The sequence below is a fragment of the Engystomops pustulosus genome, chromosome 11 (genome assembly GCF_040894005.1).
Source record: "Engystomops pustulosus chromosome 11, aEngPut4.maternal, whole genome shotgun sequence".
In the NCBI taxonomy this organism is placed as follows: domain Eukaryota; kingdom Metazoa; phylum Chordata; class Amphibia; order Anura; family Leptodactylidae; genus Engystomops; species Engystomops pustulosus.
Window position 1 is genome coordinate 1,013,895 of NC_092421.1, and position 72,089 is coordinate 1,085,983.

Sequence of the window (72,089 nt, forward strand, 5' to 3'; positions counted from 1 at the left end):
GAAGCCCGGCCGAGGAGGAGGCTGAGTGAGTGCACACCTAGCAAAGTGCATGTGAGGAGCCATCGGGGAGGAGGCCGAGTGAGTGCACACCTAGCAAAGTGCATGTGAGGAGCCATCGAGGAGGAGGCCGAGTGAGTGCACACCTAGCAAAGTGCATGTGAGGAGCCACCGAGGAGGAGGCCGAGTGAGTGCACACCTAGCAAAGTGCATGTGAGGAGCCATCGAGGAGGAGGCCGAGTGAGTGCACACCTGGCAAAGTGCATGTGAGGAGCCATCGAGGAGGAGGCTGAGTGAGTGCACACCTAGCAAAGTGCATGTGAGGAGCCATCGAAGAGGAGGCCGAGTGAGTGCACACCTGGCAAAGTGCATGTGAGGAGCCATCGAGGAGGAGGCCGAGTGAGTGCACACCTAGCAAAGTGCATGTGAGTTGCCATCGAGGAGGAGGCTGAGTGAGTGCACACCTAGCAAAGTGCATGTGAGAAGCCCGGCCGAGGAGGAGGCTGAGTGAGTGCACACCTAGCAAAGTGCATGTGAGGAGCCATCGGGGAGGAGGCCGAGTGAGTGCACACCTAGCAAAGTGCATGTGAGGAGCCATCGAGGAGGAGGCCGAGTGAGTGCACACCTAGCAAAGTGCATGTGAGAAGCCATCGAAGAGGAGGCCGAGTGAGTGCACACCTAGCAAAGTGCATGTGAGGAGCCATCGAGGAGGAGGCCGAGTGAGTGCACACCTGGCAAAGTGCATGTGAGGAGCCATCTAGGAGGAGGCCGAGTGAGTGCACACCTGGCAAAGTGCATGTGAGGAGCCATCGAGGAGGAGGCCGAGTGAGTGCACACCTAGCAAAGTGCATGTGAGGAGCCATCAAGGAGAAGGCCAAGTGAGTGCACACCTAGCAAAGTGCATGTGAGTTGCCATCGAGGAGGAGGCTGAGTGAGTGCACACCTAGCAAAGTGCATGTGAGAAGCCCGGCCGAGGAGGAGGCTGAGTGAGTGCACACCTAGCAAAGTGCATGTGAGAAGCCCGGCCGAGGAGGAGGCCGAGTGAGTGCACACCTAGCAAAGTGCATGTGAGAAGCCCGGCCGAGGAGGAGGCTGAGTGAGTGCACACCTAGCAAAGTGCATGTGAGGAGCCATCGAGGAGGAGGCCGAGTGAGTGCACACCTAGCAAAGTGCATGTGAGAAGCCATCGAAGAGGAGGCTGAGTGAGTGCACACCTAGCAAAGTGCATGTGAGGAGCCCGGCCGAGGAGGAGGCTGAGTGAGTGCACACCTAGCAAAGTGCATGTGAGGAGCCATCGAGGAGGAGGCCGAGTGAGTGCACACCTAGCAAAGTGCATGTGAGAAGCCATCGAAGAGGAGGCCGAGTGAGTGCACACCTAGCACAGTGCATGTGAGAAGCCATCGAAGAGGAGGCCGAGTGAGTGCACACCTAGCAAAGTGCATGTGAGGAGCCCGGCCGAGGAGGAGTGAGGGCGACGTGATCACCACAAGGCAAGGGACCTCCTTCTCCATTCTCCCCCTGGGAGCCAGCCATAGACAGAAAGGGTTACACATGTCACTGACCTACAGCACTGACTGCGCCTGGTGCCCCCTGTCAGGAGAGAACCTCGGCCCAAGGGGAAGCGGCGCAGCACCAACGTCTTGTGCTTCTTCCACTACAGTAAAGAACCTGCCTGGAGCGCACAGGAGTCCCTTCGATTCTCTCAGCTTTGTGATTGGTTATAAATTGAAAAATCTATTTTATAACTTAGTAAGAACCGAGTCCGTGCCGTTGTGATGTCTCAGGCGCAGAGAAGAGACGTTTCCTTTCTTGACCCTTAAACAATTAATAATAGAATAATTTGTCTACAAGCCGAACGCTCAGCACTTATTGTAAGAACGTCTCCTGCACCGGACGGGTCAGGCGTTGCCCGATATTCAGCCATAAAAAGGAAAACACGGCGGGTTTTATTCTATTCCGTGCCAACAATCATTTTCTAAAAACATCGGTCAATAAATAATAAGAACCAGAACTCCTAGAAGAGGCGCGAGAATCCCAGGACCGAGCCAAACCCTCCTGATAGGTCCAGCAAGTGCCAGGGGCCGGGGGCGCTACCAGCACCGGTGTATGATTCCAGGATGAAGAAACAAACCTGATTATTAAGGGGTTAATTAGTTACCTGCATCATAAGTGGGCGGAGTTCCCTGCAGGCGAAGCTACATTTCCTCTAATCCTGTACTGGGATCAATCACCACAAGTATGTGCAAATCTCATCAGAGCCTCCAGGTGGATTCACCTGAGATGACTGCAGCCATGGCCAAAAGTTGTGAGAATGACACAAATCATCTATTTACACATGATGTGTCCCTCTGGTTTGTCAGCTGCCATTACAGGGGGCGGGGCATGATAAATCCCCCCCACTGACATTTGATTTCACACAGCGGGGCACGTTTACATACACGGCCGCTGGAGTTCACCGATAATGCAGCGTGCCGTGATTCACTAAGATCCTGCGCCTGATATCCTGCATGTGTCGCTTCCCCGCTCAGGTCCCAGGAGTTCACCTTCTTCTTCCTAGTGCATGTAAGTGCATTGTCCGTGTATAATACGCTGTGCTGGGAGTCACTAAGATCGTGCACCCGATATCCTGCATGTGTCCCTTCCCCGCTCAGGTCCCAGGAGTTCACCTTCTTCTTCCTGGTGCATGTAAGTGCATTGTCCGTGTATAATGCGCTGTGCGGGGGGTCACTAAGATCCTGCGCCCGATATCCTGCATGTGTCGCTTCCCCGCTCAGGTCCCAGGAGTTCACCTTCTTCCTGGAGCATGTAAGTGCATTGTCCGTGTATAATGCACTGTGCGGGGAGTCACTAAGATCCTGCGCCCGATATCCTGCATGTGTCGCTTCCCCGCTCAGGTCCCTAGAGTTCACCTTCTCCTTCCTGCTGCATGTAAGTGCATTGTCTGTGTATAATGCGCTGTGCAGGGAGTCACTAAGATCCTGCGCCCGATATCCTGCATGTGTCACTTCCCCGCTCAGGTCCCCGGAGTTCACCTTCTTCTTCCTGGTGCATGTAAGTGCATTGTCTGTGTATAATGCGCTGTGCGGGGAGTCACTAAGATCCTGCCCCGATATCCTGCATGTGTCACTTCCCCGCTCAGGTCCCAGGAGTTCACCTTCTTCTTCCTGGTGCATGTAAAAGCATTGTCCGTGTATAATGCGCTGTGCGGGGAGTTACTAAGATCCTGCGCCTGATATCCTGCATGTGTCGCTTCCCCGCTCAGGTCCCTGGAGTTCACCTTCTTCTTCCTGGTGCATGTAGGTGCATTGTCCGTGTATAATGCGCTGTGCGGGGAGTCACTAAGATCCTGCGCCCGATATCCTGCATGTGTCGCTTCCCCGCTCAGGTCCCTGGAGTTCACCTTCTCCTTCCTGGTGCATGTAAGTGCATTGTCCGTGTATAATGTGCTGTGCGGGGAGTCACTGAGATCCTGTGCTCGATATCCTGCATGTGTCACTTCCCCGCTCAGGTCCCTGGAGTTCACCTTCTTCTTCCTGGTGCATGTAAGTGCATTGTCCGTGTATAATGTGCTGTGCGGGGAGTCACTAAGATCCTGCGCCCGATATCCTGCATGTGTCGCTTCCCCGCTCAGGTCCCCGGAGTTCTCCTTCTTCTTCCTGGTGCATGTAAGTGCATTGTCTGTGTATAATGCCCTGTGCGGGGAGTCACTAAGATCCTGCCCCCGATATCCTGCATGTGTCACTTCCCCACTCAGGTCCCCGGAGTTCTCCTTCTTCTTCCTGGTGCATGTAAGTGCATTGTCCGTGTAAAATGTGCTGTACGGGGAGTCACTAAAATCGTGCGTCCGATATCCTGCATGTATCGCTTCCCTGCTCAGGTCCCCGGAGTTCACCTTCTTCTTCCTGGTGCATGTAAGTGCATTGTCCGTGTATAATGCGCTGTGCAGGGAGTCACTAAGATCCTGCACCCGATATCCTGCATGTGTCACTTCCCCGCTCAGGTCCCCGGAGTTCACCTTCTTCTTCCTGGTGCATGTAAGTGCATTGTCCGTGTATAATGCGCTGTGCGGGGAGTCACTAAGATCCTGCACCCGATATCCTGCATGTGTCACTTCCCCGCTCAGGTCCCCGGAGTTCCCCTTCTTCTTCCTGGTGCATGTAAGTGCATTGTCCGTGTATAATGCGCTGTGCGGGGAGTCACTAAGATCCTGCACCCGATATCCTGCATGTGTCACTTCCCCGCTCAGGTCCCCGGAGTTCACCTTCTTCTTCCTGGTGCATGTAAGTGCATTGTCCGTGTATAATGCGCTGTGCGGGGAGTCACTAAGATCCTGCACCCGATATCCTGCATGTGTCACTTCCCCGCTCAGGTCCCCGGAGTTCCCCTTCTTCTTCCTGGTGCATGTAAGTGCATTGTCCGTGTATAATGCGCTGTGCGGGGAGTCACTAAGATCCTGCACCCGATATCCTGCATGTATCACTTCCCCGCTCAGGTCCCAGGAGATCACCTTCTTCTTCCTGGTGCATGTAAGTGCATTGTCCGTGTATAATGCGCTGTGCAGGGAGTCACTAAGATCATGCGCCCGATATCCTGCATGTGTCACTTCCCCGCTCAGGTCCCAGGAGTTCACCTTCTTCTTCCTGGTGCATGTAAGTGCATTGTCCGTGTATAATGCGCTGTGCGGGGAGTCACTAAGATCCTGCGCCCGATATCCAAGCAGTGAGATTACTTCAGGTAGAGGGAGGGGAAACAGTGTAACAGCCTTTTGAACTTACTTCCGGATTTAGGGGCTCTGGTAACACCCCCAGGAGCACTTTTGGCTCATTAATAATTATAAAAGAAAAAGAAGGAGGCCATGGATAACAGATATAAGACGATCCCACAGTCCTGGTGCTCGGATCTATGAGTAGTGTCCCGGGTTTCTCAGGATGGATTCTGATGGTCTATCCCAGTGATGGAGAACCTTTTAGAGACCAAGTGCCCAAACCTCAACCCAAACCCACTTATTTATTACATTATGCGCCAATTTAGTCACTGACTTGATGCTCCCTGCCCTGCATCTGAGTGTCCTGAGGACCCCAATACTGGATATAGGAGGGAGACGAAGGTCCGCTGTGCCTGTAGAAGGAGCTACAAGGATCTGTCCACACCTTCCTGAGTCCTGGGCTGGGGGTGCAGGTACTTTCCATGTCTCTCTGGTCTGGAGATTATTGTAGCGTTGTGTCTCTGTATTATTACGGCACATGTGATGTTTTCCTCCCTCCTGCGGCAGCTGGATCTACCTGGCGGCGCCTTGTACTGTACGGATCAGATAGATTACCGTGCACTGCAGCCAATGTTTGGTGCCAGGTGAAGATGTAAACAGTCCTATAACGCGTGGACGATTGCCAAACCTAGCGATGTATAAGGAAGAGGAAGAGGCGGCGAGTCATTCCTACCTGACTATCAGGATGAAGCAGCTTCTGGTCCTGTGCGCCGGACTCCTCAGCCTCATCCACTTCTCCGGGGCTGATGCCGTTTGCCGTAAGCGAGACCCAGTAGTGATCCTGGTGGACAGTGGACCTTCCCACCACTGGACCTTCTGACATCTTCTGCTCTTTCACAGATGTGTCTGATACACAGAAGTCCCATGTGGTCAGCTTGGCTATCAACATGGCCAGAAGTGTGGGGCCATGTGTGACCCCGGACCCCAATGTCCTTCTGGCGCTGAACCTGGGGCAGATCAAAGACGTCTCCACGGAAGACTTACTGGTCAAACAGCTACAAGAAGACGCTGCTGCAAAGATCAGTAACAGTGAGTCCATTTCTACTGGATCTAATGCAACTGGACCCTCACATACATGCACTGGACCCTCACATACATGCACTGGACCCTCACGTACATGCACTGGACCCTCACATACATGCACTGGACCTGCACATACATGCACCGGACCCTCACATACATGCACTGGACCCTCACCTACATGCACTGGACCTGCACATACATGCACCGGACCCTCACATACATGCACTGGACCCTCACATACATGCACTGGACCCTCACATACATGCACCGGACCCTCACATACATGCACTGGACCCACACATATATGCACTGGACCCACACATACATGCACCGGACCCTCACATACATGCACTGCACCCTCACATACATGCACTGGACCCTCACATACATGCACCGGACCCTCACATACATGCACTGCACCCTCACATACATGCACTGGACCCTCACATACATGCACCGGACCCTCACGTACATGCACTGGACCCACACATATATGCACTGGACCCACACATACATGCACCGGACCCTCACATACATGCACCGGGCCCTCACATACATGCACCGGACCCTCACATACATGCACCGGACCCTCACATACATGCACTGGACCCCCACATACATGCACTGGACCCCCACATACATGCACTGGACCCTCACATACATGCATTGGACCCTCACATACATGCACTGGACCCTCACATACATGCACCGGACCCTCACCTACATGCACTGGACCCACACATATATGCACTGGACCCTCACATACATGCACCGGACCCTCACATACATGCAGTGGACCCACACATATATGCACTGGACCCTCACATACATGCACTGGACCCTCACATACATGCACTGGACCCTCACATACATGCACCGGACCCTCACCTACGTGCACTGGACCCACACATATATGCACTGGACCCTCACATACATGCACCGGACCCTCACATACATGCACCGGACCCTCACATACATGCACTGGACCCTCACGTACATGCACCGGACCCTCACCTACGTGCACTGGACCCTCACATATATGCACTGGACCCACACATACATGCACCGGACCCTCACATACATGCACCGGGCCCTCACATACATGCACCGGACCCTCACATACATGCACCGGACCCTCACATACATGCACTGGACCCCCACATACATGCACTGGACCCCCACATACATGCACTGGACCCCCACATACATGCACTGGACCCTCACATACATGCACTGGACCCTCACATACATGCACCGGACCCTCACCTACATGCACTGGACCCACACATATATGCACTGGACCCTCACATACATGCACCGGACCCTCACATACATGCACTGGACCCACACATATATGCACTGGACCCTCACATACATGCACTGGACCCTCACATACATGCACTGGACCCTCACATACATGCACCGGACCCTCACCTACGTGCACTGGACCCACACATATATGCACTGGACCCTCACATACATGCACCGGACCCTCACATACATGCACTGGACCCACACATACATGCACTGGACCCTCACATACATGCACCGGACCCTCACATACATGCACTGGACCCTCACATACATGCACCGGACCCTCACATACATGCACCGGACCCTCACATACATGCACCGGACCCTCACATACATGCACCGGACCCTCACATACATGCACTGGACCCACACATATATGCACTGGACCCTCACATACATGCACCGGACCCTCACATACATGCACCGGACCCTCACATACATGCACTGGACCCACACATATATGCACTGGACCCTCACATGCATGCACCGGACCCTCACATACATGCACTGGACCCTCACATGCATGCACTGGACCCTCACATGCATGCACTGGACCCTCACATGCATGCACTGGACCCTCACATACATGCACCGGACCCTCACATACATGCACCGGACCCTCACATACATGCACCGGACCCTCACATACATGCACTGGACCCACACATATATGCACCGGACCCTCACATACATGCACCGGACCCTCACATACATGCACTGGACCCACACATATATGCACTGGACCCTCACATGCATGCACCGGACCCTCACATACATGCACCGGGCCCTCACATACATGCACCGGACCCTCACATACATGCACCGGACCCTCACATACATGCACCGGACCCCCACATACATGCACTGGACCCCCACATACATGCACTGGACCCTCACATACATGCACTGGACCCTCACATGCATGCACTGGACCCTCACATGCATGCACTGGACCCTCACATACATGCACTGGACCCTCACATACATGCACTGGACCCTCACATACATGCACCGGACCCTCACATACATGCACCGGACCCTCACATACATGCACCGGACCCTCACATACATGCACCGGACCCTCACATGCATGCACCGGACCCTCACATACATGCACCGGACCCTCACATACATGCACTGGACCCACACATATATGCACTGCAATTCATTTTTTGTTTTCCAAGTAAATATTTATTTGTCTTGATATATATATATATATATGTGTATACAGGTTGTTCCCCGGGCTACAACATAGGGTCTGTAGGTTTGTTCTTAAGTTGAATTTGTATGTAAGTTGTAACTGTATATTTTAGTATTGTAGATCCAGACAAAAAAATTTTGCGCCAGTGACAATCGTAGTTTAAAAATCTTATGCTGTAATGGGACCAAATATTATCCATAAAGCTTCATTACAGACTCCTTACAGCTGATCAGTGCAGCCTGGGACTATAGTAACATCCAGAGAGGTCACCAGAGGTCACAGGGGGCAGAGGGGTCCGTCTGTAACTAGGGGGCGTCTGTAAGTCGGGTGACCTTAAGTAGGGGGCCCCCTGTATCTGTTATTATAGATGCATTGTGCATTGGGGAACGTCTGTAACTAGGGGCCGTCTGTAAGTCGGGTGTCCTTAAGTAGAGGACCAGCTGTATATTTTAATCTTTAACAAATGTCGGGTTAGTTATTTACAACTCTGCATAATTATAATAGAAAGAAATGATACTTTGTATAAGGATCTACCACAAGACACGGTTATGATGTGTGATATTATATCCAGGGTTAATTATACATCTCACTGCAAAAAATGAAAAAATGCAACTTTCATGTAACTTGTGTCTAAACTATGTTAAAATATTGAATTATTTTTTATGAGGGTTAGATTGTTTTAAACAATTTTTGGGGAATGTTTTTTCTTAAATTGAGATTAATGTATAAAGTGGTGACATTAAGAGACGCAGCTGCAGAACTCGAAAATGATATCCAGCAAATCCAATACCAAATATTACAAAAATAATATGTAAGGAAATATATTTCTCCAAACACTTTATACGTTTGTCCTTTATCTTTTATATATATATGTATACGTGTATATTTTATTCTCCTCTAGTAGCGCAGGATGCAGATTTTCCTTCTTGTTCCAATCGTCATTTCTCAGATAGTTTTTCGGTAGCGCTGAGCTCCGTGTATCACACGTATTATTCGTCAGTCTTGTGATGGGTGTGGACTGCGGTGACTCAGGGAACATTCACTTACTGTAAAGCTTTAGGAAGTATAAGAGGCTCCGGAATATTCCGCAATGTTGTACAATATGACGTGAGGCAATGCTATGTGGTGAGATTGCACAGGGACAGAGGATTGTCTTGAAATATATTTAACCCTTGATATTTTTTAGAAACATTTTAAGGTAGCGGTGACTGAGTCCTGACCCGTGTAGTAATAAAGTGTATTTATACCATGAGAAATGTCCCGGATGAGCACGGGTTTGGCTTCTGACTGTCCTCCTTAAAGATGACCTGAACCACCTCACTGATATGGGGGGGGGGGGGGGATATAATATCTCCGCAACCGGGGGGGGGGGAACATTCAAACTGCCCCTGAATCTTTGTAGCAGCCCCTACAGTACGGTAAGTTCTTCTCCACATGTGGGAAAGGTCCTCTGTGACTTCTAACCAGGCTCCAATCATCTCTGGGGTCCGACAGAGGTATCCGGACCTGTTCTCATAACCTATGGGGGTCTCATCACTGAGTTACTTTGCTTGGTGGGAAAACCCCTTTAAAAAAACACATTTAGAATGAAGTATTTACTTGACTGATCCCTGGTTCCTGGTCTCCTTCCATCTCTGTGTCCACAGACTGTGACATTGTGGCTACAGGAGTGCTCACCGCTACAACTAGTGATTCAAGCTTTTTACTTTAAAAGGAGTTGCCCAATTTTGGACATGTCCCTGCATGTATACACTCAGCGGCCACTTTATTAGGTCCACCATGCTAGTAACGGGTTGGACCCCCTTTTGCCTTCAGAACTGCCTCAATTCTTCGTGGCATAGATACAACAAGGTGCTGGAAGCTCCTCAGAGATTTTGCTCCATAGTGACATGATGGCATCACACAGTTGCCGCAGATTTGTCGGCTGCACATCCATGATGCGAATCTCCCGTTCCACCACATCCCAAAGATGCTCTATTGCAGTGGTGGCGAACCTATGGCACGGGTGCCAGAGGTGGCACTCAGAGCCCTTTCTGTGGGCACCCAGGCCTTCACCCCAGCACAGAATTTGCTAGATGTGACTCAAGGCTTCCTCCTGCGGTCCAAGACAACCATAGACAAGCCATGCTCAACGCTATTTTAAAGCAACACCTCCTTGGCTGTCAGGACTACACGAGAAGGTGTGGACAGAGATGGATTATCCCTGGAGCTCCTGCTCTGGGTCCCCTGATTCTTCCTTTTCAGGGGACCCTGGAAGGAAGCAATAATCCAAATGTCTCCATCATCTTTCTATTGTATTGGTGTCCCCAGGACGCCATCACGATTGATACAGCTGGGATCAATAGGTTACTGCATAAATTGTCATGTTGGCACTTTGAGACATAAAAGTAGGTTTTGGTTGAAGATTGGGCACTCTGTCTCTCAAAGGTTCGCCATCACTGCTCTATTGGATTGAGATCTGGTGACTGTGGAGCCATTTGTGTCCAGTGACCTCATTGTCATGTTCAAGAAACCAGTCTGAGATGATTCCAGCTTTATGACATGGCGCATTATCCTGCTGAAAGTAGCCATCAGATGTTACAGGGTACATTGTGCTCATAAAGGGATGGACATGGTCAGCAACAACACCATGACACCACCACCACCAGCCTGAGCCGCTGATACAAGGCAGGATGGATCCATGACACCACCACCACCAGCCTGAGCCGCTGATACAAGGCAGGATGGATCCATGACACCACCACCACCAGCCTGACCCGCTGATACAAGGCAGGATGGATCCATGACACCAGCACCACCAGCCTGAGCCGCTGATACAAGGCAGGATGGATCCATGACACCAGCACCACCAGCCTGACCCGCTGATACAAGGCAGGATGGATCCATGACACCAGCAGCACCAGCCTGAGCCGCTGATACAAGGCAGGATGGATCCATGACACCAGCACCACCAGCCTGAGCCGCTGATACAAGGCAGGATGGATCCATGACACCAGCACCACCAGCCTGAGCCGCTGATACAAGGCAGGATGGATCCATGACACCACCACCACCAGCCTGAGCCGCTGATACAAGGCAGGATGGATCCATGACACCAGCACCACCAGCCTGAGCCGCTGATACAAGGCAGGATGGATCCATGACACCACCACCACCAGCCTGAGCCGCTGATACAAGGCAGGATGGATCCATGACCCCACCACCACCAGCCTGAGCCGCTGATACAAGGCAGGATGGATCCATGACACCACCACCACCAGTCTGACCCGCTGATACAAGGCAGGATGGATCCATAACACCACCACCACCAGCCTGAGCCGCTGATACAAGGCAGGATGGATCCATGACACCACCACCACCAGCCTGAGCCGCTGATACAAGGCAGGATGGATCCATGACACCACCACCACCAGCCTGAGCCGCTGATACAAGGCAGGATGGATCCATGACACCACCACCACCAGCCTGAGCCGCTGATACAAGGCAGGATGGATCCATGACACCACCACCACCAGCCTGAGCCGCTGATACAAGGCAGGATGGATCCATGACACCACCACCACCACCAGCCTGAGCCGCTGATACAAGGCAGGATGGATCCATGACACCACCACCACCAGCCTGAGCCGCTGATACAAGGCAGGATGGATCCATGACACCACCACCACCAGCCTGAGCCGCTGATACAAGGCAGGATGGATCCATGACACCAGCACCACCAGCCTGAGCCGCTGATACAAGGCTGGATGGATCCATGACACCAGCACCACCAGCCTGACCCGCTGATACAAGGCAGGATGGATCCATGACACCACCACAACCAGCCTGACCCGCTGATACAAGGCAGGATGGATCCATGACACCACCACCACCAGCCTGAGCCGCTGATACAAGGCAGGATGGATCCATGACACCAGCACCACCAGCCTGAGCCGCTGATACAAGGCAGGATGGATCCATGACACCACCACCACCAGCCTGAGCCGCTGATACAAGGCAGGATGGATCCATGACACCACCACCACCAGCCTGACCCGCTGATACAAGGCAGGATGGATCCATGACACCAGCACCACCAGCCTGAGCCGCTGATACAAGGCAGGATGGATCCATGACACCACCACCACCAGCCTGACCCGCTGATACAAGGCAGGATGGATCCATGACACCACCACCACCAGCCTGAGCCGCTGATACAAGGCAGGATGGATCCATGACACCAGCCTGAGCCGCTGATACAAGGCAGGATGGATCCATGACACCACCACCACCAGCCTGACCCGCTGATACAAGGCAGGATGGATCCATGACACCACCACCACCAACCTGAGCCGCTGATACAAGGCAGGATGGATCCATGACACCACCACCACCAGCCTGACCCGCTGATACAAGGCAGGATGGATCCATGACACCAGCACCACCAGCCTGAGCCGCTGATACAAGGCAGGATGGATCCATGACACCAGCACCACCAGCCTGAGCCGCTGATACAAGTCAGGATGGATCCATGACACCACCACCACCAGCCTGAGCCGCTGATACGAGGCAGGATGGATCCATGACACCACCAGCACCACCAGCCTGAGCCGCTGATACAAGGCAGGATGGATCCATGACACCACCACCAGCCTGACCCGCTGATACAAGGCAGGATGGATCCATGACACCAGCACCACCAGCCTGAGCCGCTGATACAAGGCAGGATGGATCCATGACACCACCACCACCAGCCTGAGCCGCTGATACAAGGCAGGATGGATCCATGACACCACCTCCACCAGCCTGAACCGCTGATACAAGGCAGGATGGATCCATGACACCACCACCACCAGCCTGACCCGCTGATACAAGGCAGGATGGATCCATGACACCACCACCACCAGCCTGAGCCGCTGATACAAGGCAGGATGGATCCATGACACCACCACCACCAGTCTGAGCCGCTGATACAAGGCAGGATGGATCCATGACACCACCACCACCAGCCTGAGCCGCTGATACAAGGCAGGATGGATCCATGACACCACCACCACCAGCCTGAGCCGCTGATACAAGGCAGGATGGATCCATGACACCACCACCACCAGTCTGAGCCGCTGATACAAGGCAGGATGGATCCATGACACCACCACCACCAGCCTGAGCCGCTGATACAAGGTAGGATGGATCCATGACACCAGCACCAGCCTGACCCGCTGATACAAGGCAGGATGGATCCATGACACCACCACCACCAGCCTGACCCGCTGATACAAGGCAGGATGGATCCATGACACCACCACCAGCCTGAGCCGCTGATACAAGGCAGGATGGATCCATGACACCACCACCACCAGCCTGAGCCGCTGATACAAGGCAGGATGGATCCATGACACCACCACCACCAGCCTGACCCGCTGATACAAGGCAGGATGGATCCATGACACCACCACCACCAGCCTGAGCCGCTGATACAAGGCAGGATGGATCCATGACACCACCACCACCAGCCTGACCCGGTGATACAAGGCAGGATGGATCCATGACACCAGCACCACCAGCCTGAGCCGCTGATACAAGGCAGGATGGATCCATGACACCAGCAGCACCAGCCTGAGCCACTGATACAAGGCAGGATGGATCCATGACACCACCACCACCAGCCTGAGCCGCTGATACAAGGCAGGATGGATCCATGACACCAGCACCACCAGCCTGACCCGATGATACAAGGCAGGATGGATCCATGACACCAGCAGCACCAGCCTGAGCCGCTGATACAAGGCAGGATGGATCCATGACACCACCACCACCAGCCTGAGCCGCTGATACAAGGCAGGATGGATCCATGACACCACCACCACCAGCCTGAGCCGCTGATACAAGGCAGGATGGATCCATGACACCACCACCACCAGCCTGACCCGCTGATACAAGGCAGGATGCATCCATGACACCAGCACCACCAGCCTGAGCTGCTGATACAAGGCAGGATGGATCCATGACACCAGCACCACCAGCCTGACCCGCTGATACAAGGCAGGATGGATCCATGACACCAGCACCACCAGCCTGAGCCGCTGATACAAGGCAGGATGGATCCATGACACCACCACCACCAGCCTGAGCCGCTGATACAAGGCAGGATGGATCCATGACACCACCACCACCAGCCTGAGCCGCTGATACAAGGCAGGATGGATCCATGACACCAGCACCACCAGCCTGAGCCGCTGATACAAGGCAGGATGGATCCGTGACACCACCACCACCAGCCTGAGCCGCTGATACAAGGCAGGATGGATCCATGACACCACCACCACCAGCCTGACCCGCTGATACAAGGCAGGATGGATCCATGACACCAGCACCACCAGCCTGAGCCGCTGATACAAGGCAGGATGGATCCATGACACCAGCACCACAGCCTGAGCCGCTGATACAAGGCAGGATGGATCCATGACACCACCACCACCAGCCTGACCCGCTGTTACAAGGCAGGATGGATCCATGACACCAGCACCACCAGCCTGAGCCGCTGATACAAGGCAGGATGGATCCATGACACCAGCACCACCAGCCTGAGCCGCTGATACAAGGCAGGATGGATCCATGACACCACCACCACCAGCCTGAGCCGCTGATACAAGGCAGGATGGATCCATGACACCACCACCACCAGCCTGAGCCGCTGATACAAGGCAGGATGGATCCATGACACCACCACCACCAGCCTGAGCCGCTGATACAAGGCAGGATGGATCCATGACACCAGCACCACCAGCCTGACCCGATGATACAAGGCAGGATGGATCCATGACCCCACCACCACCAGCCTGAGCCGCTGATACAAGGCAGGATGGATCCATGACACCACCACCACCAGCCTGAGCCGCTGATACAAGGCAGGATGGATCCATGACACCACCACCACCAGCCTGAGCCGCTGATACAAGGCAGGATGGATCCATGACACCACCACCACCAGCCTGACCCGCTGATACAAGGCAGGATGCATCCATGACACCAGCACCACCAGCCTGAGCTGCTGATACAAGGCAGGATGGATCCATGACACCAGCACCACCAGCCTGACCCGCTGATACAAGGCAGGATGGATCCATGACACCAGCACCACCAGCCTGACCCGCTGATACAAGGCAGGATGGATCCATGACACCAGCACCACCAGCCTGAGCCGCTGATACAAGGCAGGATGGATCCATGACACCACCACCACCAGCCTGAGCCGCTGATACAAGGCAGGATGGATCCATGACACCACCACCACCAGCCTGAGCCGCTGATACAAGGCAGGATGGATCCATGACACCACCACCACCAGCCTGAGCCGCTGATACAAGGCAGGATGGATCCATGACCCCACCACCACCAGCCTGAGCCGCTGATACAAGGCAGGATGGATCCATGACACCAGCACTACCAGCCTGAGCCGCTGATACAAGGCAGGATGGATCCGTGACACCACCACCACCAGCCTGAGCCGCTGATACAAGGCAGGATGGATCCATGACACCACCACCACCAGCCTGACCCGCTGATACAAGGCAGGATGCATCCATGACACCAGCACCACCAGCCTGAGCTGCTGATACAAGGCAGGATGGATCCATGACACCAGCACCACCAGCCTGACCCGCTGATACAAGGCAGGATGGATCCATGACACCAGCACCACCAGCCTGAGCCGCTGATACAAGGCAGGATGGATCCATGACACCACCACCACCAGCCTGAGCCGCTGATACAAGGCAGGATGGATCCATGACACCACCACCACCAGCCTGAGCCGCTGATACAAGGCAGGATGGATCCATGACACCAGCACCACCAGCCTGAGCCGCTGATACAAGGCAGGATGGATCCGTGACACCACCACCACCAGCCTGAGCCGCTGATACAAGGCAGGATGGATCCATGACACCACCACCACCAGCCTGACCCGCTGATACAAGGCAGGATGGATCCATGACACCAGCACCACCAGCCTGAGCCGCTGATACAAGGCAGGATGGATCCATGACACCAGCACCACAGCCTGAGCCGCTGATACAAGGCAGGATGGATCCATGACACCACCACCACCAGCCTGACCCGCTGTTACAAGGCAGGATGGATCCATGACACCAGCACCACCAGCCTGAGCCGCTGATACAAGGCAGGATGGATCCATGACACCACCACCACCAGCCTGACCCGCTGATACAAGGCAGGATGGATCCATGACACCAGCAGCACCAGCCTGAGCCACTGATACAAGGCAGGATGGATCCATGACACCACCACCACCAGCCTGAGCCGCTGATACAAGGCAGGATGGATCCATGACACCAGCACCACCAGCCTGACCCGCTGATACAAGGCAGGATGGATCCATGACACCAGCAGCACCAGCCTGAGCCGCTGATACAAGGCAGGATGGATCCATGACACCACCACCACCAGCCTGAGCCGCTGATACAAGGCAGGATGGATCCATGACACCACCACCAGCCTGAGCCGCTGATACGAGGCAGGATGGATCCATGACACCACCACCACCAGCCTGAGCCGCTGATACGAGGCAGGATGGATCCATGACACCACCACCACCAGCCTGAGCCGCTGATACAAGGCAGGATGGATCCATGACACCAGCACCACCAGCCTGAGCTGCTGATACAAGGCAGGATGGATCCATGACACCACCACCACCAGCCTGAGCCGCTGATACAAGGCAGGATGGATCCATGACACCAGCACCACCAGCCTGACCCGCTGATACAAGGCAGGATGGATCCATGACACCCCCACCACCAGCCTGAGCCGCTGATACAAGGCAGGATGGATCCATGACACCCCCACCACCAGCCTGAGCCGCTGATACAAGGCAGGATGGATCCATGACACCACCACCACCAGCCTGACCCGCTGATACAAGGCAGGATGGATCCATGACACCACCACCACCAGCCTGAGCCGCTGATACAAGGCAGGATGGATCCATGACACCAGCACCACCAGCCTGAGCCGCTGATACAAGGCAGGATGGATCCATGACACCACCAGCACCAGCCTGACCCGCTGATACAAGGCAGGATGGATCCATGACACCACCACCACCAGCCTGAGCCGCTGATACAAGGCAGGATGGATCCATGACACCACCACCACCAGCCTGACCCGCTGATACAAGGCAGGATGGATCCATGACACCACCACCACCAGCCTGAGCCGCTGATACAAGGCAGGATGGATCCATGACACCAGCACCACCAGCCTGAGCCGCTGATACAAGGCAGGATGGATCCATGACACCACCACCACCAGCCTGACCCGCTGATACAAGGCAGGATGGATCCATGACACCACCACCACCAGCCTGAGCCGCTGATACAAGGCAGGATGGATCCATGACACCACCACCACCAGCCTGACCCGCTGATACAAGGCAGGATGGGTCCATGACACCACCACCACCAGCCTGAGCCGCTGATACAAGGCAGGATGGATCCATGACACCAGCACCACCAGCCTGAGCCGCTGATACAAGGCAGGATGGATCCATGACACCACCAGCACCAGCCTGACCCGCTGATACAAGGCAGGATGGATCCATGACACCACCACCACCAGCCTGAGCCGCTGATACAAGGCAGGATGGATCCATGACACCACCACCACCAGCCTGACCCGCTGATACAAGGCAGGATGGATCCATGACACCACCACCACCAGCCTGAGCCGCTGATACAAGGCAGGATGGATCCATGACACCCCCACCACCAGCCTGAGCCGCTGATACAAGGCAGGATGGATCCATGACACCACCACCACCAGCCTGAGCCGCTGATACAAGGCAGGATGGATCCATGACACCACCACCACCAGCCTGAGCCGCTGATACAAGGCAGGATGGATCCATGACACCAGCACCACCAGCCTGAGCCGCTGATACAAGGCAGGATGGATCCATGACACCACCACCACCAGCCTGACCCGCTGATACAAGGCAGGATGGATCCATGACACCACCAGCACCACCAGCCTGAGCCGCTGATACAAGGCAGGATGGATCCATGACACCACCACCACCAGCCTGAGCCGCTGATACAAGGCAGGATGGATCCATGACACCCCCACCACCAGCCTGAGCCGCTGATACAAGGCAGGATGGATCCATGACACCACCACCACCAGCCTGACCCGCTGATACAAGGCAGGATGGATCCATGACACCAGCACCACCAGCCTGAGCCGCTGATACAAGGCAGGATGGATCCATGACACCAGCACCACCAGCCTGAGCCGCTGATACAAGGCAGGATGGATCCATGACACCAGCACCACCAGCCTGACCCGCTGATACAAGGCAGGATGGATCCATGACACCACCACCACCAGCCTGAGCCGCTTATACAAGGCAGGATGGATCCATGACACCACCACCACCAGCCTGACCCGCTGATACAAGGCAGGATGGATCCATGACACCACCACCACCAGCCTGACCCGCTGATACAAGGCAGGATGGATCCATGACACCACCACCACCAGCCTGAGCCGCTGATACAAGGCAGGATGGATCCATGACACCACCACCACCAGCCTGACCCGCTGATACAAGGCAGGATGGATCCATGACACCACCACCACCAGCCTGACCCGCTGATACAAGGCAGGATGGATCCATGACACCACCACCACCAGCCTGAGCCGCTGATACAAGGCAGGATGGATCCATGACACCAGCACCACCAGCCTGAGCCGCTGATACAAGGCAGGATGGATCCATGACACCAGCACCACCAGCCTGAGCCGCTGATACAAGGCAGGATGGATCCATGACACCCCCACCACCAGCCTGACCCGCTGATACAAGGCAGGATGGATCCATGACACCACCACCACCAGCCTGAGCCGCTGATACAAGGCAGGATGGATCCATGACACCACCACCACCAGCCTGACCCGCTGATACAAGGCAGGATGGATCCATGACACCACCACCACCAGCCTGAGCCGCTGATACAAGGCAGGATGGATCCATGACACCACCACCACCAGCCTGACCCGCTGATACAAGGCAGGATGAATCCATGCTTTCATGTTGTTGACGCCAAATTCTGACCCTACCATCCGAATGTCGCAGCAGAAATCGAGACTCATCAGACCAGGCAACGTTTTTCCAATCTTCTACTGTCCAATTTCGATGAGCTTGTGCAAATTGTAGCCTCAGTTTCCTGTTCTTAGCTGAAAGGAGTGGCACCCGGTGTGGTCTTCTGCTGCTGTAGCCCATCTGCCTCAGAGTTGGACGTACTGTGCGTTCAGAGATGCTCTTCTGCCTACCTTGGGTGTAACGGGGGGCGATTTGAGTCACTGTTGCCTTTCTATCAGCTCGAACCAGTCTGCCCATTCTCCTCTGACCTCTGGCATCAACAAGGCATTTCCGCCCACAGAACTGCCGCTCACTGGATGTTTTTTCTTTTTCGGACCATTCTCTGTAAACCCTAGAGATGGTTGTGTGTGAAAATCCCAGTAGATCAGCAGTTTCTGAAATACTCAGACCAGCCCTTCTGGCACCAACAACCATGCCACGTTCACAGGCCACAAATCACCTTTCTTCCCCATACTGAGGCTCGAGAGAACTGCCGGAGATTGTCTGACCATGTCTACATGCCTAAATGCACTGCCGCCATGTGATTGTCTGATTAGAAATTAAGTGTTAACGAGCAGTTGGACAGGTGGACCTAATAAAGTGGCCGGTGAGTGTATGTACCTGGACTTTTGCCTTGTGTGAGAGCTTCAGGCTTTGCCTACTCACACGCGGCTGGTGTCTACACATATAAATAACTTCCGGTCCATCCTCGTGGCATCATCCACTGTGCCTCTTTCTCTCACTGACAGTCACAGGAAGGGGCGGGGAAAGATGAGCCATAATCTCCTGCTGCAGCTCCTCCTATTCATTCATGCTCAGACATGTAAAGAAGAATCCACAGAGAGTTTGCAGACAGCACTAAAGTAATTATCAGGACTGCTGTATCACTTGATGAATATTCAGGGATTATTATTAAGACAGTAACGGCACATGTGCAACTTATGTAAAAGAGTGGCCAACCCCTTTAACAATGATTGTACTTATTTTTCACTGACTTTTGCCTCTCAATCCTTTGTAGATGAACCATTTTCCTCAGGGAAAGTTGCCCTCTATGTTCTTGCCCTGCGATCCTCCTGTGCAAACCCAACTGACCTTGTTCATCTTCTGGGAACCAAGACTCAGGAAGAGCTGAACAATATAGGTAAGTCTCCCAATCTACAGATGTGATGTGTAATGTGAGGTGTGTGATGTGTAATGTGTGTAGTGTGTGATATGTGTGATGTGTAATATGTGTGATGTGTAGTGTGTGATATGTGTGATGTGTAATATGTGTGATGTGTAATGTGAGGTGTGTGATGTGTAATGTGTGTAGTGTGTGATATGTGTGATGTGTAATATGTGTGATGTGTAATATGTGTGATGTGTAATATGTGTGATGTGTAATATGTGTGATGTGTAATATGTGTGATGTGTAATATGTGTGATGTGTAATATGTGTCATGTGTAATATGTGTCATGTGTAATATGTGTCATGTGTAATGTCATAAAGGCAGCCTCACCACTCTCCTACCTACTACTGCAGACATTGCCAGATCATGCTTGACAAAGGTCGTGATGACCGAAACGTTGTATATTACCTCTGATCTGTATAGAATTATATAACTTTTGTTCAATTTCTACAGTGAAGGCTCCACTGTGTGAATTATACGTTGAAAACGCTAAAAATAAAAAAATTAAAGAAAACCAGTTTGGTGTGTGCCATGTTCTCTGTGTGGATTATGGATGGACTGAGAATCCTACATTGAGCACCACCCATACATGGTGTGCGGTCACTACTGTTTCTACGTGTAATGTATAATGTGTGATGTGTCTTCACCAGAGGTCACAGGGGGCAGAGGGGTCCGTCTGTAACTAGGGGTCGTCTGTAAGTCAGGTGTCCTAAAGTAGGGAAATCTATGGACTGGTTATTGTCCTCCTTTGTCTCATGTAAAAAGAAATCTGTTTAGGAAATATATTTGTCGTATTTCGATTGAAAGGGGAAGGGGGGGGGGTAATAACTCTCTAAAATACAGAGTAACTAGAACTATATTGTTACGTATCAGCCACGGGAAGGAGTTTAAACTCGTCTTATTATGTGCAGCTCTCCCTTCCCCCCTGCTCTGAGTGACTGCTGTAGGATTCAACTAAAACATTCCGACAGCTTTTACATAGAGCAGGGGGGAGGGGCCTCGAAACAGCTCAATGTAGAGAACTAAGAGCACATTAGTGTGAGAACAAAGCTACAATCCCACATACACAAGGCTAGGACTACACAGCTCTCCAGGGCCGATTCCTACAGGCCGTCTACCACCAGGACTGATCCTTCTGCCCCCTGGTTTTTAGGGTTAGGGCTGCGGAGTCTGGAGCCACTAAAACTCATTTGTGTAATTAGCATAAAGCTTTAAAAAAAACAAAAAACAAGGGCATAAGAAAGTAATAAAATCTCCTGCCAGAGGGACACACACCAGGATGTCAGTGCTTGGTTTACAGTCCTTCATCCTGGTGGTAGATGTTTTTTGCGCTTTCTCTATGTAAGTTGGCACATCCTGTGATTTCTATGTTCCGTTATTCCAGAAAGCAGCGGCTCCCCCCTCACGAGCTGGTACCAGGTCGGCCTTGATGTCCTGGCGCTGTGTGTGATGTCCCGATCTTCAGCCATTCCGGCAGCAGAGGCTTTGGCGAGGTCTGTCCCCCCGAGCCTCTCTGGGCACCCGTATTCTGTAGGTGAGTCCTGATGATTTCTGTAACACATGGGGCTCATTCATCACGACCTCTGTGCCATGGCGCTAGCGCTTGCGATTATTTGCCCCAATCCGCCACTTTGACGCCAGTGGGGGGTGAAGGTAAGCGGGCAGTCGCGGGGCGTTACTATCCCTGCACTGGCGCTCTCGCTGCCGCCGCCGTCATTTCACATGTCCGTTTATTTCTACGCTGCGCACCCTCCTGCCTCGATACATACAGAGACAGAGGCTGCGAATGTGCAGCGGCGGGGGAATCATACGTTGGCGCACGATGATAAATGACCCCCAATGTTTCTATTGATGGCTTTATGTATAACAACAAATCCGCTTTTAGTAAGAACCAATGTGAACGACAACCTGCGTATTGTACATGAGCAGTGCCCGCCGTGTACAAGACATTCCTGGTTAAAGGGGCACAAAGATAAAAAAGGGGATGAGACAATAATCTCCTCAACTAAGACTGATTTACTATTTATTAGTCCTCACTCCAAGGAATAAAGACACAGGATGAAGAAAAGAGCCAATGGGAATCATTTACTTACCCGTCCACTGAAAGTGCATTGTCCGTGTATAATGCGCTGTGCGGGGAGTCACCAAGATCCTGCACCTGATATCCTGCATGTGTCGCTTCCCCTCTCAGGTCCCTGGAGTTCACCTTCTTCTTCCTGGTGCATGAAAGTGCATTGTCCGTGTATAATGCGCTGTGCGGGGAGACACTAAGATCCTGCACCCGATATCCTGCATGTGTCACTTCCCCGCTCAGGTCCCTGGAGTTCACCTTCTTCTTCCTGGTGCATGTAAGTGCATTGTCCGTGTATAATGCGCTGTGCAGGGAGTCACTAAGATCCTGCACCTGATATCCTGCATGTGTCGCTTCCCCGCTCAGGTCCCTGGAGTTCACCTTCTTCTTCCTGGTGTATGTAAGTGCATTGTCCGTGTATAATGCGCTGTGCGGGGAGTCACTAAGATCTTGCGCCCGATATCCTGCATGTGTCGCTTCCCCGCTCAGGTCCCTGGAGTTCACCTTCTTCTTCCTGGTGCATGTAAGTGCATTGTCCGTGTATAATGTGCTGTGCGGGGAGTCACTAAGATCCTGCGCCCGATATCCTCCATGTGTCACTTCCCCGCTCAGGTCCCCGGAGTTCACCTTCTTCTTCCTGGTGCATGTAAGTGCATTGTCCGTGTATAATGCGTCGTGCGGGGAGTCACTAAGATCCTGCGCCCGATATCCTACATGTGTCGCTTCCCCGCTCAGGTCCCTGGAGTTCACCTTCTTCTTCCTGGTGCATGTAAGTGCATTGTCCGTGTATAATGCGCTGTGCGGGGAGTCACTAAGATCCTGCGCCCGATATCCTGCATATGTCGCTTCCCCGCTCAGGTCCCTGGAGTTCTTCTTCTTCCTGGTGCATGTAAGTGCATTGTCCGTGTATAATGCGCTGTGCGGGGAGTCGCTAAGATCCTGCATCTGATATCCTGCATGTGTCGCTTCCCCGCTCAGGTCCCCGGAGTTCACCTTCTTCTTCCTGGTGCATGTAAGTGCATTGTACGTGTATAATGCGCTGTGTGGGGAGTCACTAAGATCCTGCGCCCGATATCCTGCATGTGTCACTTCCCCGCTCAGGTCCCCGGAGTTCACCTTCTTCTTCCTGGTGCATGTAAGTGCATTGTCCGTGTATAATGCGCTGTGCGGGGAGTCACTAAGATCCTGTGCCCGATATCCTGCATGTGTCACTTCCCCGCTCAGGTCCCCGGAGTTCACCTTCTTCTTCCTGGTGCATGTAAGTGCATTGTCCGTGTATAATGCGCTGTGCGGGGAGTCACTAACATCCTGCACCCAATATCCTGCATGTGTCACTTCCCCGCTCAGGTCCCCGGAGTTCACCTTCTTCTTCCTGGTGCATGTAAGTGCATTGTCTGTGTATAATGCGCTGTGTGAGGAGTCACTAAGATCCTGCGCCCGATATCCTGCATGTGTCACTTCCCTGCTCAGGTCCTTGGAGTTCCCCTTCTTCTTCCTGGTGCATGTAAGTGCATTGTCCGTGTATAATGCGCTGTGCGGGGAGTCACTAAGATCCTGCGCCCGATATCCTGCATGTGTCGCTTCCCCGCTCAGGTCCCCGGAGTTCACCTTCTTCTTCCTGGTGCATGTAAGTGCATTGTCCGTGTATAATGCGCTGTGCGGTGAGTCACTAAGATCCTGCGCCCGATATCCTGCATGTGTCGCTTCCCCGCTCAGGTCCCTGGAGTTCACCTTCTTCTTCCTGGTGCATGTAAGTGCATTGTTCGTGTATAATGCGCTGTGCGGGGAGTCACTAAGATCCTGCGCCCGATATCCTGCATGTGTCACTTCCCCGCTCAGGTCCCCGGAGTTCACCTTCTTCTTCCTGGTGCATGTAAGTGCATTGTCCGTGTATAATGCGCTGTGCGGTGAGTCACTAAGATCCTGCGCCCGATATCCTGCATGTGTCGCTTCCCCGCTCAGGTCCCTGGAGTTCACCTTCTTCTTCCTGGTGCATGTAAGTGCATTGTCCGTGTATAATGCGCTGTGCGGTGAGTCACTAAGATCCTGCGCCCGATATCCTGCATGTGTCACTTCCCCGCTCAGGTCCCCGGAGTTCACCTTCTTCTTCCTGGTGCATGTAAGTGCATTGTCCGTGTATAATGCGCTGTGCGGTGAGTCACTAAGATCCTGCCCCCGATATCCTGCATGTGTCACTTCCCCGCTCAGGTCCCCGGAGTTCACCTTCTTCTTCCTGGTGCATGTAAGTGCATTGTCCGTGTATAATGCGCTGTGCGGGGAGTCACTAAGATCCTGCGCCCGATATCCTGCATGTGTCGCTTCCCCGCTCAGGTCCCTGGAGTTCACCTTCTTCTTCCTGGTGCATGTAAGTGCATTGTCCGTGTATAATGCGCTGTGCGGTGAGTCACTAAGATCCTGCGCCCGATATCCTGCATGTGTCACTTCCCCGCTCAGGTCCCCGGAGTTCACCTTCTTCTTCCTGGTGCATGTAAGTGCATTGTCTGTGTATAATGTGCTGTGCGGTGAGTCACTAAGATCCTGCGCCCGATATCCTGCATGTGTCACTTCCCCGCTCAGGTCCCCGGAGTTCACCTTCTTCTTCCTGGTGCATGTAAGTGCATTGTCTGTGTATAATGCGCTGTGCGGTGAGTCACTAAGATCCTGCGCCCGATATCCTGCATGTGTCGCTTCCCCGCTCAGGTCCCTGGAGTTCACCTTCTTCTTCCTGGTGCATGTAAGTGCATTGTCCGTGTATAATGCGCTGTGCGGGGAGTCACTAAGATCCTGCGCCCGATATCCTGCATGTGTCACTTCCCCGCTCAGGTCCCCGGAGTTCACCTTCTTCTTCCTGGTGCATGTAAGTGCATTGTCCGTGTATAATGCGCTGTGCGGTGAGTCACTAAGATCCTGCGCCCGATATCCTGCATGTGTCGCTTCCCCGCTCAGGTCCCTGGAGTTCACCTTCTTCTTCCTGGTGCATGTAAGTGCATTGTCCGTGTATAATGCGCTGTGCGGTGAGTCACTAAGATCCTGCGCCCGATATCCTGCATGTGTCACTTCCCCGCTCAGGTCCCCGGAGTTCACCTTCTTCTTCCTGGTGCATGTAAGTGCATTGTCTGTGTATAATGCGCTGTGCGGTAAGTCACTAAGATCCTGCACCCGATATCCTGCATGTGTCACTTCCCCGCTCAGGTCCCCGGAGTTCACCTTCTTCTTCCTGGTGCATGTAAGTGCTTGCGCTATCAACACAATATGAAAGTTAAAACTTGCGTTCAGTCCAAATCAGTTGGATCGTCCGGCTGCTTTAAAAAAAGGGTCATTTGCGCCAAAATCCCAGAAATCCCGGCGCAGACACTTCTTAAATACCTGTGCAAGCCGTGTAATCCCCAAAAAAGTTGCACAGTTTGATGAAAGTGCAGCGTGACCCTTAGTAAATGAGCCCCATTTTACTTCATTAAGAAAAGCTCCTTCTTTTGTAAAGAAACAAACTGCAAACCTCTCCTCTTCTGTTTGTTACACAGCTGTGTTCACCCTTTCTGCTCTCTCCATGGCTTTAGTGTGCTATGTTTAGTATGTATTTTGGTAGATAAAGTTGAAGTGAAGCAGTTAATCCTCCCTTCTCAGAGCTGTGTATACAAACACAGGGAGATTAGATGTGAGCTCCATAGACACACAATGTACAGGCTGGAATATGCATCTTCATGGGAGGGAGGAACATGAGTTTTTTACAAACTAAGCAGAATTTTATAATGAAGTATACCGTATATACTCATGTATAAGCCAAGTATAAACCTCACCTTGGCTTATACACGAGCAAATTAAAAAAACAAACTTATGTACTCACCCTTCGGCGGCCGCCGATGACATCATAGTACGTGCCGGCCGGGAGATGACCGAAGACAGAAGAGGAGCCGTGCCAACATCCAGGCCAGGCTGGGCTGGCTGTATACTACAGGGGGCAGGCTGGGCTGGCTGTATACTACAGGGGACAGGCTATATACTACAGGGTGCTGGCTGGCTGTATACTACAGGGGACAGGCTATATACTACATGGGGCCGGCTGGCTGTATACTACAGGGGACAGGCTATATACTACATGGGGCTGGCTGGCTGTATACTACAGGGGACAGGCTATATACTACATGGGGCTGGCTGGCTGTATACTACAGGGGACAGGCTATATACTACATGGGGCTGGCTGTATACTACAGGGGGCAAGCTGGGCTGGCTGTATACTACATGGGGCTGGCTGTATACTACATGGGACTTCCTGTATACTACATGGGGCTGGCTGGCTGTATACTACAGGGGGCTGGCTGGCTGTATAATACAGGGGGCAGGCTGGGCTGTCTGTATAATACAGGGGGCAGGCTGGGCTGGCTGTATAATACAGGGGGCAGGCTGGGCTGGCTGTATAATACAGGGGGCAGGCTGGGCTGGCTGTATAATACAGGGGGCAGGCTGGGCTGTATACTACAGGGGGCTGCCAGGCTATATACTACTGGGGGCTGCTAGGCTGTATACTACTGTGGGCTGGTTGGCTATATACTACTCGGGGCTGGTTGGCAATATACTACTGGGGGTTGGCTATATACTACTGGGGGCTGTCTGTCTGTATACTACAGGGGCTGGCTGGCTATATACTGGGGGGGGGGCTTTGACCAATGCATTTCGGACCCTCGGCTTCATAGTATCATAGTATAGTATATAAGGCTGGAAGGAGACGCAAGTCCATCAAGTCCAACCTTCAAGAATTAAATAAATGTTTTATCCCCATAACCCGTGATATTTTTTCTCTCCAGAAAGGCATCCAGGCCTCTCTTGAACATGTACATAGAGTCGGCCATAACAACCTCCTGCGGCAGAGCGTTCCATAGTCTCACTGCTCTTACAGTAAAGAACCTTTGTCTATGGTGATGGTAGAACCGCCTCTCCTCTAGGCGTAGAGGATGCCCCCTGTCTATGGTGATGGTAGAACCTCCTCTCCTCTAGGTGTAGAGGATGCCCCCTGTCTATGGTGATGGTAGAACCTCCTCTCCTCTAGGTGTAGAGGATGCCCCCTGTCTATGGTGATGGTAGAACCTCCTCTCCTCTAGGTGTAGAGGATGCCCCCTGTCTATGGTGATGGTAGAACCTCCTCTCCTCTAGGTGTAGAGGATGCCCCCTGTCCATGGTGATGGTAGAACCTCCTCTCCTCTAGGTGTAGAGGATGCCCCCTGTCTATGGTGATGGTAGAATCGCCTCTCCTCTAGGCGTAGAGGATGTCCCCTTGTCCTGGTCACAGGCCTAGGTATAAAAAGATCTTTGGAGAGATCCTTGTACTGTCCGTTCAGGTATTTGTACATTGTAATGAGGTCTCCCCTCAGTCGTCTTTTTTCTAAACTGAATAATCCCAAATTTTGTAATCTGTCAGTGTATTCTAGTCCCCCCATTCCCCTAATAATCCTGGTTGCTCTCCTCTGCACCCGTTCCAGCTCTATTATATCCTTTTTATACACTGGTGCCCAAAACTGTACACAATATTCCATGTGTGGTCTGACCAGGGATTTGTATAAGGGCAAAACTATGTCTTTATCATGAGAATCTATTCCTCTCTTGATACATCCCATTATTTTATTTGCTTTAGCAGCAGCCGCCTGGCTCTGGTCACTAAAATTAAGTTTACCATCCACCAATACGCCCAAGTCCTTTTCAGCTTCAGTTTTACTAAGTAATTGACCGTTTAGAACATAATTATACTTTTTGTTTCCATGGCCCAAGTGCATAACTTTACATTTATCTACATTAAACCTCATCAACCATTTCTCTGCCCATCCCTCAAGCTTCCACAAATCCCTCTGTAATGCTAAACTATCGACCTCAGTATTTATTACTTTACACAGCTTAGTATCATCTGCAAATATTGAAACTTGACTGTGTAAACCCACTACAAGGTCATTAATAAAAATATTAAAAAGAAGTGGCCCCAATACTGACCCCTGTGGCACTCCACTGGTAACATCAACCCAATCTGAGAATGTGCCATTAATGACCACCCTCTGTTTTCTATCACTAAGCCAATTACTTACCCAGATACACAGATTTTCTCCTATTCCCAGCAGTCTCATTTTATATACCAACCTTTTATGTGGCACGGTGTCAAATGCCTTTGAGAAGTCCAGATATACAACATCCACAGCGTCCCCCAGATCCAGTCTTGAACTTACCTCCTCGTAGAAACCAATCAGATTAGTCTGACAGGACCGATCTCTCATAAACCCATGCTGACGCTGGGTTATAAGGTTGTGCACAGTGAGATACTCCAGGATAGCATCTCTAATAAACCCCTCAAATATTTTCCCCACCACAGCAGTTAGACTTACGGGTCTGTAGTTTCCAGGATCGCTATTTGATCCTTTTTTGTATATTGGTACCACATTTGCTATGCGCCATTCCTGTGGGACATAACCAGTCCTCAGTGAATCTTCAAATATTAAAAATAACGGTCTGTCTATCACCGTACATAATTCATGCAGAACCCGGGGGTGTATGCCATCTGGCCCCGGTGATTTATCTATCTTAGTGGTTGCGAGGCGGCGCCGTACCTCTTCCTGGGTTAAACTGTTGACATTATAAAAAGAATTAACATTATTCCTCATTGTGTCTTCCACCAGGGGATTTTCCTGGGTAAAGACAGTTGAGAAGGCGACATTCAGTAGATTGGCCCTTTCCTCATCTCCTTCCACCATGACCCCCATGTTATTTCTAAGGGACCCACACTCTCTGTTTTTAGTTTCTTATCATTTATATACTTGAAAAATAATTTGGGATTATTTTTGCTCTCCCTGGCAATATTTCTCTCAGTCTCTATTTTTGCGGCCTTTATCTGCTTTTTACAGGATTTATTTTTCTCTCTATAATCCTGTAATGCCTCATCACTACCTTCACGTTTTAGCACCTTAAACGCTTTATCTTTCTCGCTTATTGCTTTCCTTACAAGACTAGTTAGCCACATAGGCTTTTTCTTGTTCCTTTTATGCTTTTTACCATAAGGTATGTGTTTCTCACAGGACTTTTTCAGAATATATGAGAAAAAGTCCCATTTTTGGGGGGGGGGCTTTTGTCTTTGAGAGCATTATCCCAGTCTATGCCTTTAAGGTCTTCCCTTAGTTGCTGAAAATTTGCCCTCCTGAAGTTTAGAGTGTTGGTTGCCCCTTCACTAACGCTCTTAGTAAAGCGTAATACAAATTCAATGATATTATGATCACTATTCCCCAGGTTCCCCCCAACCTGTAGTTTTGATATCCTATCAGGTCTGTTGGTAAGGATAAGGTCCAGCAGTGCCCCCCCTCTTGTTGGCTCCAGGACTAGTTGCGACAGGTAATTGTCTTTTGTTGTTGACAAGAACCTGCTACCTTTGAAGGACCTGCAGGTTTCTGCCCCCCAGTCAATATCTGGGTAATTGAAGTCCCCCATGATAAGTACTTCACCAAGCTTTGAAGCCGCATCCATTTCACTTATCAGCATTTCCTCTGCTGCCTCCATTATATTTGGAGCCTTATAACAAACCCCTAGTAATATTTTATTTTTATTTTTCCCTCCTCTTATCTCCACCCATAGGGACTCCACATTTGCGTTACTGATGTCATCTCGCAGGACGGGCTTGAGGCAAGAATTCACATATAAACAAACCCCTCCCCCTTGTCTATTTATACGATCCTTTCTAAAAAGACTATAACCATCTATAGTAACAGCCAGTCATAGCTACTGTCCAGCCATGTCTCGCTGATACCCACTATATCATATTTCCGTTCCAACATCAAGAGTTCCAGTTCCTCCATTGTGTTTGTGAGGCTTCTGGCATTTGTGTACATGCACTTTATATGGTTTTCCCTGTCCGTATTCCTTTTGTTCTTATTCCCCAATCTCATTCCAGCCCCCCTTCCTCCCCCATGGACTATGGCTCTTCCCAGCTCTCTATGTACACTGTCTATTTGCCCTGCACAAGTGTAGTTGCCCTCCCCCCAGGTCTCTAGTTTAAACACTCCTCCAACCTTCTAGCCATTTTTTCCCCTAAAACAGCGGCCCCCTCCCCATTGAGGTGCAGCCCATCCCTACTGTAGAGCCTGTAGCCCACAGAAAAGTCAGCCCAGTTCTCCATGAACCCAAACCCCTCCTTCCTACACCAACTTTTGAGCCACTTATTTACCTCCTTGATCTCCCGCTGCCTTTCTGGTGTGGCACGTGGTACAGGCAGTATTTCGGAGAAAATTACCTTTGAGGTCCTTGCCCTGAGCTTATGGCCTAACTCTCTGAAATCATTTTTAGGGACCTTCCACCTACCTGTTACTTTGTCATTAGTGCCAATGTGGACCATGACCGCTGGTTCCTCACCAGACCCTCCCAGTAATCCGTCAACCCGATCCGCAACATGCCGAACCCGAGCACCCGGCTTATACTCGGGTCAGTAGGTTTGTACTCGGGCTGTATACTACAGGGGGCAGGCTGGGCTGGCTGGCTGTATACTACAGGGGGCTGGCTATATACTACAGGGGACAGGTTATATACTACAGGGTGCTGGCTGGCTGTATACTACATGGGGCAGGCTGGGCTGGCTGGCTATATACTACAGGGGGCTGGCTATATACTACAGGGGACAGGCTATATACTACAGGGTGCTGGCTGGCTGTATACTACAGGATTCAGGCTGGGCTGGCTGTATACTACATGGGGCAGGCTGTATACTACCGGGGGCTGGGCTGGCTGTATACAACAGGGGGCTGCCAGGCTGTATACTACTGGGAGCTGGCAGGCTGTATACTACATGGGGCTGCCAGGCTGTATACTACAGGGGGCTGCCAGACTGTATACTACAGGGGGCTGCCAGGCTGTATACTACTGGGGGCTGCCAGGCTTTATACTCCTGGGGGCTGCTAGGCTGTATACTACTGGGGACTGGTTGGCTATATACTACTGGGGGCTGGCTGTATACTACTGGGGGCTGGTTGGCTATATACTACTGGGGGTTGGCTATATACTACTGGAAGCTGTCTGTCTGTATACTACAGGGGCTGGCTGGCTATATAATGGGGTGGGGGCTGTGACCAATGCATTTCGGACCCCCGGCTTATACTCGGGGCAATAGGTTTTCCCAGTTTTTGGTGGTAAAATTAGGGGTCTTGGCTTATACTCGAGTGTATATACTACTGGGGGCTGGTTGGCTATATACTACTGGGGTCTGGGCTGGCTGTATACTACAGGGGGGAGGCTGGCTGTATACTACAGGGGGCAGGCTGGCTGTATACTACATGGGGCTGGCTGGCTGTATACTACATGGGGCTGGCTGTGTACTATATGGGGCTGGCTGGCTGTATACCACAGGGGGCTGGCTTGCTGTATACTAAAGGGGGCAGGCTGGGCTGGCTGTATACTACATGGGGCTGGCTGTATACTACGTGGAGCTGGCTGGCTGTATAATACAGGGGGCAGGCTGGGCTGGCTATATAATACAGGGGGCAGGCTGGGCTGGCTGTATACTACAGGGGGCTTGCTGGGCTGTATACTACAGGGGGGTGCCAAGCTGTATACTACTGGGAGCTGGCAGGCTATATACTACTGGAGGCTGCTAGGCTGTAGACTACTGGGGGCTGTCTGTATACTAAAGGGGCTGGCTGGCTATATACTGGGGGCTGCGACCAATGCATTTCGGACCCTCGGCTTATACTACTGGGGGCTGTTTGGCTGTATACTACTGGGGGTTGGCTATATACTACTGGGGGCTGTCTTTCTGTATACGACAGGGGCTGGCTGGCTATATACTGGGGGGGGGGGCTGTGACCAATGCATTTCGGACCCTCGGGTTATACTTGGGTCAATAGGTTTTCCCAGTTTTTGGTGGTAAAATTAGGGCTCTTGGCTTATACTCGAGTATATATACTACTGGGGGCTGGTTGGCTATATATTACTGGGGGCTGGCTGTATACTACAGGGGGCTGGCTGACTGTATACTACATGGGGATGGCTGGCTGTATACTACAGGGGGCTGGCTGTATACTATATGGGGCTCGCTGGCTGTATACTACAGGGGGCTGCCAGGCTATATACTACTGGGGGCTGCTAGGCTGTATACTACTGTGGGCTGGTTGGCTATATACTACTCGGGGCTGGTTGGCAATATACTACTGGGGGTTGGCTATATACTACTGGGGGCTGTCTGTCTGTATACTACAGGGGCTGGCTGGCTATATACTGGGGGGGGGGCTTTGACCAATGCATTTCGGACCCTCGGCTTATACTCGGGTCAGTAGGTTTGTACTCGGGCTGTATACTACAGGGGGCAGGCTGGGCTGGCTGGCTGTATACTACAGGGGGCTGGCTATATACTACAGGGGACAGGTTATATACTACAGGGTGCTGGCTGGCTGTATACTACATGGGGCAGGCTGGGCTGGCTGGCTATATACTACAGGGGGCTGGCTATATACTACAGGGGACAGGCTATATACTACAGGGTGCTGGCTGGCTGTATACTACAGGATTCAGGCTGGGCTGGCTGTATACTACATGGGGCAGGCTGTATACTACCGGGGGCTGGGCTGGCTGTATACAACAGGGGGCTGCCAGGCTGTATACTACTGGGAGCTGGCAGGCTGTATACTACATGGGGCTGCCAGGCTGTATACTACAGGGGGCTGCCAGACTGTATACTACAGGGGGCTGCCAGGCTGTATACTACTGGGGGCTGCCAGGCTTTATACTCCTGGGGGCTGCTAGGCTGTATACTACTGGGGACTGGTTGGCTATATACTACTGGGGGCTGGCTGTATACTACTGGGGGCTGGTTGGCTATATACTACTGGGGGTTGGCTATATACTACTGGAAGCTGTCTGTCTGTATACTACAGGGGCTGGCTGGCTATATAATGGGGTGGGGGCTGTGACCAATGCATTTCGGACCCCCGGCTTATACTCGGGGCAATAGGTTTTCCCAGTTTTTGGTGGTAAAATTAGGGGTCTTGGCTTATACTCGAGTGTATATACTACTGGGGGCTGGTTGGCTATATACTACTGGGGTCTGGGCTGGCTGTATACTACAGGGGGGAGGCTGGCTGTATACTACAGGGGGCAGGCTGACTGTATACTACATGGGGCTGGCTGGCTGTATACTACATGGGGCTGGCTGTGCACTATATGGGGCTGGCTGGCTGTATACCACAGGGGGCTGGCTTGCTGTATACTAAAGGGGGCAGGCTGGGCTGGCTGTATACTACATGGGGCTGGCTGTATACTACGTGGAGCTGGCTGGCTGTATAATACAGGGGGCAGGCTGGGCTGGCTATATAATACAGGGGGCAGGCTGGGCTGGCTGTATACTACAGGGGGCTTGCTGGGCTGTATACTACAGGGGGGTGCCAAGCTGTATACTACTGGGAGCTGGCAGGCTATATACTACTGGAGGCTGCTAGGCTGTAGACTACTGGGGGCTGTCTGTATACTAAAGGGGCTGGCTGGCTATATACTGGGGGCTGCGACCAATGCATTTCGGACCCTCGGCTTATACTACTGGGGGCTGTTTGGCTGTATACTACTGGGGGTTGGCTATATACTACTGGGGGCTGTCTTTCTGTATACGACAGGGGCTGGCTGGCTATATACTGGGGGGGGGGGGCTGTGACCAATGCATTTCGGACCCTCGGGTTATACTTGGGTCAATAGGTTTTCCCAGTTTTTGGTGGTAAAATTAGGGCTCTTGGCTTATACTCGAGTATATATACTACTGGGGGCTGGTTGGCTATATATTACTGGGGGCTGGCTGTATACTACAGGGGGCAGGCTGGCTGTATACTACAGGGGGCTGGCTGACTGTATACTACATGGGGATGGCTGGCTGTATACTACAGGGGGCTGGCTGTATACTATATGGGGCTCGCTGGCTGTATACTACAGGGGGCTGCCAGGCTATATACTACTGGGGGCTGCTAGGCTGTATACTACTGTGGGCTGGTTGGCTATATACTACTCGGGGCTGGTTGGCAATATACTACTGGGGGTTGGCTATATACTACTGGGGGCTGTCTGTCTGTATACTACAGGGGCTGGCTGGCTATATACTGGGGGGGGGGCTTTGACCAATGCATTTCGGACCCTCGGCTTATACTCGGGTCAGTAGGTTTGTACTCGGGCTGTATACTACAGGGGGCAGGCTGGGCTGGCTGGCTGTATACTACAGGGGGCTGGCTATATACTACAGGGGACAGGTTATATACTACAGGGTGCTGGCTGGCTGTATACTACATGGGGCAGGCTGGGCTGGCTGGCTATATACTACAGGGGGCTGGCTATATACTACAGGGGACAGGCTATATACTACAGGGTGCTGGCTGGCTGTATACTACAGGATTCAGGCTGGGCTGGCTGTATACTACATGGGGCAGGCTGTATACTACCGGGGGCTGGGCTGGCTGTATACAACAGGGGGCTGCCAGGCTGTATACTACTGGGAGCTGGCAGGCTGTATACTACATGGGGCTGCCAGGCTGTATACTACAGGGGGCTGCCAGACTGTATACTACAGGGGGCTGCCAGGCTGTATACTACTGGGGGCTGCCAGGCTTTATACTCCTGGGGGCTGCTAGGCTGTATACTACTGGGGACTGGTTGGCTATATACTACTGGGGGCTGGCTGTATACTACTGGGGGCTGGTTGGCTATATACTACTGGGGGTTGGCTATATACTACTGGAAGCTGTCTGTCTGTATACTACAGGGGCTGGCTGGCTATATAATGGGGTGGGGGCTGTGACCAATGCATTTCGGACCCCCGGCTTATACTCGGGGCAATAGGTTTTCCCAGTTTTTGGTGGTAAAATTAGGGGTCTTGGCTTATACTCGAGTGTATATACTACTGGGGGCTGGTTGGCTATATACTACTGGGGTCTGGGCTGGCTGTATACTACAGGGGGGAGGCTGGCTGTATACTACAGGGGGCAGGCTGGCTGTATACTACATGGGGCTGGCTGGCTGTATACTACATGGGGCTGGCTGTGTACTATATGGGGCTGGCTGGCTGTATACCACAGGGGGCTGGCTTGCTGTATACTAAAGGGGGCAGGCTGGGCTGGCTGTATACTACATGGGGCTGGCTGTATACTACGTGGAGCTGGCTGGCTGTATAATACAGGGGGCAGGCTGGGCTGGCTATATAATACAGGGGGCAGGCTGGGCTGGCTGTATACTACAGGGGGCTTGCTGGGCTGTATACTACAGGGGGGTGCCAAGCTGTATACTACTGGGAGCTGGCAGGCTATATACTACTGGAGGCTGCTAGGCTGTAGACTACTGGGGGCTGTCTGTATACTAAAGGGGCTGGCTGGCTATATACTGGGGGCTGCGACCAATGCATTTCGGACCCTCGGCTTATACTACTGGGGGCTGTTTGGCTGTATACTACTGGGGGTTGGCTATATACTACTGGGGGCTGTCTTTCTGTATACGACAGGGGCTGGCTGGCTATATACTGGGGGGGGGGGGCTGTGACCAATGCATTTCGGACCCTCGGGTTATACTTGGGTCAATAGGTTTTCCCAGTTTTTGGTGGTAAAATTAGGGCTCTTGGCTTATACTCGAGTATATATACTACTGGGGGCTGGTTGGCTATATATTACTGGGGGCTGGCTGTATACTACAGGGGGCAGGCTGGCTGTATACTACAGGGGGCTGGCTGACTGTATACTACATGGGGATGGCTGGCTGTATACTACAGGGGGCTGGCTGTATACTATATGGGGCTCGCTGGCTGTATACTACAGGGGGCTGCCAGGCTGTATACTACATGGGGCTGGCTGGCTGTATACTACAGGGGGCAGGCTGGGCTGGCTGTATACTACATGGGGCTGGCTGTATACTACATGGGACTGGCTGTATACTACATGGGGCTGGCTGTATACTACATGGGGCTGGCTGGCTGTATACTACAGGGGGCGGGCTGGCTGGCTGTATACTACAGGGGGCAGGCTGGGCTGGCTGTATAATACAGGGGGCAGGCTGGGCTGGCTGTATAATACAGGGGGCAGGCTGGGCTGGCTGTATAATACAGGGGGCAGGCTGGGCTGGCTGTATAATACAGGGGGCAGGCTGGGTTGGCTGTATAGTACAGGGGGCAGGCTGGGCTGTATAATACTGGGGGGACTGGCAGACTATATACTAGAGGGACTGGCAGGCTATGTACTACAGGGGGTTGCCAGGCTGTATACTACAGTGGGCTGCCAGGCTGTATACTACAGGGGGCTGCCAGGCTGTATACTACTGGGGGCTGCAAGGCTGTATACTACAGGGGGCTGGGAGGCTATATACTGCAGGGGGCTGCCAGGCTGTATACTGCAGGGGGCTGCCAGGCTGTATACTGCAGGGGGCTGCCAGGCAGTATACTACAGGGGACTGTCAGGCTGTATACCACAGGGGGCTGGTAGGCTATATACTACTGGGAGCTGGCTGGCTATATACTACTGGGGGCCGGCAGGCTGTGTACTATAAGGGGTTGCCAGGCTGTATAATACAGGGGGCTGCCTGGCTATATACTACTGGGGGCTTCCCAGCTATATACTACAGGGGGCTGCCAGGCTGTATACTACTGGGGACTGGTTGGCTATATGCTACTGGGGGTGGCTGTATACTACTGGGGGCTGGCTATATACTGAGGGTTGGGCTGTGACCAATGCATTTTGCACCCTCGGCTTATACTCTGGGCAATAGGTTTTCCCAGTTGGTGGTAAAAGTAGGGGTCTCGGCTTATACTTGAGTATATATACTACAGGGGGCTGGTTGGCTGTATACTACATGGGGCTGGCTGGCTGTATACTACATGGGCCTGGCTGGCTGTATACTACATGGGGTTGGCTGGGCTGTATACTACAGGGGGCAGGCTGGGCTGTATACTACAGGGGGTAGGCTGGGCTGTATACTACAGGGGGCAGGCTGGGCTGTATACTACAGGGGGCAGGCTGGGCTGTATACTACAGGGGGCAGGCTGGGCTGTATACTACAGGGGGCAGGCTGGGCTGTATACTACAGGGGGCAGGCTGGGCTGTATACTACAGGGGGCAGGCTGGGCTGTATACTACAGGGGGCAGGCTGGGCTGTATACTACCGGGGGCAGGATGTATACTACAGGGGGCAAGCTGTATACTACAAGGGCTGGCTATATACTACAGGGGGCTGGTGGCTGCATACTACAGGGGGCAGGCTGGGCTGTAGACTACAGGGGGCTGGTGGCTGTATATTACAGGGGGATGGCTGGCTGTATACTACAGGGGGCAGGCTGGGCTGTATTCTACATGGGCTGGCTATATACTACAGGGGGCTGGTGGCTGTATACTACAGGGGCTGGCTGGCTATATACTGGGGGCGTCTGTGACCAATGCATTTCGCACCCCCGGATTATACTCGGGTCAATAGGTTTTCCCAGTTTTTTGGTGGTAAAATTAGGGGTCTCGGCTTATACTCGAGTATATTTGGTAATAGAAAAGTGTTCAGCACATCCCCCCCCCCCCCCCTGCACACAATATAAAAAATTCTCTCACATGATGGTTACACTTTATATGTCATTGGACAGTGTGCAGGGGACTGCCAGGCTGTATACTGCAGGGGGCTGCCAGGCTGTATACTGCAGGGGGCTGCCAGGCTGTATACCGCAGGGGCGCTGCCAGGCTGTATACTACAGGGGGCTGCCAGGCTGTATACTACAGGGGGCTGGCAGGCTATATACTACTGGGGGCTGCCAGGCTGTATACTACTGGGGGGCAGGCTGGCTATATACTACTGGGGGCTGGCTATATACTGGAGGGTGGGCTGTGACCAATGCATTTCGCACCCTTGTCTTATACTCCGGTCAATAGGTTTTCCCAGTTGTTGGTGGTAAAATTAGGGGTCTCGGCTCATACTCGAGTATATATACTACAGGAGGCTGGCTGTATACTACATGGGGCAGGCTGGCTGTATACTACATGGGGCTTCCTGTATACTACATGGGGCATGCTGGCTGTATACTACATTGGGCTGGCTGTTTGTATACTATATGGGGCTGGCTGGCTGTATACTACATGGGGCTGGCTGTATACTACATGGGGCTGACTGGGCTGTATTCTACAGGGGGCTGGCTGGCTGTATATTACTGGGGCTGGCTGGCTGTATACTACATGGGGCTGGCTGTATACTACATGGGGCTGACTGGGCTGTATTCTACAGGGGGCTGGCTGGCTGTATATTACTGGGGCTGGCTGGCTGTATACTACATGGGGCTGGCTATATACTACATGGGGCTGGCTGGGCTGTATTCTACAGGGGGCAGGCTGATTGTATACTACAGGGGGCTGGCAGGCTGTTTACTACAGGGGGCTGGCAGGCTATATACTACAGGGGCAGGCTATATACTACAGGGGCTGGCTATATACTACAGGGGGCTGGCAGGCTATATACTACAGGAGGCTGGCTGGCTGTTTACTACAGGGGGCTGGCAGGCTATACACTACAGGGGCAGGCTATATACTACAGGGGGCTGGCAGGCTATATACTACAGGAGGCTGGCTGGCTGTTTACTACAGGGGGCTGGTGGCTGTATACTACATGGGGCTGGCTGGGCTGTATTCTACAGGGGGCAGGCTGATTGTATACTACAGGGGGCTGGCTGGCTGTTTACTACAGGGGGCTGGCAGGCTATATACTACAGGGGCAGGCTATATACTACAGGGGCTGGCAGGCTATATACTACAGGGGCAGGCTATATACTACAGGGGCTGGCTATATACTACAGGGGGCTGGTGGCTGTATACTACAGGGGGCAGGCTGGGCTGTGTACTACAGGGGGCAGGCAGGGCTGGCTGTATACTAGTATAAAAAATTCTCTCACATGATGGTTACACTTTATGGGTCATTGAACAGTGTGGAGGGGAAGCGAATACGGTGAGGTACCCGGATAGTGACGGTCCTTCCTTCTGCTGTTTATGCTATGTGATACATATATATATATATATAATGTCATAGATTAACCCTTTGTGTTGCAGACACGGCGGCGGTGGCGGTCATGGGGTTGACCTGTGTGCTTGAGATGGAAGATGTGCCCTCAGATACTTTTTCACTTGTGAAGAGCAGCGTGGGCGCCCTGGTGGACATGATCCTGGAATCGCAGAACGAGGGGCTTCTGGGTAATATCTACAGCACCGGAGAGGCTGCGCAGGTACCGAGACACGGGGGGATTATTAACCCTATATATGATAACCTCATAGAAAGTTGCAAACATGTTCTGTAGTAGCATCAGCAGAACATTGCAACTGAACAAACACTTGATGAAGCCGCGGGGCTCCTGCGTCCTTAGCCTCCTCCTATTGATAGTAAGGAGCCATATGGGTCCCCTGACATTTACAGGCTCTGGTCCTAGAATACAAAAGTCCTTACGCCGCTTCCAGGTCAACAGTCCCAGGCGTCTTACATAGTCCCTGGTGGCCCCGGGCTCTGGAATAATAGACTGGATGCTACTGCCACTGTCCCCCCTGCAGTGTAATGGCGTAAAGGGCTTCTAATGAGCAGCTCAGCAGGTCCCACATCAGCAGGTCCCACATCACCAGGTCCCACATCAGCAGGTCCCACATCACCAGGTCCCACATCAGCAGGTCCCACATCAGCAGGTCCCACATCACCAGGTCCCACATCAGCAGGTCCCACATCACCAGGTCCCACATCAGCAGGTCCCACATCAGCAGGTCCCACATCACCAGGTCCACATCAGCAGGTCCCACATCACCAGGTCCCACATCACCAGGTCCCACATCAGCAGGTCCCACATCAGCAGGTCCCACATCACCAGGTCCACATCAGCAGGTCCCACATCAGCAGGTCCCACATCAGCCGGTCCCACGTCACCAGGTCCCACATCATCAGGTCCCACATCAGCCGGTCCCTCGTCACCAGGTCCCACGTCAGCAGGTCCCACGTCAGCAGGTCCCATGTCACCAGGTCCCACGTCACCAGGTCCCACATCAGCAGGTCCCAAATCAGCAGGTCCAACATCAGCAGGTCCCAAATCAGCAGGTCCAACATCAGCAGGTCCCACATCAGCAGGTCCCACATCACCAGGTCCCACATCACCAGGTCCCACATCACCAGGTCCCAAATCAGCAGGGTAATACAGGGCAGTAACAAATACCGGGGGCAGTCAAACACCAATACAACTTAACACTAAACACAACTTTACATCTGCAAGAGACTGAGCCCTCGGTATGGAGAGTCGACTACCATACGGCTGTAACTTGGGTTTGGCCTAAGTCTGATCCTTATTTTTTCCAGAGCCCCTTATTGCTGTAGCTTCACAGGCTGTTAGGTTGTCTAGGGGCTCCCTTAGCACTTCCCCCTTCCCTCTGCCTAATCTCACTGAGGAAGTGTCAACACGCAATGGGGGGGGGGGGGGGGGAGGAGGGTGCTGCACAGTGTAATAGCCTTTGAAGATGCAGCCTGGATGGGCTCTTCCAATTCCCCCCAGAGCCTTTCAGGCTCATTAGCATAAAGTTGATGGAAGGAAGTAATGAGGCCATGAATAACAGATATAAGGAGGTGCCACAGTCCCGGTGCCCGGATCTCTCAGTGATGTCCCTGGTTTATCAGGATGGATTCTGGTGGGAGATTTCCTTTTAATAAAATTGTAATGTACTAAAAATCCTGAGCCTTTTTTATCCTTCATGATTTGATTTTTGGGGGTAGAAATATGTAGAATTTCTCATATTAACCGTTGTAGGCCCTGACCGCTGCAAGGACGCACTACTCCCCGGAACGCTGGAACTGCTCCCGGACACTGAGGACGCTCATGGATCTGATACCGGAAAAGAAGTTCTCCCGGCCCATCGCTGCCGCCCAGCTGCTGCCATTCCTGTGGGGCACAAGTTACCTGTCCGTGAAAAACATCTTAAATCCAAGTAATAATCGTAAGTGCGTTTCCTACAACCCAATGTCTCCACAATCTATAGAGAAACGTTGTCCAATCCCAACAACTCGTGGGTCCAGTGGACCATCTGCAGGCAGCGGCGGCTTCTGTTACTCCACATGTGACCACTAGGGACACCAATTAGTAACAGCACAAAGTCAATACATTGGGGCTCATTTACTTACCCGGTCCAGTCCCGATCCCACGGCGCTTTGTCCGACGAGGATTCAGGTTCTGCCGGGTTTCACTAAGGTCGTGCGCCCGATATCCTGCAGGTGTCGCTGCTGCGCCGAGGTCTGCCGGAGTTCACCTGCTTCTTCCCAGTGCATGTAAGTGCGTGATCTTGCAACACAAATCGCTTTTTAAATTCCGCGGTTTCTCTGAATCCGTCAGTTTGCCCGACGTCCACGCCCCCGATTTATGTTGCGTGAAAGCCAACGCCGATGCGCCAAAATCCGATCGCGTGCACCAAAATCCCAGGGCAATTAGGCACAAATCGGAAATATTCAGGAAACCCGACAAAAGTGCAGCGTTCGGATCCTTAGTAAATGAGCCCCAATGTCATCACAGTCTCCTATTACTTGTATTGGGATATATTGTCAGAGGGACTTCGGTTTAGCAGCAATCAGAGGTTTTACCTTGGTCTCCAGGCCATGCTTTCTGGTTGCTGTAGGACCTGTAGTGATGTCACAAGCAGGAGACTCATCACATGCTTCAGATCGGCCAGTGACGGGTTCCTATAGAGCTCTAATACCTGACTGACACCTTCTTTTAGCTAAAAATTGTTTCCCTTACATCCACAGAAATCAGCTTTTATCTTATATTATCTGACATCAGTGGGGGCGTGTCCTGCTCATCTGGCCCCTCCCATCTAATCCTCCCCATGCCTTATGCCTCCTTACTGGCGACAGTTCATGTCATGTGACCAGAGTGACATCATCTCAGGTCCTTTAGCCTCTAAACAATAGCAAACTGTACCCTATGTATGTATCTGACCCCATGAGGTCACAGCAGCCTCCATGGACTTCTACTCCTCCTCATCCTCCATGGAGGCTGCTGTGGTTTTATTTGATTAGATACATGGTGTACAGTTTACTTTTGTTAGAAGGATAAAGGACCTGCGATGATGTCACTCTGGTCACATGTCATGAATGTTACACAAGAGAACTGTAAAAAAATGGATATTTCCCCTCTGTACATAGAGCTTTATATGTCTGTAGTTGAATATTAGCAGACGGTCCCTAAGTACAAGGAGGCGGAGCAGGGATTGGAAGAGACACAGAGCTGTCAGTCACAATAATGGGGCGTGGTTGACTCCCAGCCTGAGAGAGAGATGAGTCACAGATACCAGAGATGAGTCAGGAAAGAGAATTTGCATATCAGAAAACGTCTGTAATTCGGACACAGTGAGGTGATATGGGGAGGACTTGTAAATCTGGTGACAGGTCCTCTGACAGTGCTGCCAGCTTTTGTAAGAGCTAAACAAGTCCAAGTACTATCGCCAACCCAAGGCTACCCAATAAGAAACTGTGGAAATGTATGAGCCAATAGGAAGGTCCTGAGCATAGGACTCATAAGACGACACCAGGTGGAAAGGGCACAAAATCTGTCCGTGCAAGGCTCAGTGCTGAGCTCATGGAAAGTTTAGATACAGGATTTCATACAATAAGACTTTGTGTCGGAGGAGGAGATGAAGCCTTATAAATGCACCAGGAGGCTCCAAATATTACAGCCCCGCATTCCCCGGATAACCCTGATATTACAGCCCCGCATTCCCCGGATAACCCTGATATTACAGCACCGCATTCCCCGGATAACCCTGATATTACAGCACCGCATTCCCCGGATAACCCTGATATTACAGCACCGCATTCCCCGGATAACCCTGATATTACAGCCCTGCATTCCCCGGATAACCCTTATATTACAGCCCCGCATTCCCCGGATAACCCTGATATTACAGCCCCGCATTCCCCGGATAACCCTGATATTACAGCACCGCATTCCCCGGATAACCCTGATATTACAGCCCCGCATTCCCCGGATAACCCTGATATTACAGCACCGCATTCCCCCGATAACCCTGATATTACAGCACCGCATTCCCCGGATAACCCTGATATTACAGCACCGCATTCCCCGGATAACCCTGATATTACAGCCCTGCATTCCCCGGATAACCCTGATATTACAGCCCCGCATTCCCCGGATAACCGTGATATTACAGCACCGCATTCCCCGGATAACCCTGATATTACAGCACCGCATTCCCCGGATAACCCTGATATTACAGCACCGCATTCCCCCGATAACCCTGATGTTACAGCACCGCATTCCCCGGATAACCCTGATATTACAGCACCGCATTCCCCGGATAACCCTGATATTACAGCCCCGCATTCCCCGGATAACCCTGATATTACAGCCCCGCATTCCCCGGATAACCCTGATATTACAGCACCGCATTCCCCGGATAACCCTGATGTTACAGCCCCGCATTCCCCGGATAACCCTGATATTACAGCACCGCATTCCCCGGATAACCCTGATATTACAGCACCGCATTCCCCGGATAACCCTGATATTACAGCCCTGCATTCCCCGGATAACCCTGATATTACAGCACCGCATTCCCCGGATAACCCTGATATTACAGCACCGCATTCCCCGGATAACCCTGATATTACAGCACCGCATTCCCCGGATAACCCTGATATTACAGCACCGCATTCCCCGGATAACCCTGATATTACAGCACCGCATTCCCCCGATAACCCTGATATTACAGCACCGCATTCCCCGGATAACCCTGATATTACAGCACCGCATTCCCCCGATAACCCTGATATTACAGCACCGCATTCCCCGGATAACCCTGATATTACAGCACCGCATTCCCCGGATAACCCTGATATTACAGCACCGCATTCCCCGGATAACCCTGATATTACAGCACCGCATTCCCCGGATAACCCTGATATTACAGCCCCGCATTCCCCGGATAACCCTGATGTTACAGCACCGCATTCCCCGGATAACCCTGATATTACAGCACCGCATTCCCCCGATAACCCTGATATTACAGCCCCGCATTCCCCGGATAACCCTGATATTACAGCACCGCATTCCCCGGATAACCCTGATATTACAGCCCCGCATTCCCCGGATAACCCTGATATTACAGCACCGCATTCCCCGGATAACCCTGATATTACAGCACCGCATTCCCCGGATAACCCTGATATTACAGCCCCGCATTCCCCGGATAACCCTGATATTACAGCACCGCATTCCCCCGATAACCCTGATATTACAGCACCACATTCCCCGGATAACCCTGATATTACAGCCCTGCATTCCCCGGATAACCCTGATATTACAGCCCCGCATTCCCCGGATAACCCTGATATTACAGCACCGCATTCCCCGGATAACCCTGATATTACAGCCCCGCATTCCCCGGATAACCCTGATATTACAGCACCGCATTCCCCGGATAACCCTGATATTACAGCCCCGCATTCCCCGGATAACCCTGATGTTACAGCACCGCATTCCCCGGATAACCCTGATATTACAGCCCCGCATTCCCCGGATAACCCTGATATTACAGCCCCGCATTCCCCGGATAACCCTGATGTTACAGCACCTCATTCCCCGGATAACCCTGATATTACAGCACCGCATTCCCCGGATAACCCTGATATTACAGCACCGCATTCCCCGGATAACCCTGATATTACAGCACCGCATTCCCCGGATAACCCTGATATTACAGCACCGCATTCCCCGGATAACCCTGATATTACAGCACCGCATTCCCCGGATAACCCTGATATTACAGCACCGCATTCCCCGGATAACCCTGATATTACAGCACCGCATTCCCCGGATAACCCTGATATTACAGCACCGCATTCCCCGGATAACCGTGATATTACAGCACCGCATTCCCCGGATAACCCTGATATTACAGCCCCGCATTCCCCGGATAACTCTGATATTACAGCCCCGCATTCCCCCGATAACCCTGATATTACAGCCCCGCATTCCCCGGATAACTCTGATATTACAGCCCCGCATTCCCCGGATAACCCTGATATTACAGCACCGCATTCCCCGGATAACCGTGATATTACAGCACCGCATTCCCCGGATAACCCTGATATTACAGCACCGCATTCCCCGGATAACCCTGATATTACAGCACCGCATTCCCCGGATAACCCTGATATTACAGCACCGCATTCCCCGGATAACCCTGATATTACAGCACCGCATTCCCCCGATAACCCTGATATTACAGCACCGCATTCCCCGGATAACCCTGATATTACAGCACCGCATTCCCCGGATAACCCTGATATTACAGCACCGCATTCCCCGGATAACCCTGATATTACAGCCCCGCATTCCCCGGATAACCCTTATATTACAGCCCCGCATTCCTCGGATAACCCTGATATTACAGCCCCGCATTCCCCGGATAACCCTGATATTACAACAAGCGGCATTAAGATTCATGAAGAGGTGGAAGAACGGACATTGCACAATCGCTGTAAATACGGCGCAGGCCCACCCCACCCCCGGCATTTATTGTCTTTGGGGTTTAATTTAAGGTTATTGCTCCATCAAACATCTCCACATGTCCCTGTGTCACAATAAGCGCGGCCATTGCGCCAGTCATTGCCCCACAGCTGATGATTCTTGCCGTCTATGGTACAACTTACCCCACAGGTTCTGTACAAGGGCAGGAGCCTGCAAAATGTTTAGATGTCTCCAATTTGGGATAATAAAACACCCACAGAACCTTATGGACCGGTGGCTTCGTGTCTCAATTTGCCTTTTCCACGTCCCTCCAGAGCCGCAATGAAGAAATTCCGCCGGGATTTTGGCGCACGCGCCGGCTTTCACGCGGCAGCAATCGGGGGCGTGGCCATCAGAAAACCCGACGGATTCGGAAAAAAACGCAGAATTTAAAAACCGAATTGTGTTGCAAAATCTCACTCACATGCACCGGGGATAGGTTGGTGAACTCCGGTGGACTTCGGTGCAGCAACGACACCTGGTGGACATCGGGCGCACGACCTTAGTGAATCACCAGAAGACCTGAATCCTTGTCGGAGAACGCGCCGCTGGATCGCGACTGGACCGGGTAAGTCAATGTGCCCCATTGTGCTCACTGCGCAGTTGGCTTCATTGCATAATTGCTGTAACTAGGGCGCATGCGCAGTGAAGCCACAATGTAGAACGATTACACAGGTGCAAGGAGCGGGTCCAGGTAAGTATAGCGGTTTTTGATTTTACTGGCAGCCACGGAGGGACTTAATAAAGGGCAATAAAGTCCATAAGGTCATGTGGGGGCTTTAGTGTCCAAAATCACCATGAAAGGTCCTCTCTAAATAGAAGCTCAGCTCCAGTTCTGGAGGCTACAAAGACGAAAGAGCTTCACTTCCTGCTCAGTTTCCTGCTCTTACCCCGCGCGCTGGATGCAGCACAGGACAGGAGGAGCGCAGTCATTCTGGATCTCACATTTTTGTGGTTGCTCAGTACAAGACAACTAAGACGCAACTGCTGCTCATTGATCATTCGGTAGTAACTATTATGTAGATTCTGGGACACCTTCAATTTTCTTTCTAGCCCAAATAATTGCAGAGGTATCCATCTCATTATCCGAACATTGCATACCTCCCAACATTTGTGAAAGGGAAAGAGGGACAAAATGGCGGCCCTAAGCCACAAACTGTGTACACTGTGACACAGATGTAATGCCTTGGTATATAGAGAGGGATCTTCTCAGAGGTTATTGTAATTATTGAGACTATTATTATTATTATTATTATTATTATTATTATTATTATTATTGAAATGATTATTATTATTTTTACTATTATTAATAATCGTCTCCATAATAATAAAAATAATAAAATTTATAATAATAATAATAGTCTCAATAATTACAATAATAACCCCTGAGAAGATCCCTCTCTATATATCAGGGCATTCAGTCTGTGTCACAGTGTAACAGTTGCAGATAACACTTCTTAGTTACCAGAAATCCTCAGCTCTGTATCACTGGGCTTATAGCTCAGTTAGTTAAGGCTTCTGTCTGCAGTGCAGAGGGTCCCAGGTGCAAATCTCAGCCTGGGCAAAACTTTATTTAATTTAATGAAATACTGAGCTTGTGTCTGGGGAAGCCCTGGAGACCATATATGGACAGATGGAGATCTGAGCCTAATGACGTGGTCCCTGCTCTCCGCTAAGCCGACACTTCTCTGAGAAGGATTCCCTGCCCGATGTCTGCTCTGGGGAACCCTAGGAGATGCAGTGACCATATATGGATAGAGATCTGAAGCTGATGACGTGGTCCCTGCTCTCCGCTAACCCGACACATCTCTGAAAAGGATTCCCTGCCCGATGTCTGCTCTGTGGAACCCTAGGAGATGTAGTGACCATATATGGATAGAGATCTGAGCCTGATGACGTGGTCCCTGCTCTCCGCTAACCTGACACTTCTCTGAAAAGGATTCCCTGCCCGATGTCTGCTCTGGGGAACCCTAAGATATGCAGTGACCATATATGGATAGAGATCTGAGCCTGATGACGTGGTCCCTGCTCTCCGCTAACCCGACACTTCTCTGAAAAGGATTCTCTGCCCGATGTCTGCTCTGGGGAACCCTAGGAGATGTAGTGACCATATATGGACAGATACTGATCTGACCTGATGACGTGGTCCCTGCTCTCCGCTAACCCGACACATCTCTGAAAAGGATTCCCTGCCCGATGTCTGCTCTGGGGAACCCTAGGAGATGCAGTGACCATATATGGATAGAGATCTGAGCTTGATGACGTGGTCCCTGCTCTCTCTGCTAACCCGACACTTCTCTGAAAAGGATTCCCTGCCCGATGTCTGCTCTGGGGAACCCTAGGAGATGCAGTGACCATATATGGACAGATGCTGATCTGACCTGATGACGTGGTCCCTGCTCTCCGCTAACCCGACACATCTCTGAAAAGGATTCCCTGCCCGATGTCTGCTCTGGGGAACCCTAGGAGATGCAGTGACCATATATGGACAGATGCTGATCTGAGCCTGATGACGTGGTTCCTGCTCTCCGCTAAGCCGACACTTCTCTGAAAAGGATTCCCTGCCCGATGTCTGGTCTGGGGAACCCTAGTAGATGCAGTAACCATATATGGATAGAGATCTGAACCTGATGACGTGGTCCCTGCTCTCCGCTAACCCGACACATCTCTGAAAAGGATTCCCTGCCCGATGTCTGCTCTGGGGAACCCTAGGAGATGCAGTGACCATATATGGATAGAGATCTGAACCTGATGACGTGGTTCCTACTCTACGCTAACCCGACACATCTCTGAAAAGGATTCCCTGCCCGATGTCTGTAGAAGCCACCGCTGTCTGCAGGGTCCATAGTGAGCGCTGTCTGCAGGGTCCATAGTGAGCGCTGTCTGCAGGGTCCATAGTGAGCGCAGTCTGCAGGGACCATAGTGAGCGCTGTCTGCAGGGACCATAGTGAGCACGGTCTGCAGGGTCCATAGTGAGCGCGGTCTGCAGGGTCCATAGTGAGCGCTGTCTGCAGGGTCCATAGTGAGCGCAGTCTGCAGGGACCATAGTGAGCGCTGTCTGCAGGGACCATAGTGAGCACGGTCTGCAGGGTCCATAGTGAGCGCGGTCTGCAGGGTCCATAGTGAGCGCTGTCTGCAGGGTCCATAGTGAGCGCTGTCTGCAGGGTCCATAGTGAGCACGCTCTGCAGGGTCCATAGTGAGCGCTGTCTGCAGGGTCCATAGTGAGCGCTGTCTGCAGGGTCCATAGTGAGCGCTGTCTGCAGGGTCCATAGTGAGCACGGTCTGCAGGGACCATAGTGAGCGCTGTCTGCAGGGTCCATAGTGAGCGCTGTCTGCAGGGTCCATAGTGAGCGCTGTCTGCAGGGTCCATAGTGAGCGCGGTCTGCAGGGTCCATAGTGAGCGCAGTGTGCAGGTCCATAGTGAGCACGGTCTGCAGGGTCCATAGTGAGCGCAGTCTGCAGGGTCCATAGTGAGCACGGTCTGCAGGGTCCATAGTGAGCGCTGTCTGCAGGGTCCATAGTGAGCGCTGTCTGCAGGGTCCATAGTGAGCAGGGTCTGCAGGGTCCATAGTGAGCGCTGTCTGCAGGGTCCAGAGTGAGCAGGGTCTGCAGGGTCCATAGTGAGCGCTGTCTGCAGGGTCCATAGTGAGCAGGGTCTGCAGGGTCCGTAGTGAGCGCTGTCTGCAGGGTCCATAGTGAGCGCGGTCCGCAGGGTCCATAGTGAACGCTGTCTGCAGGGTCCATAGTGACCACGCTCTGCAGGGTCCATAGGGAGCGCGGTCTGCAGGGTCCATAGTGAGCATGCTCTGCAGGGTCCATAGTGAGCGCGGTCTGCAGGGTCCATAGTGAGCATGCTCTGCAGGGTCCATAGTGAGCGCAGTCTGCAGGGTCCATAGTGAGCGTGGTCTGCAGGGTCCGTAGTGAGCACGGTCTGCAGGGTCCATAGTGAGCGCGGTCTGCAGTGTCCATAGTAAGCACGCTCTGCAGGGTCCATAGTGAGCACGCTCTGCAGGGTCCATAGTGAGCGCGGTCTGCAGGGTCCATAGTGAGCGCTGTCTGCAGGGTCCATAGTGAGCGCTGTCTGCAGGGTCCATAGTGAGCACGCTCTGCAGGGTCCATAGTGAGCGCTGTCTGCAGGGTCCATAGTGAGCGCAGTCTGCAGGGTCCATAGTGAGCGCTGTCTGCAGGGTCCGTAGTGAGCACGGTCTGCAGGGTCCATAGTGAGCGCGGTCTGCAGGGTCCATAGTGAGCATGCTCTGCAGGGTCTATAGTGAGCGCTGTCTGCAGGGTCCATAGTGAGCGCGGTCTGCAGGGTCCATAGTGAGCGCGGTCTGCAGGGTCCATAGTGAGCGCTGTCTGCAGGGTCCATAGTGAGCGCTGTCTGCAGGGTCCATAGTGAGCGCTGTCTGCAGGGACCATAGTGAGCGCTGTCTGCAGGGTCCATAGGGAGCACGGTCTGCAGGGTCCATAGTGAGCGCTGTCTGCAGGGTCCATAGTGAACGTGGTCTGCAAGGTCCATAGTGAGCGCTGTCTGCAGGGTCCATAGTGAGCGCGGTCTGCAGGGTCCATAGTGAGCGCTGTCTGCAGGGTCCATAGTGAGCGCTGTCTGCAGGGACCATAGTGAGCACGGTCTGCAGGGTCCATAGTGAGCGCTGTCTGCAGGGTCCATAGTGAGCGCGGTCTGCAGGGTCCATAGTGAGCGAGGTCTGCAGGGTCCATAGTGAGCGCTGTCTGCAGGGTCCATAGTGAGCGCTGTCTGCAGGGTCCATAGTGAGCGCTGTCTGCAGGGTCCATAGTGAGCGCTGTCTGCAGGGTCCATAGTGAGCGCTGTCTGCAGGGTCCATAGTGAGCGCGGTCTGCAGGGTCCATAGTGAGCGTGGTCTGCAGGGTCCATAGTGAGCGCAGTCTGCAGGGTCCATAGTGAGCGTGGTCTGCAGGGTCCATAGTGAGCGCAGTCTGCAGGGTCCATAGTGAGCGTGGTCTGCAGGGTCCATAGTGAGCGCGGTCTGCAGGGTCCATAGTGAGCGTGGTCTGCAGGGTCCATAGTGAGCGCAGTCTGCAGGGTCCATAGTGAGCGTGGTCTGCAGGGTCCATAGTGAGCGCGGTCTGCAGGGTCCATAGTGAGCGCGGTCTGCAGGGTCCATAGTGAGCGTGGTCTGCAGGGTCCATAGTGAGCGCAGTCTGCAGGGTCCATAGTGAGCACGCTCTGCAGGGTCCATAGTGAGCACGCTCTGCAGGGTCCATAGTGAGCGCGGTCTGCAGGGTCCATAGTGAGCGCAGTCTGCAGGGTCCATAGTGAGCGTGGTCTGCAGGGTCCATAGTGAGCACGCTCTGCAGGGTGCATAGTGAGCATGCTCTGCAGCTTTACAAGAACATACATAAGGACAGCTTCTCTCTGACCCTAAGCTGCTTGCTAATTTATGAAAGCCGACATGTTTCAGTATGGAAAGCAGATGTAGTGGGAATCTTTGGAGCCAGACATCTGATTATGTTGCTATGTATATGCACTTTAGTATATTTCTAGCAGGTGCGGAGGCTCGCAGGGTCCTCCTGATGTCTCCAGCCCCTTTCCTTCAGTCTCTTGTCTTGCGAGGTATCGGATCATATAATATATTGTAGATACATCCCTCCCATAGTTTACCTGCATAAAATGTCTGGTTATGGAAAAGTAGACAAATATCTGGTGCAGCCAGAAGAGCTCAAAGTCCACCGCTCAGGTAGGGAACAGGTTAATGGAAGTGACATGTGATTGGGTGGACTCCTACCTTATATACACCAGAGACTGGCTGAGGTGCAGATATTTCACAGCCCTGGAGGAGACATGTTACCCCACATTGTGTGCCTGCTGTGCCTGCTGTGTGCCGGAGGTGGAGGAGCACAGGACACAGGTGAGTCCACAAGAAGGTCCATTGTCATTCAGGATGGAATAAAGAAGAAGAAGAGGCAAAGATGATGAGAGTTATAGTCCACCCTTGTTTTTTTTGTTTTTTATAAAGCTCCGTTGATGTCAGTGGAATTCACCATTGCCAATACCTTGTATGGAGAGAATTTTAAGTACTCCATCATTGTGACAGTGACGGAAGGATCCACATTACTCCAGGTGATGCAGAAGGCGGCAGAGCTCAGTCCCAAACACTTCAGGTGAGCTGCGGCGCATGCGCCAAGTGTGTAGACCAGATGCTGTTTATTAGTCATTTCAGTCACTCAGGACACTGATCTAGCCTTGTTGGGTTCACCACATCGTGTAGAAGTGAATGGGGACACATAAGTTACCAGATAAGTTTAACATTGGACTTCTAATGGTGTAACCTAAGTCAATCCCGGATTACCCCCTTGTACTGGAATCTGGAGACCTCCTAGTACTGGTCCCGGCTGACCCAAGCAGGACGGCTGATGTGTGCTACCACGGGAATAGGCGGCAATGTCTCGCGAAGAGCCTAATCCTGGCTACGGAGAACAGGTAACAAGGCAGGTTCTAGAGACAGATCAGGAACAGGTACCAAGACGGGTCACAAACATCCATGATAAGGCCCAATCTAGGACAGACAAGACCGGTAACAGCAAACAAGGCAGATCCCAAAGATCCCGGAAGAGGCTAAAATAGGACATACAAGGCTGGAACAGGTCACAGTGATCCAGGAACCTTCTCCGACCAGGACACTCAAAACGTGTGCAGAGAAAGGTCCTGAGATCCAGGAAAGGGCTAAAATCAGGACAAACAAAAGAGGTAATGAGACATGTTACAGCTATCCAGGAACATGCCCAAACCAGGAAGCAAGGAAGGTCCCATAGATCCAGGAACATGCCCAAACCAGAAAGCAAGGAAGGTCCCATAGATCCAGGAACATGCCCAAACCAGGAAGCAAGGAAGGTCCCATAGATCCAGGAACATCCTCAAACCAGGAAGCAAGGAAGGTCCCATAGATCCAGGAACAGGCCCAAACCAGGAAGCAAGGAAGGTCCCATAGATCCAGGAACAGGCCCAAACCAGGAAGCAAGGAAGGTCCCATAGATCCAGGAACAGGCCCAAACCAGGAAGCAAGGAAGGTCCCATAGATCCAGGAACAGGCCCAAACCAGGAAGCAAGGAAGGTCCCATAGATCCAGGAACAGGCCCAAACCAGGAAGCAAGGAAGGTCCCATAGATCCAGGAACAGGCCCAAACCAGGGAGCAAGGAAGGTCCCATAGATCCAGGAACATCCTCAAACCAGGAAGCAAGGAAGGTCCCATAGATCCAGGAACAGGCCCAAACCAGGAAGCAAGGAAGGTCCCATAGATCCAGGAACAGGCCCAAACCAGGAAGCAAGGAAGGTCCCATAGATCCAGGAACAGGCCCAAACCAGAAAGCAAGGAAGGTCCCATAGATCCAGGAACAGGCCCAAACAAGGAAGCAAGGAAGGTCCCATAGATCCAGGAACAGGCCCAAACCAGGGAGCAAGGAAGGTCCCATAGATCCATGAACGGGCCCAAACCAGGAAGCAAGGAAGGTCCCATAGATCCTGGAACAGGCCCAAACCAGGAAGCAAGGAAGGTCCCATAGATCCAGGAACAGGCCCAAACCAGAAAGCAAGGAAGGTCCCATAGATCCAGGAACAGGCCCAAACCAGGGAGCAAGGAACGTCCCATAGATCCAGGAACAGGCCCAAACCAGGGAGCAAGGAAGGTCCCATAGATCCAGGAACAGGCCCAAACCAGGAAGCAAGGAAGGTCCCATAGATCCAGGAACAGGCCCAAACCAGGAAGCAAGGAAGGTCCCATAGATCCAGGAACAGGCCCAAACCAGGAAGCAAGGAAGGTCCCATAGATCAAGGAACAGGCCCAAACCAGGAAGCAAGAAAGGTCCCATAGATCCAGGAACAGGCCCAAACCAGGAAGCAAGGAAGGTCCCATAGATCCAGGAACAGGCCCAAACCAGGAAGCAAGGAAGGTCCCATAGATCCAGGAACAGGCCCAAACCAGGGAGCAAGGAAAGTCCCATAGACCCAGGAACGGGCCCAAACCAGGGAGCAAGGAAGGTCCCATAGATCCAGGAACAGGCCCAAACCAGGGAGCAAGGAAGGTCCCATAGATCCAGAAACGGGCCCAAACCAGGAAGCAAGGAAGGTCCCATAGATCCTGGAATGGGCCCAAACCAGGAAGCAAGGAAGGTCCCATAGATCCAGGAACATCCTCAAACCAGGGAGCAAGGAAGGTGCCAGAGATCCAGGAACATCCTCAAACCAGGGAGCAAGGAAGGTCCCATAGATCCAGGAATCTCCTCAAACCAGGGAGCAAGGAAGGTCCCGTAGATCCAGGAACATCCTCAAACCAGGAAGCAAGGAAGGTCCCACAGATCCAGGAACAGGCCCAAACCAGGGAGCAAGGAAGGTCCCATAGATCCAGGAACAGGCCCAAACCAGGGAGCAAGGAAGGTCCCATAGATCCAGGAACAGGCCCAAACCAGGAAGCAAGGAAGGTCCCATAGATCCTGGAACGGGCCCAAACCAGGAAGCAAGGAAGGTCCCATAGATCCAGGAACATCCTCAAACCAGGGAGCAAGGAAGGTCCCATAGATCCAGGAACATCCTCAAACCAGGGAGCAAGGAAGGTCCGAGAGATCCAGGAACATCCTCAAACCAGGGAGCAAGGAAGGTCCCATAGATCCAGGAACATCCTCAAACCAGGGAGCAAGGAAGGTCCCATAGATCCAGGAACATCCTCAAACCAAGGAGCAAGGAAGGTCCCATAGATCCAGGAACATCCTCAAACCAGGAAGCAAGGAAGGTCATAGAGATCCAGGAACATCCTCAAACCAGGGAGCAAGGAAGGTCCCATAGATCCAGGAACATCCTCAAACCAGGGAGCAAGGAAGATCCCATAGATCCAGGAACATCCTCAAACCAAGGAGCAAGGAAGGTCCCATAGATCCAGGAACATCCTCAAACCAAGGAGCAAGGAAGGTCCCATAGATCCAGGAACATCCTCAAACCAAGGAGCAAGGAAGGTCCCATAGATCCAGGAACATCCTCAAACCAGGAAGCAAGGAAGGTCATAGAGATCCAGGAACATCCTCAAACCAGGGAGCAAGGAAGGTCCCATAGATCCAGGAACATCCTCAAACCAGGGAGCAAGGAAGGTCCCATAGATCCAGGAACATCCTCAAACCAAAGAGCAAGGATGGTCCCATAGATCCACGAACATCCTCAAACCAAGGAGCAAGGAAGGTCCCATAGATCCAGGAACATCCTCAAACCAAGGAGCAAGGAAGGTCCCATAGATCCAGGAACATCCTCAAACCAGGGAGCAAGGAAAGTCCCATAGATCCACGAACATCCTCAAACCAAGGAGCAAGGAAGGTCCCATAGATCCAGGAACATCCTCAAACCAGGGAGCAAGGAAGGTCCCATAGATCCAGGAACATCCTCAAACCAGGGAGCAAGGAAGGTCCCATAGATCCAGGAACATCCTCAAACCAGGGAGCAAGGAAGGTCCCATAGATCCACGAACATCCTCAAACCAAGGAGCAAGTAAGGTCCCATAGATCCAGGAACATCCTCAAACCAGGGAGCAAGGAAGGTCCCATAGATCCAGGAACATCCTCAAACCAGGGAGCAAGGAAGGTCCCATAGATCCAGGAACATCCTCAAACCAGGGAGCAAGGAAGGTCCCATAGATCCAGGAACAGGCCCAAACCAGGAAGCAAGGAAGGTCCCATAGATCCAGGAACATCCTCCAACCAGGGAGCAAGGATGGTCCCATAGATCCACGAACATCCTCAAACCAAGGAGCAAGGAAGGTCCCATAGATCCAGGAACATCCTCAAACCAGGGAGCAAGGAAGGTCCCATAGATCCAGGAACATCCTCAAACCGGGGAGCAAGGAAGGTCCCATAGATCCAGGAACATCCTCAAACCAGGGAGCAAGGAAGGTCCCATAGATCCACGAACATCCTCAAACCAAGGAGCAAGTAAGGTCCCATAGATCCAGGAACATCCTCAAACCAGGGAGCAAGGAAGGTCCCATAGATCCAGGAACATCCTCAAACCAGGGAGCAAGGAAGGTCCCATAGATCCAGGAACATCCTCAAACCAGGGAGCAAGGAAGGTCCCATAGATCCAGGAACAGGCCCAAACCAGGAAGCAAGGAAGGTCCCATAGATCCAGGAACATCCTCAAACCAGGGAGCAAGGAAGGTCACAGACATCCAAGAACGGGCCCAAACCAGGGAGCAAGGAAGGTCCCATAGATCCAGGAACATCCTCAAACCAAGGAGCAAGGATGGTCCCATAGATCCACGAACATCCTCAAACCAAGGAGCAAGGAAGGTCCCATAGATCCAGGAACATCCTCAAACCAAGGAGCAAGGAAGGTCCCATAGATCCAGGAACATCCTCAAACCAGGGAGCAAGGAAGGTCCCATAGATCCACGAACATCCTCAAACCAAGGAGCAAGGAAGGTCCCATAGATCCAGGAACATCCTCAAACCAGGGAGCAAGGAAGGTCCCATAGATCCAGGAACATCCTCAAACCAGGGAGCAAGGAAGGTCCCATAGATCCAGGAACATCCTGAAACCAGGGAGCAAGGAAGGTCCCATAGATCCAGGAACATCCTCAAACCAGGGAGCAAGGAAGGTCCCATAGATCCAGGAACATGCCCAAACCAGGAAGCAAGGAAGGTCCCATAGATCCAGGAACATCCTCAAACCAGGGAGCAAGGAAGGTCACAGACATCCAAGAACGGGCCCAAACCAGGGAGCAAGGAAGGTCCCATAGATCCAGGAACATCCTCAAACCAAGGAGCAAGGATGGTCCCATAGATCCACGAACATCCTCAAACCAAGGAGCAAGGAAGGTCCCATAGATCCAGGAACATCCTCAAACCAAGGAGCAAGGAAGGTCCCATAGATCCAGGAACATCCTCAAACCAGGGAGCAAGGAAGGTCCCATAGATCCACGAACATCCTCAAACCAAGGAGCAAGGAAGGTCCCATAGATCCAGGAACATCCTCAAACCAGGGAGCAAGGAAGGTCCCATAGATCCAGGAACATCCTCAAACCAGGGAGCAAGGAAGGTCCCATAGATCCAGGAACATCCTGAAACCAGGGAGCAAGGAAGGTCCCATAGATCCAGGAACATCCTCAAACCAGGGAGCAAGGAAGGTCCCATAGATCCAGGAACATGCCCAAACCAGGAAGCAAGGAAGGTCCCATAGATCCAGGAACATCCTCAAACCAGGGAGCAAGGAAGGTCACAGACATCCAAGAACGGGCCCAAACCAGGGAGCAAGGAAGGTCCCATAGATCCAGGAACATCCTGAAACCAGGGAGCAAGGAAGGTGTCATAGATCCAGGAACGGGCCCAAACCAGAGAGCAAGGAAGGTCCCATAGATCCAGGAACATCCTAAAACCAAGGAGCAAGGAAGGTCCCATAGATCCAGGAACATCCTCAAACCAGGGAGCAAGGAAGGTCACAGACATCCAGGAACGGGCCCAAACCAGGGAGCAAGGAAGGTCCCATAGATCCAGGAACAGGCCCAAACCAGGAAGCAAGGAAGATCACAGACATCCAGGAACAGGCCCAAACCAGGGAGCAAGGAAGGTCCCATAGATCCAGGAACAGGCCCAAACCAGAAAGCAAGGAAGGTCCCATAGATCCAGGAACAGGCCCAAACCAGGGAGCAAGGAAGGTCCCATAGATCCAGGAACATCCTCAAACCAAGGAGCAAGGAAGGTCACAGACATCCAGGAACAGGCCCAAACCAGGGAGCAAGGAAGGTGTCATAGATCCAGGAACATCCTCAAACCAGAGAGCAAGGAAGGTCCCATAGATCCAGGAACATCCTCAAACCAAGGAGCAAGGAAGGTCCCATAGATCCAGGAATGGGATAAAACTGGGACAGACAGAACAGGCATAGAGAGAGTTCACTGAGATCCAGGATGGGCTAAAATCAGAACAGACAAAAATGATAACAAGGCACGTCAGCTAAAACCAGGCGAGACAAATCCGATGTCAGAGCTGCAGAAAGAGGCTCCAAGCAGTCGGGGGCGCTGTAAGAAGGTGCAGGACGAGGCTCCAAGCAGTCGGGGGCGCTGTAGGGAGCTGCAGGACGAGGCTCCAAGCAGTCGGGGGCGCTGTAGGGAGGTGCAGGACGAGGCTCCAAGCAGTCGGGGCGCTATAGGGAGGTGCAGGACGAGGCTCCAAGCAGTCGGGGGCGCTGTAGGGAGGTGCAGGACGAGGCTCCAAGCAGTCGGGGGCGCTGTAGGGAGGTGCAGGACGAGGCTCCAAGCAGTCGGGGCGCTGTAGGGAGGTGCAGGACGAGGCTCCAAGCAGTCAGGGGCGCTGTAGGGAGGTGCAGGACGAGGCTCCAAGCATTCGGGGCCGCAGTAAGGATGTGCAGGACGAGGCTCCAAGCAGTCGGGGAGCTGCAGGACGAGGCTCCAAGCAGTCGGGGGTGCTGTAGGGAGTTGCAGGACGAGGCTCCAAGCAGTCGGGGCGCTGTAGGGAGCTGCAGGACGAGGCTCCAAGCAGTCGGGGGCGCTGTATGGAGCTGCAGGATGAGGCTCCAAGCAGTCGGGGGTGCTGTAGGGAGCTGCAGGACGAGGCTCCAAGCAGTCGGGGGTGCTGTAGGGAGCTGCAGGATGAGGCTCCAAGCAGTCGGGGGCGCTGAAGGGAGCTGCAGGACGTGGCTCTAAGCAGTCGGGGGTGCTGTAGGGAGGTGCAGGACGAGGCTCCAAGTAGTCGGGGCGCTATAGGGAGGGGCAGGAAGAGGCTCCAAGCAGTCGGGGCGCTGTAGGGAGGTGCAGGACGAGGCTCCAAGCAGTTGGGGGTGCTGTAGGGAGCTGCAGGACGAGGCTCCAAGCAGTCGGGGACGCTGTAGGGAGCTGCAGGACGAGGCTCCAAGCAGTCGGGGCGCTGTAGAGAGCTGCAGGACGAGGCTCCAAGCAGTCGGGGCGCTGTAGAGAGCTGCAGGACGAGGCTCCAAGCAGTCGGGGCGCTGTAGGGAGCTGCAGGACGAGGCTCCAAGCAGTCGGGGCGCTGTAGGGAGGTGCAGGACGAGGCTCCACGCATTCGGGGGCGCAGTAGGGAGGTGCAGGACGAGGCTCCAAGTAGTCGGGGCGCTATAGGGAGGTGCAGGACGAGGCTCCAAGCAGTCGGGGGGCTGTAGGGAGGTGCAGGACGAGGCTCCAAGCATTCGGGGAGCTGCAGGACGAAGCTCCAAGCAGTCGGGGGGCTGTAGGGAGGTGCAGGACGAGGCTCCAAGCATTCGGGGAGCTGCAGGACGAGGCTCCAAGCAGTCGGGGGGCTGTAGGGAGGTGCAGGATGAGGCTCCAAGCAGTCGGGGGCGCTGTAGGGAGGTGCAGGACGAGGCTCCAAGCAGTCGGGGGCGCTGTAGGGAGGTGCAGGACGAGGCTACAAGCAGTCGGGGGCGCTGTAGGGAGCTGCAGGACGAGGCTCCAAGCAGTCGGGGGCGCTGTAGGGAGCTGCAGGACGAGGCTCCAAGCAGTCGGGGGCGCTGTAGGGAGGTTCAGGTGAACCGGACGCAGCTCATTACTGATTGGTGGAGTGATTTCTCTAATAATTTTGTCCCCGTTAGTTTTCAGACGGAGACTTCTTCTTGGGGAGTTTTTGTGACATCCATTAACAATCTTGGAGGAAACACAAATGACAAAACTTACTGGCAATTCTTAAGTGACGACATCGGATTAGAGGAAGGTCAGAGATGAGAAATGATCTATCGATCTTCTAATCTTTATCTACCGCACTTTTCTGTTTATTTCTATTATCTTTCCTTTCCATGAATCACCCGGAGACGATGTTTTCTTGCAGGTGTCGGCACATACAAGCCGAGCAATGGACAACACATTCTCGCCTCCTTCAGCAAGTACTGAGAGCTTCCTTCCTTCTCATGTCTTATCTTTCTCACTGTATCAAAGACTGTGATCTACCTGGAGGTTCCTGAATGCTGGGAGCTTCCTGCAGTACTCCAAGAATACTCCGTGTATCCATTATACACGCGCTAATGCTGAAAACCAATAAAATGATCGTACAGAAAATAGGACTGCTGTAAGTTTCTACGAATAATAAAGAGCATAATGGGGCACATTTACTTACCCGTCCTCTGGAGTTCACCTTCTTCTTCCTGGTGCATGTAAGTGCATTGTCCGTGTATAATGCGCTGTGCGGGGAGTCACTAAGATCCTGCGCCCAAGATCCTGCATGTGTCACTTCCCCGCTCAGGTCCCTGGAGTTCTCCTTCTTCTTCCTGCTGCATGTAAGTGCATTGTCCGTGTATAATGCGCTGTGCGGGGAGTCACTAAGATCCTGCGTCCGATATCCTGCATGTGTCGCTTCCCCGCTCAGGTCCCTGGAGTTCTCCTTCTTCTTCCTGCTGCATGTAAGTGCATTGTCCGTGTATAATGCGCTGTGCGGGGAGTCACTAAGATCCTGCGTCCGATATCCTGCATGTGTCACTTCCCCGCTCAGGTCCCCGGAGTTCACCTTCTTCTTCCTGGTGCATGTAAGTGCATTGTCCGTGTATAATGCGCTGTGTGGGGAGTCACTAAGATCCTGCCCCGATATCCTGCATGTGTCGCTTCCCTGCTCAGGTCCCCGGAGTTCACCTTCTTCCTGGTGCATGTAAGTGCATTGTCCGTGTATAATGCGCTGTGCGGGGAGTCACTAAGATCCTGCACATAATATCCTGCATGTGTCTCTTCCCCGCTCAGGTCCCCGGAGTTCACCTTCTTCTTCCTGGTGCATGTAAGTGCATTGTCCGTGTATAATGCGCTGTGCGGGGAGTCACTAAGATCCTGCGCCCGATATCCTGCATGTGTCGCTTCCCCGCTCAGGTCCCTGGAGTTCACCTTCTTCTTCCTGGTACATGTATGTGCATTGTCCGTGTATAATGTGCTGTGCAGGGAGTCACTAAGATCGTGCGCCCAATATCCTGCATGTGTCGCTTCCCCGCTCAGGTCCCTGGAGTTCACCTTCTTCTTCATGGTGCATGTAAGTGCATTGTCCGTGTATAATGCGCTGTGCGGGGAGTCACTAAGATCCTGCCCCCGATATCCTGCATGTGTCACTTCCCCGCTCAGATCCCTGGAGTTCACCTTCTTCTTCATGGTGCATGTAAGTGCTTGATCTTGCGAAACAATTTGAAAGTTAAGTCCTGCGTTTAGTCTGAATCAGTCGGGCCGCCACCCCCCCTCCCACCCCTGATTTCTGTTGCACGAAAGCCGGCCCCGCTGCGCCAAAATCCAATCACATGTGACACAATCCCCCTTTAAATTCCTTTCCCAGTGGTGCAAGTCCCGAAAACATAGAATACATCTCTTCCTAATAAATTGGGGTGGAAGAGATTTGCTGATGACATGACAGGAAGCTGCGTTGCACACGTCGGGGATTGCAGATACATCTTGATGTGGATTTGATCATGAAAAATAATGCGTTGTCTACATAACTTTTTCGGAAATCACATTCACTTTATTGCTACAGGATTTTCAGGAACAAGATCTGCACGAGAATTCGGCAGATAATCTGCAGCAGGTGTGGATAACCTCCATCAGCTGGTGGCTGCGGCACATCTCCAGACTCCGGAGGTCTTCCCATGGAGACGCCAGCCACATTCGGACAAACAGTGACTCTAAGATGGAACTGAGGACACGGATGACTCGGGAGGGGCGCAGTGGGGAGAACTGAATAATGATCTGCTCCGGGTTGTGGGGTGATCTTCTTCAGAGAGAATATGTCACATGACTGACTTGTAACCCGGTTATAACAAAGTCCTGGATGAGTGTCCCTGGATTTTCCTGGTGGGTCTGTAGAGAAGTGAGAACAGGTGAGGGATAATGTTTAACCAGGTGAGTTCTGCACTTCACGGCCTTCACGGTATGGACACAGCTGCTGCAGACTGTGGGAAACTTTCCTTCCAGCTTAGGAGGACTACAAGACGTTCCACCATGATGTCTGACACTGAAATGAGGCTGCTACCACAGGGCGCAGCACAGTTACTCGCCGCGCAGTCAGTCCAGGAATCGCATATGACTCATGGGTTGTATTTTCTGCACCAATAATGGCCAAAACATCTAACATCTAAAACCGGCTTTAAGAAATGTATTAAAGAAAACCTTCTGGTATGTGGAGCCCACTCTGCGCCTCTGCCAAAAAATAGCATATTTGTTACATGAAGTTCGATTGCGACACAATTTAATTTAAATTCTGCGGCTTGTCCAAATCCGTTGGGATGTCTAACGGCAAACCCGACACTCTCGCGGTCTGCAGACCTTTAGTAAATGAGCCCCATTGTACTTCATGTCTGTGGTAAATTTTGGTTGATCATTTTTGTTTTTATTATATATATGTGAGTATAAGCCGACCAGAGTATGAGTGGAGGTTTGACTCGAGTATTAGCTGCACCGGCGCCATCAGCTGATCCCTCCATGCCATAACACCCCTTCAGCACCATCAGCTAATCTCTTCATGCCATAACACCTCTGCAGCACCATCAGCTGATCCCTCCGTGCTAAAACAACTCTGCAGGGCCAGTAGCTGATCCCTCCATGCCATAACACCTCTGCAGCACCATCAGCTGATCCCTCCATGCCATAACACCTCTGTAGCACCATCAGCTGATCCCTCCATGCCATAACACCCCTTCAGCACCATCAGCTAATCTCTTCGTGCCATAACACCTCTGCAGCACCATCAGCTGATCCCTCCATGCCAACACCTCTGCAGCGCCATCAGCTGATCCCTCCGTGCTAAAACAACTCTGCAGGGCCAGTAGCTGATCCCTCCATGCCATAACACCTCTGCAGCGCCATCAACTGATCCCTCCATGCCATAACACCTCTGCAGCACCAATAGCTGATCCCTCTGTGCCTAAAAACCGCTGCAGCGCCAATAGCTGATCCCTGCATACCATAACACCTCTGCAGCACCATCAGCTGATCCCTCCATGCCATAACACCTCTGTAGCACCATCAGCTGATCCCTCCATGCCATAACACCCCTTCAGCACCATCAGCTAATCTCTTCGTGCCATAACACCTCTGCAGCACCATCAGCTGATCCCTCCATGCCAACACCTCTGCAGCGCCATCAGCTGATCCCTCCGTGCTAAAACAACTCTGCAGGGCCAGTAGCTGATCCCTCCATGCCATAACACCTCTGCAGCGCCATCAACTGATCCCTCCATGCCATAACACCTCTGCAGCACCAATAGCTGATCCCTCTGTGCCTAAAAACCGCTGCAGCGCCAATAGCTGATCCCTGCATACCATAACACCTCTGCAGTGCCATCAGCTGATCCCTCCATGCCATAACACCTCTTCAGCACCAATAGCTGATCCCTCTGTGTTAAAAAAAACCTCTGCAGCGCCAATAGCTGATCCCTCCATGCCATAAAACCTCTGCAGCGCCATCAGCTGATCCATCCGTGCCATAACACCTCTGCAGCGCCAACAGCTGATCCTTCCATGCTGTAACACCTCTGCAACACCATCAGCTGATCATTCCATGCCAAAACACCTCTGCAGCACCATCAGCTGATCCCTCCATGCCATAACACCTCTGCAGCAACAATAGCTGATCCCTCTGTGCTAAAAAACCTCTGCAGCGCCATTAGCTGATCCTTCCGTGCCATAACACCTCTGCAGCAACAATAGCTGTTCCCTCTGTGCTAAAAAACCTCTGCAGCACCAATAGCTGATACCTTAATGCCATAACACCTCTGCAGCGCCATTAGCTGATCCTTCCGTGCCATAACAACTCTGCAGCGCCAATAGCTCATCCCTCCATGCCATAACACCACTTTTGGCACCATCAGTTGATCCCTCCATTCCATAACACCTCTTCAGCACCATCAGCTGATCCTTCCGTGCCATAACACCTCTGCAGCGCCATCAGCTGATCCTTCCGTGCCATAACAACTCTGCAGCACCATCAGCTGATCCCTCCATGCCATAACACCTCTGCAGCAACAATAGCTGATCCCTCTGTGCTAAAAAACCTCTGCAGCGCCATTAGCTGATCCTTCCGTGCCATAACACCTCTGCAGCAACAATAGCTGTTCCCTCTGTGCTAAAAAACCTCTGCAGCACCAATAGCTGATACCTTAATGCCATAACACCTCTGCAGCGCCATTAGCTGATCCTTCCGTGCCATAACAACTCTGCAGCGCCAATAGCTCATCCCTCCATGCCATAACACCACTTTTGGCACCATCAGTTGATCCCTCCATTCCATAACACCTCTTCAGCACCATCAGCTGATCCTTCCGTGCCATAACACCTCTGCAGCGCCATCAGCTGATCCTTCCGTGCCATAACAACTCTGCAGCACCATCAGCTGATCCCTCCATGCCACAACACCTCTTTTGACACCATCAGCTGCTCCCTCCATTCCATAACACCTCTGCAGTGCCATCAGCTGATCCCTCCATGCCAACACCTCTGCAGTGTCATCAGCAGATCCCTCCGTGCTAAAACACCTCTGCAGTGCCAATAGCTGATCCCTCCATGCCGTAACACCTCTACAGCGCCATCCACTGATCCCTCCATGGCAACACCTCAGCAGCGCCATTAGCTGATCCCTCCATGCCATAACACCTCTGCAGCGCCATCAGCTGATCCCTCTATGCCATAACACCTCTGCAGCGCCATCAGCTGATCCCTCCATGACATAACACCTCTGCAGCGCCATCAGCTGATCCCTCCATGGCAACACCTCTGCAGCGCCATCAGCTGATCCCTCCATGCCATAACACCTCTGCAGCGCCATCAGCTGATCCCTCTATGCCATAACACCTATGCAGCGCCATCAGCTGATCCCTCCATGCCATAACACCTCTACAGAGCCATCAGCTGATCCCTCCATGCCATAACACCTCTGCAGCGCCATCAGCTGATCCCTCCATGCCATAACACCTCTGCAGCGCCATCAGCTGATCCCTCTATGCCATAACACCTCTGCAGCGCCATCAGCTGATCCCTCCATGCCATAACACCTTTGCAGCACCATCAGCTGATCCATCCATGCCATAACACCTCTGCAGTGCCAATAGCTGATCCCTCTATGCCATAACACGTGTGCAGCTCCATCAGCTGATCCATCCATGCCATAACACCTCTGCAGCAAAAGAGACACACAATAAAAACATTTAAAAATGTGACTCATGACACCAATGCAATGATCCTCTGGGAAGTGTAAAGCACATGATAATAACCAATGTCCTGATACTCCAGCTCCCCCTACTGGCCAAACTTTAATATAGTAAAATAAAAAACATAATGGGGGTCATTTACTAAGGGCCCGATTCGCGTTTTCCCGACGTGTTACCCGAATATTTCCGATTTGCGCCGATTTCCCCTGAATTGCCCCGGGATTTTGGCGCACGCAATCTGATTGTGGCGCATTGGCGCTGGCATGCAAGCGTAGGAAATCGGGGGCGTGGCCTAACGAAAACCCGACGGATTCGGAAAAACCGCCGCATTTAAAACAAAAAATCTGTCGCGGAGATTGCACTTACCTTCACTCAGCCCGAGCCGGTGAACTCCAGCGCGTTCCGATGCTTTTCAGCGCAGCAGCGCCACCTGGTGGACGGTGGAGGAACTACCTTAATAAATCCCAGCTAATTAAGTACTATCAAGTACTATCAATTCCTAAATGAATAGAAGCCCATGATACAGCCATGCCAAAAATGAATCAAAACAATATAAGTTTTACCTGTCAAGCAAGGCCAAAGATAGAAGGGGAGCTGGGGATTAAAGCCCCACGCGTATCGCTACCCGCCAGTAGCTTCCTCAGGGGTCACCTCTGCAGCGCCATCAGCTGATCGCTCTGTGCCAAAACACCTCTGCAGCACCATCAGCTGATCCCTCCCTGCCCTAACACCTCTGCAGCACCATCAGCTGATCCTTCCATGCCATATCACCTCTGCAGTACCGTCAGCTGATCCCTCAGTGCCATAACATCTCTGCAGTGACATCAGCTGATCCCTCAGTGCCATTACACCTCTGCAGCTCCATCAGCTGATCCCTCCATGCCATAAAACCTGGCAGTGCCATCAGCTGATCCCTCCATGCCGTAACACCTCTGCAGTGTCATCAGCTATTCCCTCGATGCCAAAACTCCTCTGCAGCGCCATCAGCTGATCCCTCCATGCCATAACAACTCTGCAGTCTCATCAGCTATTCCCTCGATGCTAAAACACCTCTGCAACGCAATCAGCTGATCCCTCCATGCCATAACAACTCTGCAGTGTCATCAGTTATTCCCTCGATGCCAAAACACCTCTGCAAAACAATCAGCTGATCCCTCAATGCCATAACACCTCTGCAGTGTCATCAGCTGATTCCTCCATGCCATAACACCTCTGCAGCTCCATCAGCTCATCCCTCCATGCCATAACACCTCTGCAACGCCATCAGCTGATCCTTCCATGCCATAACACCTCTGCAGCGCCATCAGCTGATCCTTCCATGCCATAACACCTCTGCAGTGTCATCATCTGTTCCATCGATGCCAAAACACCCCTGCAGCACCATCAGCTGATCCCTCCATGCCATAAAACCTGGCAGTGCCATCAGCTGATCCCTCCATGCCATAAAACCTGGCAGTGCCATCAGCTGATCCCTCCATGCCGTAACACCTCTGCAGTGTCATCAGCTATTCCCTCGATGCCAAAACTCCTCTGCAGCACCATCAGCTGATCCCTCCATGCCATAACAACTCTGCAGTCTCATCAGCTATTCCCTCAATGCCAAAACACCTCTGCAACGCAATCAGCTGCTCCCTCCATTCCATAACAACCCTGCAGTGTCATCAGCTATTCCCTCGATGTCAAAACACCTCTGCAGCACCAATAGCTGATCCCTCCATGCCCAAACAAAGAATAGGACAGGCACTACCAATGTATACAGATAACAAATAAGTCCACGTATCCTAGGAGAGCATGTAACCAACAAAACAAAAGATCCCTCCATGCCATAACACATCTGCAGTGTCATCAGCTATTCCGTCGATGCCAAAACACCTCTGCAGCAACATCAGCTGATCCCTCCATGACATAACAACTCTGCAGTGTCATCATCTGTTCCATCGATGCCAAAACACCCCTGCAGCACCAATAGATGATCCATCCATGCCGTAACAACTCTACATTCTCATCAGCTATTCCCTCGATGCCAAAACACATTTGCAGCACCATCAGCTGATCCCTCAATGCCAAAACACCTCTGCAGCGCCATCAGCTGATCCCTCCATGCCATAACACCTCTGCAGAGCCATCAGCTGATCCCTCCATGCCATAACAACTCTGCAGTGTCATCAGCTATTCCCTCGATGCCAAAATACCTTTGCAGAACCATCAGCTGATCCCTCAATGCCAAAACACCTCCACAGCGCCATCAGCTGATCCCTCGATGCCAAAACACCTCTGCAGCACCACTAGCTGATCCCTCCATGCCATAACACCTCTGCAGTGTCATCAGCTATTCCCTCGATGCCAAAACACCTATGCAGCGCCATCAGCTGATCCCTCCATGCCATAACACCTATGCAGCCCCATCAGCTGATCCCTTCATACCATAACACCTCTGCAGCGCCACAAGCTGATCCCACCATGCCATAACACCTCTCCAGTGCCATCAGCTGATCCCTCCATGCCATAACACCTCTTCAGCGCCATCAGCTGACCCCTCCATGCCATAACAACTCTGCAGTGTCATCATCTGTTCCATCGATGCCAAAACACCCCTGCAGCACCAATAGATGATCCATCCATGCCATAACAACTCTTCAGTCTCATCAGCTATTCCCTCAATGCCAAAACACCTTTGCAGCACCATCAGCTGATCCCTCAATGCCAAAACACCTCTGCAGCGCCATCAGCTGATCCCTCCATTCCATAACAACTCTGCAGTGTCATCAGCTATTCCCTCGATGCCAAAACACCTCTGCAGTGTCATCAGCTGATCCCTTCATGCAATAACACCTCTAGAGCGCCAACAGCTGATCCCTCCATGCTATAAAATCTTTGCAGTGCCATCAGCTAATCCCTCCATGCCAAAACACCTCTGCAGCGCCATCAGCTGATCCTTCCATGCCATAACACCTCTGCAACGCAATCAGCTGATTACTCTATGCCATAACACCTCTGAAGTGCCATCAGCTAATCCCTTCATGCCAAAACACATCTGCAGCGCCATCAGCTGATCGCTCCATGCCATAACATCTCTTCAGAGCCATCAGCTGATCCCTCTATGCCCTAACACCTCTGCAGTGCCATCAGCTAATCCCTCCATGCCAAAACACCTCTGCAGCGCCATCAGCTGATCCTTCCATGCCATAACACCTCTGCAACGAAATCAGGTGATCCCTCCATGCCTAAACACGTCTGCAGCACCATCAGCTGATCCCTTCACGCCATAACACCTCTGCAGAGCGATCAGCTGATCCCTCCATGCCATAACACCTCTGCAGCACCATCAGCTCATCCCTCAATGCCATAACACCCCTGCAGCGCCACCAGCTGATCCCTCCATGCCATAACACCTCTGCAAAGCCATCAGCTGATCCCTCCATGCCATAACACCTATGCAGCACCATCAGCTCATCCCTCAATGCCATAACACCCCTGCAGCGCCACCAGCTGATCCCTCCATGCCATAACACCTCTGCAAAGCCATCAGCTGATCCTTCCATGCCATAACACCCCTGCAGCGCCACCAGCTGATCCCTCCATGCCATAACACCTCTGCAAAGCCATCAGCTGATCCCTCCATGCCATAACACCTATGCAGCGGCATCAGTTCATCCCTCAATGCCATAACACCTCTGCAGCGCCATCAGCTGATCCTTCCATGCCATAACACCTCTGCAGCCCCATCAGGTGATGCCTCCTTGCCAAAACACATCTGCAGATCCAACTGCTGATCCCTCCATGCCATATCTGCTCTGCAACGCCATCAGCTGATACTCCACGCCATAACACCTCTGCAACCCCTTCAGCTGATCCCTCAATGCCAAAACACCTCTTCAGTGTCATCAGCTGATCCCTCCATGCCATAACACCTCTGCAGCGCCATCAGCTGATCCCTCCATGCCATAACACGTCTGCAGCACCATCAGCGCATCCCTCCACGCCATAACACCTCTGCAGAGCCATCAGCTGATCCCTCCATGCCATAACACAACTGCAGAGCCATCAGCTCATCCCTCAATGCCATAACACCCCTGCAGTGCCACCAGTTGATCCCTCCATGCCATAGCACCTATACAGTGCCATCAGCTCATCCGTCAATGCCATAACACCCCTGCAGCGCCACCAGCTGATCCCTCCATGCCATAACACAACTGCAGAGCCATCAGCTCATCCCTCAATGCCATAACACCCCTGCAGCGCCACCAGTTGATCCCTCCATGCCATAGCACCTATACAGTGCCATCAGCTCATCCGTCAATGCCATAGCACCCCTGCAACGCCACCAGCTGATCCCTCAATGCCAAAACACCTCTTCAGTGCCATCAGCTGATCCCTCCACGCCATAACACCTCTGCAGAGCCATCAGCTGATCCCTCCATGCCATAACACCTCTGCAGCACCATCAGCTCATCCCTCAATGCCATAACACCTCTGCAGCTCCATCAGCTGCTCCTTCCATGCCACAACACCTCTGCAGCTCCATCAGGTGATGCCTCCTTGCCAAAACACATCTGCAGAGCCATCTGCTGATCCCTCCATGCCATAACACCTCTGCAGCGCCATCAGCTGATCCCTCCATGCCATAACACCTCTGCAGCGCCATCAGCTGATCCCTCCATGCCATAACACCTCTGCAGTGCCATCAGCTGATCTCACCATGCCATAACACCTCTGCAGTGCCATCAGCTGATCCCTCCATGCCATAACACCTCTGCAGCGCCATCAGCTGATCCCTCCATGCCATAACACCTCTGCAGCGCCATCAGCTGATCCCTCCATGCCATAACACCTCTGCAGTGCCATCAGCTGATCTCACCATGCCATAACACCTCTGCAGTGCCATCAGCTGATCCCTCCATGCCATAACACCTCTGCAGCACCATCATCTGATCCCTCCATGCCATAACACCTATGCAGAGTCATCAGCTGATACCTCCATGCCATAACACCTCTGCAGTGCCATCAGCTGATTCCTCCATGCCAGAACGCCTCTGCAGTGCCATCAGCTGATTCCTCCATGCCATAACACCTCTGCAGCGCCATCAGCTGATCCCTCTCTGCCAGAACACCTCTGCAGCGCCATCAGCTGATGCCTTCATGCAATAACATCTTTGCAGCGCCATCAGCTAACCCCTCCATGCCATAACACCTCTGCAGCGCCATCAGCTGATCCCTTCATGCAATAACATCTTTGCAGCGCCATCAGCTGATCCCTCCTTGCCAAAACACCTCTGCAGCACCATCATCAAGTGATTGTAAAAATATCTGTGAGTATTTGTATAAATTGGGTCCCATGCAGCTCCTCCTCATATTAATGTCCCCTCTTATATTGTGTCCCCAGCTCCTCCTCATATTAATGTCCCCTCTTATATTGTGTCCCCAGCTCCTCCTCATATTACTGCCCCTCTTATATTGTGTCCCCAGCTCCTCCTCATATTAATGTCCCCTCTTATATTGTGTCCCCAGCTCCTCCTCATATTAATGTCCCCTCTTATATTGTGTTCCCAGCTCCTCCTCATATTACTGCCCCTCTTATATTGTGTCCCCAGCTCCTCTTTATATTACTGCCCCCTCTTATATTGTATATCCAGCTCCTCCTCATATTAATGTCCCCTCTTATATTGTGTCCCCAGGTCCTCCTCATAATACTGCCCCCTCTTATATTGTGTCCCTAGCTCCTCCTCATATTAATGTCCCCTCTTATATTGTGTTCCCAGCTCCTCCTCATATTAATGTCCCCTCTTATATTGTGTCCCCAGCTCCTCCTCATATCACTGCCCCCTCTTATATTGTGTCCCCAGGTCCTCCTCATATTACTGCCCCCTCTTATATTGTGTCCCCAGCTCCTCCTCATATTACTGCCCCCTCTTATATTGTGTCCCCAGCTCCTCCTCATATTACTGCCCCCTCTTATATTGTGTCCCCAGCTCCTCCTCATATTACTGCCCCTCTTATATTGTGTCCCCAGCTTCTCCTCATATTACTGCCCCCTCTTATATTGTGTTCCCAGCTCCTCCTCATATTAATGTCCCCTCTTATATTGTGTCTCCAGCTCCTCCTCATATTAATGTCCCCTCTTATATTGTGTCCCCAGCTCCTCCTCATATTAATACCCCCTCTTATATTGTGTCCCCTGGCCCTCCTCATATTTCTGCCCATCTTATATTGTGTTCCCAGCTCCTCCTCATATTAATGTCCCCTCTTATATTGTGTCCCCAGCTCCTCCTCATATTAATGTCCCCTCTTATATTGTTTCCCCAGCTCCTCCTCATATTACTGCCCCTCTTATATTGTGTCCCCAGCTCCTCCTCATATTACTGCCCCCTCTTATATTGTGTCCCCAGCTCCTCTTTATATTACTGCCCCCTCTTATATTGTGTCCCCAGCTCCTCCTCATATTACTGCCCCCTCTTATATTGTGTCCCCAGCTCCTCCTCATATTACTGCCCCTCTTATATTGTGTCCCCAGCTCCTCCTCATATTACTGCCCCCTCTTATATTGTGTCCCCAGCTCCTCTTTATATTACTGCCCCCTCTTATATTGTGTCCCCAGCTCCTCCTCATATTAATACCCCCTCTTATATTGTGTCCCCAGGTCCTCCTCATATTACTGCCCATCTTATATTGTTTCCCCAGCTCCTCCTCATATTTTCTGCCCCTCTTATATTGTGTCCCCAGCTCCTCCTCATA

At 52.4% G+C, this 72,089-nt stretch overlaps 1 protein-coding gene across 1 annotated transcript; it reads left to right on the forward strand.

Annotated features, from left to right (window-relative positions):
• The first annotated feature begins 5,356 nt into the window (after window positions 1-5,356).
• Window positions 5,357-60,302, forward strand: LOC140106313 (cobalamin binding intrinsic factor-like). The gene is made up of 9 exons (XM_072130701.1): window positions 5,357-5,520; window positions 5,603-5,791; window positions 20,459-20,581; window positions 21,994-22,143; window positions 39,717-39,889; window positions 41,441-41,627; window positions 52,211-52,355; window positions 59,790-59,908; window positions 60,023-60,302. The coding sequence occupies exons 1-9, from the start codon at window positions 5,397-5,399 to the stop codon at window positions 60,082-60,084; spliced, it is 1,272 nt and encodes a 423-aa protein (XP_071986802.1). The 5' UTR covers window positions 5,357-5,396; the 3' UTR covers window positions 60,085-60,302.
• Window positions 60,303-72,089: the final 11,787 nt, after the last annotated feature.

Coding starts and splice junctions, on each gene's coding strand:
- LOC140106313 (XM_072130701.1), top strand. CDS start 5,397: ATGTATAAGGAAGAGGAAGAGGCGGCGAGTCATTCCTACCTGACTATC. Junction 20,582..21,993: donor GGAAGAGCTGAACAATATAG/GTAAGTCTCCCA, acceptor CCGTTATTCCAG/AAAGCAGCGGCTCCCCCCTC. Junction 41,628..52,210: donor CTTAAATCCAAGTAATAATC/GTAAGTGCGTTT, acceptor TTTTTTATAAAG/CTCCGTTGATGTCAGTGGAA.